The sequence below is a fragment of the Hippopotamus amphibius genome, chromosome 6, assembly GCF_030028045.1.
Source record: "Hippopotamus amphibius kiboko isolate mHipAmp2 chromosome 6, mHipAmp2.hap2, whole genome shotgun sequence".
NCBI classification, from domain to species: Eukaryota; Metazoa; Chordata; class Mammalia; order Artiodactyla; family Hippopotamidae; genus Hippopotamus; species Hippopotamus amphibius.
Genome location: NC_080191.1, coordinates 34,192,541 through 34,264,629, shown reverse-complemented (window position 1 = coordinate 34,264,629; position 72,089 = coordinate 34,192,541).

Sequence of the window (72,089 nt, the reverse complement as noted above, 5' to 3'; positions counted from 1 at the left end):
CAACCTGCTGCCCCCCAAATTGGAGAGACAGCCAGGAAGATACAAGGAATCTCAATTTACCAGGGTAGAAAACCACCTGCAGAAACCTTCATGGAAAACTACCTGCAGAAACCTCCAGTCAGGATAGGAAAACCTGAACTGTAATTGACAAATGCTGGAGGCTCAAGGTGGACAAGTTTGTGGGTTAAAAGCTCCAGGAGGACCCAGTCCTCTGAGGACCCCCACACTTTAGTTTTACCTCCAAGAGCTCCATGAGGTCCTCACAGTGAGTATCAAGAAAAATCTCGTTATGGTTCCAGCAGGAAGAGAGAAAAAGAAACCATTTTGAAATGTGCTAGAGCACTCTGTTCTTCTTAACAAGACATTCCTTCAGGAGAAACTATTTTGCCAACACCTAAAACATGCTGGGGTTTTACTAGAGCACAACTTACTTGGGGGAAGAGAAATATATAACTCCAATCAGCAATAGCCTTCCATATGGGAGAAGGGAAATACCTAACACCAGTTCCCTCCAGCCTTCCATGTGGGGAAAAGGGAAATATACAACTCCAGGTCCCTCTAGCCACCCTGTCTCACTTAAGGGGAGAAAAGAAAACCTGAGAAGCACCAGTGAAGTTCACTTGGAAGTACTACTTCCAAGACAGGAAGCAGCTTGGTATGTTCAAAGACGCCCACTGGCTGAAAGAGTCTATACATGAAGCAAGCAGGATCTGATAGGGGATGAGGTTAGAGTGACAAGGGGCCAGTGTATGCAGGTCTGTTAGGTCAGGATAAAGAGTTTGGATTTTATTCTAAGTGTTATAAGAAGACCCAAGCATTTTTAGCAGGGAGATAATTTGATTTGTCTTTTAAGGAGGAGATGCTGGCTGCAGTGTAGAGAAGAGAATGAAGTGGAATAGGAGGTGGCCAGAGAGATCATTTGAGTCCATGGTATTAGTCATGTGACAGTGTTGTGGACTTGGACAGCAAAGATGGAAGTAGTGAAAAGTCCAATTTAGAAGATATTTAAATTTAGAGAAGATAAGACTGATGAATTGGATGTGAGAGATGTGAAAGAGGAACCAGTGATAGCTAGTAGTTTTTTGGACTAAGTAACTTGGTGAAAGTGTGTTACGTTTTACTTAGAAGGAGCTTATAGAAGAAGGAGCAGATTTGGAGGGTTAGTAGTAGATCAAAATTCTGCTTTGGACTTCTTAAGCTTGAGGTGCTTATTAAACAAGTAGATAGAGAAAATAACTAACATTTTCTACACACTAGGCATTTTTAAGTGTTCTCTATATAGTAACTAAATTAATCTTCACATTGACTTTGCAATAAAGTTTTATTATTATCATCATTCTCATTTTAAAGTTTAATACTAATGCAAAATTTAATACTTACCTAAGGAGTCAGTAATAAGTGGTAAGAGGTCTGGTTTCAGGAGTCTGTGCTTTTAAACACTGTAGCATATTTCCTTTTAGATGAATATGCCAATCAGGCATCGGGGAGAAGGAAATGTTATTCTTTTTATTAGAAAATAGGATAATAAATGTGACAATTTTATAGACAGAAATAATCATCTAGCAAAATATAAAATTACCCAAGTGATTCATTAATAAAAAATTGAATTATTCCTAAAATTATTATCTGAACCTGATTCCCTAAAGACTTTACTCCAAAAACTGTTATGGAATCAATGCTCTTATATTATATGGACTTGAAAAATACAAAAAAGTAAAATACGTTACTAATCCTCTCACATTATGAAACATACGGAACTTCCTTGACTTATGATGGGGTTACATTCTGATAAAGCCATTGTCATTTGAAATATTGTTAAGTCAAAAATTCATTTACTTCACTTAACGTATTGAACATCATTATTTAACCTAACCTACCTTCAACATACTCAGGACACTTACATTACCCCACAGCTGGGCAAAATCATCTAACACAAAGCCTATTTTGTAAAAAAAAATTATTGAATATCTCATGTAATTTATTGAAAACTGTACTGAAAGAGCATAACAGAATGGTTTCATGGGTATAGAGCAGTCATAAGTATATCAGTTGTTCACCCTTGTGATCCTGCAGCTGTTTGGGAGCCACAACTCACTGCTGGTACCCAGATCATAAGAGAGTATCCTGCTGCATATTGCTATTCCAGGAAAAGATCAAAATTCAAACTTTGGTTTCTACTGAATGCATATCTCTTTCTCACCATCTTAAAGTCAAAAAATCATAAGTTTGAACATCATGGACAGTTTGTATTTAGTTTTAGCACCAAAACTCAAAATGGCCAAAATTATATAATTTAAGTTTATTTACAGATATTTTAATGAAAACTCTATATAAGACTTTAAAACAGAATATATCACATTGAAATAATTATCCATTGTGACAGTTTTTTTTTTCCTAAGAGATAAACATGTATAACATGAGAGAAAACATTAGCAGAATCCAATGCATTAGCAGAAAAAATAATAAACATGTTATTAGACAACAATCATTGATTAAAAAGCTAAAATGATCACATATTTGTATATGATATTATATAAATAGAGAATTTCCTCAACATTTAAAACCAGGAAGATGGAAGTCTGCGTGGGTGGGAAATGTAGATGGTTCAATCTAATAAAAATGGAGAATTCAAGCTATGGAAGTTCTCAAATGCTATGCTGAAGACTGGATTTTTCTCTGGGAGGTAAAGGAGACCCTATTATAAGCAGGGAGGCCTAGAGGAAGAAGAAACAGTCTTCCGTGAGCAGTCAGTCTGAATAGGTAGCAACTCATGGGACTGAAACAGACCTATTTATCTGGGAAGGGGGAAGGGTTTTTATCACAAGGAATGGTATTATAGCTTAGGCTAAAGTCAACAGTCTTTCAGAGATTAAGATCTAGGCAGTTAAAAAATGACTAAAATAAGTCAATAACTTTGTATTCTACTGCTATCAAATTAAAAGTCTTGTATTCACTTTAGATTGGTTAAAAGAATTGCTGAAATGTGGTCTCAGAGAGCAGAAGGAATATTTAAGAAGGCGCAAAATTTATTGTTCCTGATACCTCAAAACGTTGATATACTTAAAAAAAACTAAGTACATACGCTGAGTCAGAATACGCACTGGATGGAGGACCAACTAACTATCGATTAGGTGAGCAAGTTTTCATACTGATAGCAGGATGCTAGAGGCAGGGGGTGTACTTAATTGTCACTGACCATGAAAAAAACTCCATGTCACTTAGTATTATGTAAATGTAAAAAATAGACTGGGGTCTTTTTGAATGGGAATACTTTCTTAAAAAAATTTTTTTTTTAAAATTCTGATACTCAGACTAGGATTCCGTCTCTTATTCAATGACCTCATTCACTTTTGCAGGGACAGATAGAAAGATAATAGAAAGGTCTTGCCTCTCCTCCTCTGCCCTCACCAGGCACGCACACACAAACACACTACATCAGGAACAAGTTAAAAGAAGTGTGGGTATCTACACTCTGACTTACTGAAATATTTAGCCTTTGGATGAATATTCTCTACATAAAGAAATTTAGAACTCTTTGTTCTTCAAGTAGAGCATGCCTTCAACCCTGCGATTAAGACTTCCCAACAAATGCCATTTGTTCCAGAGGCATTTAGTGATCTCTCGACTTTTCTTCCCTCCACTGCTCTATTCCTATCTCATATAAACTACTCTCTTCTCATAAATGGAGATGAATATATATGTGTTGAGAAAGATCATAAATGAATTTGGAAAAACGTGAATAGATTCTGTGTTTAAAGTTACCTAAATTCAAATGCTACTAGAAGAAACAGCCTCTGCCCTACCTCTCCTTCATTCCTTTATTTCAGGAATTTGGACAGGGAAATAAATTTTATACTGTAACATCCTGCTTATAGAGATATAGTGAGGTAGGGAAATGCCTGCCTAAAAATTTGACCTTGAATTTCAAATATTTTAGTTTCAATTCCAGCTAACTGTATAACTAATGAAATATGTAGTTTTGTTATTTATCATAATGGAGTTCATTTCTTTTGCATCACTAAGATTTAGGATTATTGTCTAGAAACAATAGATGGAAACGAAAAATTTTTACATAATAATATAAAGCACTATAGTTGTTGTTCAGACAGCTATCTGTGCAGATTATATTATATTCCCAAAAGAGTGCTTCTCTCTCTTACAATGGTTTAGACTGCAATATTTTTGCAATTATTGTTTATCCCAGGGAAGAGTGTATAGGTGTGTGTATGTTTATGCTGGAATCCGTGGAATGTCTGGTGCCATAGGATAAATTCAAGAATATTTTATGCAAGGAACTTCAGATTGTGACAGGAAATCAACCCAAGTTGGCTTAAGTTAAAAAAAAATCTTGGTTTCCATACTGAAAATTTCAGCAATACCAGCTTTCATCATGGCTGGATCGAGGAGTCTCAGGTCTCATCATGAGAGTCAATTTCTCTCTACATGTCGGCCCTGTTTTCCTCTTGGTTGACCTTATTTTTTAGGCTTTTATGATGCCTGATGGAAGGTCAGGCTTACTTCATCCCCTCTGCTAGCTGTCTTAGGGAAAAAACAAAACAAAAAAACAAACAAAAAAACAAAACAAAACCCAAAAAACTTGTCTTTGCTAATTGCCCCAGAAAAATTCCTGGGATTACTTTGATTAGAGCAAAGAGTGATTAGCCAGTCAACATGGCAGGACCACAATACTGACTGTCCAGATCTGGGTCATGAGCTCACCTCTGATTCCAGGGGCTGGGCTAGCCCCACCTAAACCACATGGAATGAAAGTGGGTGGAGTTGATCCCCAAGGAAAGTAAAGATGCTATTAAAGCAATAAGGGGAAGGATACTGGGTATGAAACAACGCATGTCCACCAGCAGCTTAGGCTGGCTTCAATTCACACTGACTGAGAAGTCTGAGTGGTAATCACTCTTTAAACTGCAGAACCTATTATAGACTATTTTCCAGAGGCTCTCCTCCTCCCAAATCCAAGTCTCACCCACTGTTGTCATGATCTTACTTTGGACTCGCTACTTTAGTTTTAGGGAAATGCCCCAGGGATGATTATTGCATCCTAGGAGTGCCCAGGCTGAGAAAAGGCCATGGGTAAAACCAATCCACATAAAGTATCAGGCAATTTTTTTTCTGGGAGGAAACTAGAGGGTTTTTACTTGGAATGGTCCCCAAACTACATCAAAAGCTGCAACATTCATAAACTTTGTGGTTGCATATTAATGGGAGCAAAGTGACAGATTAGTGATGGAAAGTGTGACCCTCTTGAATTGGCACTATATCACCTAGAAGAGCCAAGTTTCAGGTGGTAAACAGCAGTGAACAGAACAGTGACCAAAGGCCATGCAGAAAGCAAAGCTAAGAGGAGCACATGAGGTAGACAAAAGCTGCAAGGTCAGTGACTCAGGAGTTGACATGAGACAAATCCTCTTGTTCCTTTATTTTCCAAATAAACTAGGAGGTGACCCTTAGATGCAGGAGGTTGACATTTTAGTTACACAATAATAAAACCCAAAAAATTAGGAGCAACACCAAAAGGTACAACGTGTTATTATTTTCAGATGGGAAAACTGGAGTGGAATCACTACTTCACAGTGACTATTTTAAGCTGTGAAGACATAGCACAATATTGCAAAGTGATTTGGCATTTTAATAGGTCACAATCAAATGTTGATTAAAAGTTGGAAGCTTGGGCTTCCTTGCATAAAAATTTTCTTCATCTGCTCTTCAGATGTAACTTTCTTATCCCTGCACCTTCATTCAATATTGTTCACATCAGTTTTCTAGATGGCACCAATCAAAATTAGATTGGGGCATAGGGGACAATTCAGGAACTTGGTGAAAAAGAATAAAAGATGGGGACTTTTTGACCTCAAACACTACAAAAAAATTGTGGATGTAATCATGTAATAATAGTCACTTGCATTCAATAATGCATAGTGTTCTTTGTGTGTGTGTGTGTTTTATAAATTTATTTATTTATTTATTATTTATTTATTTATTGGCTGCATTGGATCTTCGTTTCTGCACATGGGCTTTCTCTAGTTGCGGCAAGCAGGGGCTACTCTTTATTGTGGTGCGTGGGCTCCTCATTGTGGTGGCTTCTCATGTTGTGAAGCACAGGCTCCAGGTGCATGGGCTTCAGTAGTCGCGGCACATGGGCTCAATAGTTGTGGCTCATGGGCTCTAGAGCACAGGCTCAATAGTTGTGGTGCGTGGGCTTAGTTGCTCTGTTGCATGTGGGATCTTCCTGGAGCAGGGATCAAACCCGTGTCCCCTGCATTGGCAGGCAGATTCTTAACCACTGCGCCACCAGGGAAGTCCTGCATAGTGTTCTTTATGTGTGCATGGGTGTGGGAGTGGGGGAAGAGCTTAGGAAATTAATTAAACATATCCTTGAGCCTTTGGTAATTTTTAAGACCCCAACACAGATTTAAATGAAAAACAACAGCTATGTAAATCTGTACTAAACAGAGTAAGTGATGTACTAGAGAGAGCACAGATATAATGCAATTTTTATGTTGCTTTGCAATCGTCCGTTGAATTTCAGGACAATGGTCACAGTAAGTGTCTATTCTTTGTGGAAACATGGCGGGCTTACCGATAATAGGATTATGGCTTTACTTTCATCCTGCATGAACTCCTTCCGGGGCAAATGAAGAGCGAAAGTCTCTTTTTCACCCTCCGAGCCTGTCTCACTGGAGTATCTGTACTGGTCATAGACAACCCGCTGAACTTTGGACCTGGCTAATGTGAGCAAATAGGAATGAATCAAACTTCCAGAGAAATTGTTGACAATTTCCAGCCATCATTAATGTTCACTGCTCCCTTGGATTTTAGCCACGTTCTTACCTTTAATCACTGGACACCCTTAGGATAATGCACCACACCTGGGACTGGGGATAATTTACCGCTTGCAGATGGGTTAGCACTGCAGTTCAGTTGGACGGAGTTTTGCATTTATTCTGGGTCCCAGAGGCCTTCCTTTTATAGTGCAGTTATATCCACTAAAATTATAACTTCCAAAATTCTGTTCTATTTTATTGCTCTCGCGAAGTATTTATGACCTCTACTGCTTAAGTGGACATTTCTAGAGATTTACTGCTGAAAACTTACAGGAGAACTGCACAGGATTGGTGCTGCCGGTGCTGGACTATTAGACTGACTCTGTAAGAACATTTTTATGAGATGCCAAGAGAAAGTATGTCCAGTTTTAGTTTCCGATACCTTAAGAGCAAATCACATTGAAACATGGGAAGTTTATTTTGTGAGCATCACCATCCAGTAGACTCAATAAGCACCTCATATTGTGCAAATGAATGTGTTGACTTTTTTCTCCTAATTTAATGCAATTTTGGGTAGCCAGAGACAGAGTTATTTCCTAATATGTTGCAAAACTAGTTAGTGAATTGTGCCTTTTTGCATTTTCATGTTTATACTCTAAAGAAACGTCTTTTGTCAACTTCCTGTCCACTCTTCATATCAGTTTCCTTCTCAGCAAAGCTATTCTGTGTTCTCATACTGCCTTGGCAGGCAGAATGTGCAGAGTGTTACTGAGGAGAGGCCCAGGAAAACATGGGCAAAGAATTTTTCTGGGTTGAACTGCCTTTCTATGCCAGATTGAAGGATTTTGCACCATCTAGACTAGAATATATAAGAGAAAGGAGCATTTGTTTCACCATACACAAAGGCCTGGGCTGGGAAGAGGATTGACCAGAGGAAAGCTGAGCACTTGCCACATTTTGTCACTAGAGGAGAAACAATTGGTTGTGTCTTGTTAGATTCTTAGCAACTCCCTGTCCTCTCATCCCTTTTCTTACACTTCCATAGACATAAAAAGCCTCCATTGAACCCTTGTCCTGAATACGCAGATATGTGTACAAATATATTAAAAGGGCATGTTTGTTATTCAGGATTCCTGGAGCCTTCAGGCTATAAAAACTCACACACAGACACACACACAGACACACACACGCACACACACACGCACACACACACACAGGGCTGGCTATCCATACCAACACAACATGCATGTAATTTTCAACAAAGCAACCAAAGAAATTCCATCTGGCAATAATTTCCAAGTAATGCTTTATGTATTGCTGACACTATTAGCTGTGACATGATAAAATTCAGTAACAGACCCCAATCCTGCTGAGTCACTTGGTGACACCACTAGCCACTTAGCTGTCCCAGCTTAAAGAGTGAATATGGCCCTTCCAGATGCTCAGGTCACCCCAGGCCATTTTTCTCCGAGTTGCATGGATTCACCGCCTTCCCCAGAAAAAGAAACAGGAACTTCCAAGCATCTCTCATTTAGTCATACTAGGGAGGATGGTGGGAGGAGGAGAAGAAAGATGAAAGAGACATATTAAACCTATTTGGGCACTTGATTTCTCAACTACACCCAGCTCTTCCTCTACATCTTCTGCCTCCACCCACACTCTCTCTGTTACAGCCACAGCGAGTGACTACTTCCCGGACACATCACGCTTCTGCAGGCTTTATGCTCTGCAAAATATGGTTTATCTCAGCCCGGGGAGTACTTAGCTGTCCTTAGCGACGTACTCAAGTGTTAAATCCTCTGTGAAAACGTCCCTGATTCCCTAGGCAGAGTTATCCCTCCCTCTGTGTGCCCCTAGTACTTAGATTCATTAACTCAGGGCTCTATTGTAATGATTCTGTGCCTTTATCAGTTTCTTCCACAAGATTACAAATGCTTTGAGGTCAGCAATCATGTCTATTTTCATTCCGGTAACCATCTCTCTCTCTTACCGGTGTGTGCTTATTCTTTTTTTCCTTGTCTTAAATCTCTGGATCCTTTCTTCTGTCTTCTCATCATGTTTAAATTTTCAGATAGTTCATGGAAGAAAATTGATAGACTCAAAGTCCAGGGAATCTAAGAATCTTGTACCCCGAGACTTCCTATCCCCAAGTACTTAACTCTAGATTAGTGAGCCCAGAGTATGCACTCAGTGAATCTCACTGAGAAGACAAGATGAACAGAAATGATGACCAAGAAAGACAGTCATGAATTTTCTATGTAAATGATATGATGGTGATGCAAAGGTGACTAAATGCCACACAGTCTTAAAATAAACCACCGATATTGATGTTGAATGTTGACCAGAAAAATAAGTAGGACATAGAAAAACTTATTTCAGGCTAACTAGTTTTGGGTGTTCACTGTGGTGCCTTGCACTATTCTAGGTGCTTTGCATATACTATATAATTTAGTTCTCATCACAATCTTATGAAGAAGATTAGTTATTTCTCCGTTTTGCAATGGGGAAACTGAGGTAGGAAGAAGGGTTAAGTAAGTTGCTCGAGCTCATGCTAGTTGGCAGCTGGTAGAGATGGGTTTCAAACGCTAGCAGTCTGGCTCCAAAGTCAGCCATCTTAAATTCATGCACTTCTTTCCAAATATTAGCAAAAAGTTAAATTATGATATGATTTTATAAAAGCAATGTTAACAGATTAATTTATCACTTATGTTTGACTATCTAGCAGCATAAATACCTGGCAGCATAACTACCTATCATAACTAACACATCATTGTGTAGGTACTAAATAAGCTACTGTGATTTTGATTTTCTAAAATAACAATCTATGTATATGTAACCAGTGTTCATAATTTAAAGCTTATGCTACATAGTTTCTGAACTTGGCCAGCTTCTACATTTCATATTTTATAAATGTTGAAATTAAGGGACAACAATGTTTGATTAATGGACACAACTTGGTTTAAAAAAAACAGTTAAAATAAAATACCAGAATTTCTGATTCCAGATTTCTCTTTTTTCACAGTCACAGAAGTATATTTCAGGACTTTTGCTTTAAAGTTATTTGACTTCTGTGCAGGTGCTAAGATCTTTAATGTAAATATTAAAAACTTTGTAACTTCAAATGACTGAGCAGAGTTATAGAATGATGCCTGAGGAACCCAGTGTAGTTTTAAGGGAGATGACTATAAAGTATTCCTAAGAATAATAGCTCAATTATATTGAGTGCTTCTTATATACCAAGAACTGTTCGAAGTTGTTTTTTTTTTATGCATTAACTCCTTACATTTTCTGAAAATTCTAAGTACCTACAAATGTTATCCTCATTTTACAGATGAGGAACTAAGGCTAAGGTAAGTACGTTGCTCAAAGTCACATAGCAAGAGGGGAGAAGTCAGGACCAAGACTGGAGTAGGGCAGGCTTTGCTCCACTCACTATACACACTGCTTCATTATGCTAGATTATCAACTTTTTGTAGTCAGAAAATTTAGCTAATGTGAAATTTAATTATTTGTCCAAGAGATTTAATTCAGTAGACAAATGACCAAAGTGATATTTCAGAATCTGGGACTCTTTATTCTCTAGAGTGACTATCAGTGTCCTAGTATCACTTAATGGCAAGCAACCAAAGTTTTATACAATATTCCTGGAGATTCTAGATGCTGAAACACAAAGCTTTGAGTTTTGGTCAGAAAGAGAGTTTAATAAGCCTGTATTTTTTCTTTCTTTGAGAGTGAACCACAGATCAAGAGACTACAGGTGTTCTGAACTGTTTTTGTTTGTTTTTTGTTTTCTTCCTGAGCTATTTTTTCTTTAATGTTATTGTACCTAAGCAGTCTATGGTACTGGACTATTTAGGAAACATCCTTAAACCAAATATCATTCCTATGAAGAATAGTCTAAGTCACACATCTTTAATTTTGGTATCCATGGGATGTGGGCTTTAGCAGAGTGGCAGTGGGAATGGACCAGCACCAGTTGTCAGACTTGTCTGGTACCCAAGGAGCAGCCACCCTTTCTGGGATGAAGAGTATCTCCCTCTTCCTTCTTACTTTCTCTTTCAACTCCATCAGGTCATTCATCCCACTCCACTTCGGGTCCTTAATTTTGTTCTGTCTGGTTAGGGCAAGTCATCTCTCTTAGTCAAAGTCCAAGAAAACAGTTGGAGCTTTGTGTGTCATGGCATCATGAGGACTGGAAATGGGCATTCTTGGAGAGATGAAAAGAGAGGTAGGCCGTTTTTAGTAAGAATGGGATGTAACCACTTACATTTTTTTCCAAATAACAATGTAGGTTGTTTTGAAATCAGTGGATGAGGGAAAAGAAAAAAAATGTTAAGCCAGAAAAGTGGGTTAGTTAAAATGGATTTAAAAAGTAAAAAAAACAGAGGGATCATGAGTAAGAGAGGGGAGAACTACTAGAAGATGACTAAATATAGAACCATGGAAAAGTGAGAAGAGGCAGAAGAGAGGATAAGAAGTACAGCACCCAAGATTCAGGTAGAAAGGGCATATTTTCAGTCATAAGCATCTAGGTTTAAAAGTTTGTTCCTGTGGATGCAGGAGAGATGGATGACTGTGGACTTGGTGATGTCTAAGACACCGTTTGTTAGGAAGATTCCATTCTATTTAGTTGGCCACAGAAGCAGAATTAATGGGCTTGCTGCACCTCTGGACGTACTTTGCCTCTTTCATATCAGTGTAAAAGCTAAAAAATGAAAAAAATGTTGGCAACAACTTCTAAGAGCTGTGTGTTTACTGTGGATTTGCATAAGTTAAGTGAGCTGTTTCTGGGGTCTTAGGCAGAAACCTGGGTGAAAGGAGCTACTGGGAATTTGGCCAAGAGCAGTGTTTATGAGGCTCCAGTATATGACACAGGACCTATGCTATTCCACTTGATATTAGAGCAATCCAGGAGGTTCCCGAAGAGCTTAGCATTTAAAGAGCTCTATTGGTGTTATATAACTCTATCCTGTTGGGGCTTTTATTGGCATCTGATGAGTTATGAAATATATTTGGTAGATGAATGCACATCTAGGTAAGTTCTTACTTGTTTAAGTAAAGCAGGTAACCCGGAATATTTTTCTCATCCTTGGCAGGCTTATGATACTACCTGTCTTGGCTCAGTATGCCAGAACAAAATGCCACTGATAGGGTGGTTTAAACAACAGAAATTTTTTTCCTCACAATTTGGGCAGGTGGAAGTCTGACAGTCAAGGTGCCGTTATAGTTGGGTCCTGATGAGAGCCCTCTCCCTGCTTTGGAGATGGTCACCACCATGTTGTGTTCTCACATGGCCTTTCCTTGGTGAGAAAGAGGGTAAGAGAGAGACAGAGAGAACACTAAAAGTATTAAAAAAAAAAAAAAAGTAAAAATGAAATTGTTTACTGTGTATCACAGAACACTGGTGACAGCTGAGCTAGAAAAATTAAATATGAATGCTTACTTCTTCCCCATCCTCCTTCCATTAGTACAATTTTAACACGCAAACAGTTTTCCCGACAACTAACACATTTCATGGAGGTAACTGAAGAACCATAAAGGTAGTATGGCAGATACAGTACAGTGTACACAGAGACTTGATCTGGGCAGAAAATGAAGGATAAGCTTTTCACATGCTATTCCTTCCTCCTGGAATATGCTGGTCTATCTTGAATATTCTGTATCTCCTCCCCTTTTGGGAAGAATTAATTGCTACTTCCTCTGTTCTTTGGGGCCTTTTAAATTGTGAATTTTTGAATTTACTTTCTTTAGAAGTGTAAATTGTTTGCCTTTGTAAACACATTTCTTTATTATCTATTAAATAGGAATTGTTGATTGTGTTGTTTAAAGCCTCTATATTTTAATATTTTGTCTACTGTTGGTTTCTTATAGGCATACTATAGTCAAGTTATAATACAGGATTTTTAAATATTTTCTTATATTTATACCAGTTTTAATATCTAGTCTAGGCTAGCTATTTATGCTAGCCTAGACTAGCCTCTTCTTATACATAAATATTTATTACTATATATTTTAATAGATTGTAGCTTTCAAGAGTATAAAATATCACTCTGACATGTTAAATGCTTGTTAGTCTAAAGTCTGTTTTGTCTTAAATTAATTTTACCATAGTACTTAACTTTTGTTTGTGTTTGCCTTCTATGTACTTTTCTCTACCCCATTGTGAATAGTGTATAGCTTGATTTTTAGAAACTCCATAAGATCTCTGTATTTTAATGGAAGACTTTAACCTTTAACATCTTTTTGTGTGTGTGATTAATGATGTGTTCAAACTGATTTGTCAAATTACTATGCTTTCTCTTTCCTTCTCTTTTTTAAATATATCACAGATTTTTGCCACATGCGTTTTTCTTCTCTAGCAGTTTTGGCAGTTTACACAACTAATTTGTGTATAATATTAGTATTCATAAAATTTTAACTTTTGTTGAACTTATTTCTGTTTTTGCTTAGCTCTAATATATAAAATTATCATTTACCATAATTATAGTATATGACATACGCACACACATATACATATTAAAAAGTTCATTCGAGTTTTTCCAAAATATAAGGAAAAACCCGAACGAACTTCTTGGCCAACCATATATATATATATGTATATATATATGTATTAATTTAGTTGAATTTAAATGCTTTCTGTGAAAAGGTAAGACTCTTAGGACATTATAAATTGACTCCCTGCCCAATGCTCATACTCCCAGCCTTCAACCACCTTCCTCTGTTGAAATCATCTTAGATTTTCGTTCCAGAAATTTGATTCCTACTTGCTTTTTTACATTATGCTTCTCAAATATTTAAAACTAACTAGGATTACTGGTTTCTTTGCTTACTACTTTTTCTGTTGGCCTGCTTCTTCCCACTTCTTGGGCTCCTTTTTCCTGTGTTATACTGAAGAGTAATTTTTTTCAGAGAACAACTGTGGGTGGTAAATTTTCTGACTCATTGCACATCTGAAAATGTCATTATTTTGCCCTCCACCTGAATATTAATTTACTTCAGCATAGTATTTTGGGTTTAAAACCATTTTTTTCTTTTGTGATAACATTAAAGATATAGCTTCATTATTTTCTTGCTCTCAGTGTTGCCAAGGAGATGATTCTTGTCCACCTCATTTGTAGGGTGGTTTTGTAGACAGCCTACTTTTTTTTCCACTCTAAAATCTTACATAATTTTTCTTTTCATCTTCGGAATTCTGAACCCTCAGCACAGTAGCCGAGGTACATGTCTCTTCTTATTCATCTTGTTTGGTACTCCATCAGCTCTTTCAATTGTGCCATTAGATCCAAAATGTTTTTCTGTATTTATGTGACTTCTTTGTCATTTCTCCCACTCCAGTCTGTTTGTTCTTTCTGAGACTCTTATTAAACGGATGTTGGAATTTGCTTTCCTTGTCTATTAATTTTTCTCTCATTTTTTCCATTTCTTTGTTCCTTTGTGCTGTGTTCTGGGAGACTTCCCTGGCTCCACCCTCAGCTCATGAATCTACTATCTAGCTGTGAACATTTCTCTACTCCATCCATCTCTCAAGGTCTTGTTTTTTTTTAAATTTATTTGTTTGTATGTTTGTTTTTAATAATTCAACTACTTTAGCTTTTGTTTCCACAAAATCTATTTCTTTCTGCATGGATATAGATTTCTCAAAGAACTGAGGATAATTATAAAGTTTGTTTTCTTTATTGCATCTGTCTCTTTTTTGTTGTTTTTTATAATTATATTTATTTGCTTGCATAAAATTTCTTTACTTTGTTTTTTCTGAAATTATTGGTACTTCTTTTGTTGTCTTAAATGTTGTATTTAAGCATCCCTGCCCCCCAAATGTGGATTCTGGTTATGTTTATTGTAAACTCTTAGGTGATTTTGAATGAAAGATAAAAATACTTCAAATTATGTAGACTACTTACAGGCACCTTTTCTATTTTCAAGAGCTATTACAGGTATATTATTTTAAATATAAATATGTTTTTTATTTCATGATATTTTAGACAGAAGAGCAGTGGGACATATATATTCCTTTATATTGATCCAATCCTCTTTTAATTAATTTGAGATTGCTAAAGTGAAGATTATTATCTTCTCTCTCTTACTATATTTGTGAATAGACATTGGTATAGATATGGTTAGAGAAATAGATATAAAAGATACCATTTTCCTTTTCTTTTATGGTACCTGAGGCATAAGAAGAGGCAGAGATGTGTGCTCATTTTACCATCTTGATCTACTCTGCTCAGTAATTTGTAACTGGTAAAATAGTGATTATCCAATTCACTCTTAAAAATACATACTGAATCTTATTCTTTGTATTCCATGCATGCTTTACACTTGATGTCTGTTTGATAAACTTTTGCTGAGTTGAAGCCAGTTAAATTGAACATTAAAGTTCCCTAAGCACCAGCATTTTTGTTTAAGTCTAGACTAAGCAGGAATCTCCACAGAGGCAGAAAGAAGAATTGTAACTGTACTTAGGTAACAGAATGGTGAAATCAGCCAAATAATAGTTCGCTTGAATCAAGTATCTAATTTCAGTGATTTTTTAAAACGTGTGAATCAGAAATTTGTTCAGCTGAAATAATCTCCTGTTTTAGTTCTAGGGTAGCAATATTAATACATGAATCAGATTGTCCTGATTACATTTCCTCTCAGTGCTTTCTCACTGAGAAGAATATATAAATCACTAAAATTATATCTCAGTTTGTAATCATTTGAACTCTTTCCATTGGATCCAGTCAGTAATAATCTCTTTGGGGTTCAAAAGAGAAAAATAAAAATGAAACTTTCTGTCCTCTCCTATATGCTAGGTCTGATTTATGTCTTATACAAGTATGAGCAAATTTTACATAATCACAGGAAAAGCGGAAGTGTCTCTCAACATTTATGTGGAACTTTTCTTCCCAAATATAACAATAAACAAAGGAAATTCTTCTTTTAGTTAATACCCACTCTATGCTAGAAGTGTGCTGGTCACGAAGTCTCTGTGTGTATCCCCACTGTGTGAGGATAAAGCTATTAAAACTCAGAAAGACTTCCTTCACACTTATTAGGATGGTTAGTACAAAAACAAAACAAAACAAAACAAATAAATGAAAAGAAAATAACAAGTTTTGGCAAGGATGTGGAGAAGAAATCTTGTGCTTTGCTACTTGGACTGTAAAATGGTGCAGCCACTATGAAAACTGGTATAGTGGTTTCCTCAAAAAATTAAAAGTAGAATTATTATATGATCCAGTGATTGTGCTTCTAGGTGTATGCCCAAAAGAATTGAAAACAGGGACTCAAACAGATATTTGCACACTCACGTTCTCAGCAGCATTGTTCACAGTAGCCAGAAAGGTGGATGCAACCCATGTATCTATCATCGAATGGATGGTTGAGCAAAATGTGGAATACACACAAAATGGAATATTATTCATCCTTAAAAAGAAAAGAAATTCTGACACATGCCACCACATGGATGAATCTGGAGGACACTGTACTAAGTGAAATAAGCCAGTCACAAAAGACAAGTCCTGTATGATTCTGTTTATAGGAGGTACCTAGAGTAGTTTACTTCATAGAGACAAAAAATAAAAGGATGTATGCTAGGGTCTGAGAGCAGGGGGAAATGAGGAATTGCTTAATAAGCATAGGATTTCAGTTGGGGGAAGATGAAGAAATTCTGGAGATAGACGGTGGTGATGGTTGCAGAACAATGTGAATGTACTTAATGTCAAAGAACTGCTCACCTAAAAATGGTTAAAATGGTAACTCATGTTGTGTACATTTTACCACACATGCAAAACAAAAACAAAAACAAAAGCTTGGAAGGGTTAAATAACATTCCTAAGTTCTGCTGTTGGTAAGTGGTAAAGTGAAAATTCCAACCCAGGTACTTCATTCATTCATTCAATCATCAAACTTTATCGTGTTCCTACTGTATTAGCTGGACACTGTGCTGGTGCTCGGATTTCAGAGAATAAAGGAAAGATCCCTGCCCACTCGGAACTTATACTCAGGTTGGAGGAGAGAGACAATAAATAAAAATAATTAAAGTATAAGTTATGTGGTATGTGAGTAGGTGATAAGTGCTAGTGATAAAAGGAAAATTGAAACAAGTCAGGAGGAACTGGGGCTGCCAGTGTAACTGACTTCTAAACCCAGGCTTCATCCATAAACTTAGGTTGTCTGTCAGGATATAATATTTCAGAAAAAATACGGGGGTTTTCTTTATTTTGGATGAGTTTTTGTTTTGTCTGTTTTCCCTTTTCCTGCAAGTAATTTATTAAGAAAGTACAAATAAGGCATGTTTTATTTCTCTAAGAATCAGAAGAGAGCTCTTTACAACAATATATTGAAATAATACTTCTTCTTTATGAAAACCTCTGCATTTAGGTTATTGTCCCTTTTGCAAACCTAAGAAATAAAAGACGTGGAGCTTGGAGAAGACTCGTGCACCTCAAATGGGAAAAAATGCTCTTGAGCAATGCAAGGTTTCTCAGACTTCTAAATACAGCTATTAGTATATCTGTATTAAAATTCTAGATCTGGATTTTACTACTGTGTGGCCTTGAGCAGGCTAGACCTTCTTACAAGAAAAATGAACATAAAAACATAGGCTCTATTCACTTTGCAGAGCCATTGCGATAACCAAATAATATAATATTAGAGAAGCAGTTAGTTATTTACCAAGCACTATACAAAGATGACTTAAGCACTGGTAATACTTAATATTGTTATAATACATGTTTCAGTTTACACTGAATATGAAGAGCGGGTTTTGGAAGACCCATAGTTGCCCTAGATGCACAAGCCTTAAATATTCCCACATCACAAAGGAAGGAAAGAAGAACCAACATCTTCCTACCCAATGTCAGTGGAACCACGGAAGCTCTAACCTCACAGAATGTCTTTGGTGTGGAGTGAGGAATTGCTAATGAAGGCATCAAAATCACAGAGTCTTGCAACCATCCATTTTACATAGATTTCTCGAAGTTTTCTTCAGGTTAGTGTTTTTTTTTTCTCTAATAGAAAAATAACTTTCCTCTCCCACATCCTCAAGTGTGTGAGTTTGGTAAGTGGTGAAAATCTAGAGACCAAAAAAATACAAACTGGTGGAAAATTTACAGTCCAATGTGTGCATCCATTACCAGTGTAACAGAGCTCTAATTTACTCACCAAATGAAAATGCTTTTGGAGAATATGAATTAGGTCACTATTAGTGTGTAAGTGTATATATGTCCACATTGTGTGACAATTGTGGCATCCTAGGAGGAAGTCACTGTTGGTGTGCAGGGCAGAGAACTCAATTCATGCTGCAACTTTTTAAAAAATATTAATGCAGTATGTTTATATATTGTATCTGTTACCCTGTATTGTAATTATATATGTATTTAGTTGTCTGACCCTCCCTTCTAATGTGAGTTTCTGAGAGAGTCTAAAAGACTGAAGTCTTAGTCACCCTGTGTCCCTAGTATTTAGTGCAATACTTGGCACATGGATGGTGGTGCATCACAGCTAGTGTCTTCTGCAGAATTCAGTGCTGAAACTGTGAGTGGTCAGTGGTTTTTAGTATGACACAGGCACAGGAGACTTTCTCAGAGGTGAATTTGGGGCAGGTTTAGAAGATGCCTGGCCCCAGCCAAGAAGACACAGTTTCAGAGCATGGCTTTAATCCTCACACATGTGGTAGAGCTTCTTCATATCCATGTTGGAAAACTCACAAGTCAAAACTCAGTATCGGTGAAGGAAAACTCAAATTAATGGTCTATGTATGGAGATCTGGCAAATAAGACAGAGAAAGGAAAGAGGGAATGAAATGAACTAGAATGAAGCAGAAAAAAGTGGGGATGGAAGAATAAGCCAGTATGTTAAGGTGGAAAACTGAGTCAAATAGAACAGTGCAAGCAAAACCCTGAGCGAGACGAAACCTCGACAGGGAATTATACAGTTCCAGCACTGAAGATACAGACGTGTCCTCGGAGGTTGCCCTATGCATTACAGGATATCAGATGATTTCCAAAATGTTTACAGTGAAATACAGAGAGCTGTAGCAGAGGGTTGAGCTTATCTTGAAAGGTAAAATATGACCAAGCAAAGACAGCAATTTGAACATCCTGATACTCTTGCCTGATGCATTAAAGTCCTCTTTGGAGAGTGTAGTGGTCATCCTCAGGGCCTTTCTCCTTGCCTCAGTGCATTTTCCCCACCTCTGCTTCAGATCTTCTTGCTTTCATCTTATTCCCCTTCATTTCCAGATTATCCCCTTCTGATTAGCCCTTCACAAAGTTGACTCAGTTGGAAAGTCTGTCTGGATTGAATTTGAGGCTCACCCTAAGACATGGCCCTCTGTGTTTTCCTCCTTACCTTCAAGCCCCACAGCCTGCTAGCAAGTGATAACCTCATTGTCATCTGCTCTAAACTCACAGGACACAGGGGCCCCAGTGAAGTACTCTGGGTATCCCCAGTTCTAGTTATTTTGGGAAACCAATATTTCAAGACTTTTTTTTTTATTAGTGTGTATGTTTACCAATCCATGCACAATTTAATTCATGGGATAAACAAATAATGTTGATAAACTGTGTTTTAGACATGATGATTTTGGTGTAAATATATGAGACTGCCCTGTAGGCAGATCAGCTTCTAGACTAGTAGGCAAGTCCAGAGGTCAGACGAAGGTCTCAGTAGAAGCAACCAGTTTAGGAGCTACCAACTTCCTTTGCCACCCTTCTCACATACTTTCTGTTATTTTTACAATACATAGATATAAGCAGGTCATCGCCTACACACAAAAATCTTCAGTGAATCCCTAGAATATGAAAAATAAGTTTAAATATCAATTCTCAACATGAGCATTCAAATACCAAAGCTTGGCTCTTTCTAGACTTTTCCATCTAATTTCCCACCACTGGCTTTCCATGGACCCATGGCCTCAGCCTTGCACTCATTTTACCGCAAACGTACTTGGCAATATCCCACCTTCAGAATTTTGCTCAAGTTGTTTTCTAAGTCCAATATCTTCCTGAAGGCCCTTCTAGAATCCTCCAAGAACAAAGAAATTTTCTTTTGTCTTATGGCTTTAATAATTAAATCTTTATCTACATAAAGCTGTTTGTACAAGTTTTCCTTTATTTTATCAACATATTTCTTAATCAACTTATTTCTAAATATTTAAAACTGATCTCTCAAGAAATCAGAATAGCATTTAAGATATATTCTTCACCGTTTGGTGGCTTTCAAATATTCAGTAGGAGAAGGAGTTTGCTCCTCTGAAAAGACTATGTTAAGGTAATTAATCTCCATGAGGAAGAGGCTCTGAATGAGAAATGGAGATGAACTTGGGGCAGATACAGTTCCAAGTTCTACAGTAGATCCTACCCACCAGAACTAGGATGAGGGAAAATAAGTTACAATTCATGCTCCTAAAATGATAGGAGACAATTAAATAGATAATTAATTTAACAGATAACTCCAGGGACCTGAGCTGTCCTAGGGTGGGGAAGCTATGGCTTTTCTCTGAGCCACAAAGAAAAAAATATTTGTGTAAAAAAAAAAAAACACCCGCAGAAAACAAACCTAGCATATTCAATAGCATGGGATTTTGAGAGAACTTGCTATGTTTAGAGAATAACCATCATTTAAGTATAGATTAAGTGTTATAGGCAAAGACAAGAAAGGCAGAGATTCAAACCTGAGTGAATTTATAGACCACACTAAAATGTTTGGGTAATTTTGATCACAAGATTTTGCCTAATATTATACTATATTACTTGCTCTCACTTCATTAAAATTTTTATACTATTTTAATGACTATACGTTCTATCAAATTGATATATTATGATTTGTTTAAGGATAACTGATATTCTGTTTGTTTGCTTTTAAATTGGCTATTGTAAACACTGCAGCAGTAAACATCTTTGCAAATCTTTGCTTGTGTTAGCCCATCTCTGACTGGTTCCTAGAATAGGCACTTTTGAGGTAAGACTAGAAATGTACTAAGCTCAAAGAAGCCAGACATTTTCATGGCCCTATTCCAGGCTCTCATCTTTTCTTAGATTAGAAAAATATTGGGTTGCTACGACAGCCTACTCATTAATCTCCCTGCTTTCAGTCCATACCCCCTCCAATCCATTCCCTACATTAAGCCAAAATAAACTTGCCAAAATATAAATCTGGTCCCGTCCTCCCTACTAAACTTCATACGATGTCTTCTTAATATGTTACGTATAAACCATCCAAATTCAAGAACATCTTAAGACGTTTAATATATATTACCAAACTGCTTGCAGGAAGGTTGCCATAATTCATACTCCAACAAGCAGTGTACAAAGTATATGGATCTTATCATGCCCTCACAAACATATGATATTCTCATTTGTCACCCCTATTGTAATGATCTATTATTATCTGTCTCTCCCAATAATTCATTAATTAGTTACAATCAGGAATGTCGTCCTATTCATCTTTGAATCATAACATCCAGTGCAATGTTAGTAAACAATGAATGAATGAACACTACCTTACACAAGTACCACATTGTGTAGAATTTAAGATCCTTTTATCCTTTGCTCCGCTGAGATTTAGGGTGAGACAGGGTCAAAGCCAGGAGTTGAGGGTTCAAACAAGGGTTGAGGTATCAGACACAACCAAAGGTCAAAGTAGGTAACGCAAGCCATTTGTTTAGGACATCTTGCAACCGTTGCTCTCCTATGGATTATTCCATTCTTGTTTTTAGAGTCTCTAAAAATACATCTTGTTTATTGAGTGATATATAGTTCTTTGACTGAAAAAGCCAAGGTGAGGGGATCGGGTGATATAGCCCCACTTTCCTCCTTCAAGTAAGTCACGCTTACTTGAGGAAAGTCTTTATATTGGGAGGAACTGATACCAAACAATTTCCTCTGCAAGGCAGGCAGTGTACAAGGAAGGCTCATTCACTCCCAGGAGAAGCCTCGTTGGTATGAATCCTCCCTAGAGCAGTGTGCCTTTCAAACTTTAACATGCAGACAATTCACTGGGGAATCTTGTTAAAATACTAGATTCTGATGCAGAAAACCTGGCTTGGGTACTGGTATTCTGCATTTCTAGCAAGCTCCTAGGTGATGCTGTTGCTAGGTGATGCTGTTGCTGCTAATATGTGGACCATACTTTGAGTAGGAAGACTTTAGCATATTTTCTATTTCTTCGTCTGCTTAATGAGAATTTTACTACTTAGCCCAAAATGCTGTTGTGAGACTTAGATATCAAAAATCTAGTCAATGTACCTGGTTATATAAGTACTTCATTGTGCCCTGGAAAGGATGAAACAATAATTCTACAAAGGACATGTTTAATCCTTTCCAGTGGGTCTCAAACTCGGCTACAGTCCTCTGGTGAGCTTTTAAAACTCTGATACCAGGGCCCCATCTAGACCAATTAAACCAAAATCTCTTGCAATAGAGACCAGGCATGGATATTTTTGTAAAGCTTCCCAGGTGACTTTATTGGACAGTCAAGGGCAAACCAGTTCCACATATGTCCCCATCAACTTTACAACTGTTCCAAAATTATTAGAAATTTTTAGCCTTTTGTGTCATTAAGTCTACGGCTGTCTTAACTTTTCATATGAGGTGACCGTGTGCTGATATATTGAGGACACACCTGAATTCTGAGTCTGGGGCTCCACACCTTCCTTTTGCACACCAGGTACTTCAGACAGGTATAGGACAGCACCTTCTGATGATTCACTCAAGTTTTGGGGCATATGTAGGAGTCTCCAACCCAGCTGAACATCAGGAATCAGACCTACCACTGAGGTTTTGCACAGATTCCCAGGCCCAGCAATGAATAGGCAGGGCTCTGATATCTGGCTGTCCTTTTGTTTTAAAATGTTTCTTAGGAATTCTGATGCCCCACCAAGTTTGAAATCACAACATAAATACATGCTGGAGAAACAGAAAGTGAAATTCATCGAATATGTACTATGATGATGCCTTTACTAATAAACAAAGGTCTGGTTGTACCTTTAATACCCCAAATTATAGTCGCTTCACTGAAACCAATAAACTATTTGGTCTCAAATTCTCCCAAAATAACAATAATTAGTAGATTCATCACTTTTTACCTGATTTGGAGGGTTCTGTCAACAGAACCATAGTTTTGCTGTGTGACCATAGCCCCACACAAGGCTGTGACCATAGCCCAGACTCGGAGAAACACTTGAACCTCCTTTGATTGTAACCTTAGCTTTGCAGTATCTCAGATTTTTCCATCTTGTATATGTATTAATTGGACTCATGGAAAAAGATTCCAAAAGGGTTCTGTTGTGCTTTAACTATAAAGCACTCTTTAAAGAACTTTCTTTTTTTATGGGAAAATCCAATTTAAGTGTCCTGTGATGACCAAACATAATTATTTACAGAGGAGTATATTGCTTCAGAAAGTATAAACCACCAAAGACAGGGTCCTTGACCTAAGAAAGCTTAAGCTTTAAGATAGGGGTAAACAAAAGTAAGATAACAGTAAAACAGAGTTAGTCTCAAGGCTGTGGATGGATCAGCCGGGGAGGCTGTGAGGAAGTAGAGTGACATTATTCACCTCTAGTGCTTCATGAAACAAACTCACTTCTAGAAAACCCTAGTAACTTTGGGACCCAAGAATAGTGTAGAATGCAAGGTTTTAGTTTCTAGCTTTCATGGGGACAGTTGGCCAAGAAACTGCTCAAAGTGTGGCTTGTTTTAGTTTCAGTTAATACTGAGATTTATCACTATCTGGCTAGGTTGACCTCTAATTTGGTTTTGAAAATCTTATGGGTAGATTGTTTTGTGATGTCAGGACTTTGCCATTGGTCCATTTTGTGTCCAGTGCTTCCTTTGTTAGGTTAAAAGTTTGATTTCTTTATTTTATTTTTTCCTAAAGTAGCCCAGTATACTACACTAAACAAATATGACAAAAGTTAATTAAATGCTTATCAGTCTCAATTTCATTTGCAATTAGTCTTTCTGAGTATTCTGGCTTTGGCTCCCTGACATTAGTGTAGGAAGGAAAATATGGTCAAATCCCTAAGTGATATTTGGTCATTAATAGTTTAATGTGTGTTTATTTTTTTCCTTCCAGGTTTTTATTTCAGAAAATAAATCCTGGATTATGTTCTCAAAGGAATTAGACCTATTTTTGTGTATCTTTTCTTAAAACCTTCTAGGCCTTCCCCCTCCCCTCCCCCCACCTCCCTCCCTGTGGTTCTTATAAAGGTTTAACAACTGGCAGCCCTGAAATCTGATGACCTCTTCTTTCCTTTGACTAGATAAGGTAGCACAGCTGCTAGGAAGTTTTCCCACAGACGCTGCCAATGGTGGTGGTTGGGGAGGGGTGTCCCTCTGTGGACAGAGAGGTAATTCGATCTGCACACAGATCAGCCCTGGGCCTTGTCAGAGTTGAGAGTGTGTGCTATATTAAATTACATTCAGTGTTTTCTGTTCTACTCCTTGAACTACTGTTCACTGAGACCACCCAACTTACAGCACTTTCTTGAGGCCATGAGGAACCCAGTTATAGCTGTCCACTGGGTCGTGCAGCCAGCCGGCTGTCTGGAGCTGGCTTCTTCGGAACCCACTGGTGATGTTTCTGGCAGAACAATTTCACATTTCCAGTGAAATCTCATCACATAAGGAAAGTTAATAATCTTTGGTGAGAAACGACTTGTGCTATGAACCTGTAGAGCAGGAAATTGAGAAGCAGTCAGGCAAAGTTTAGAGATGAGCCTTTGGTTTTAGTGCATGGATTTTACTTACCCTGCCATAACTGTAAGCCATATTTTGCGTCTGTATTTGTAATTGCTCGTGCTCCCACCCTAGTCCTCTGTATCAGACTCAGATTCCAGGGCCTCATCCACAGTGAGATTCTGATTCGGAGGTCTGTGTTACATTTTTAACAAACACCCCAGGTGTTTTTGACTCAGATGGTCTAAGGATTACACTTTGAGAAAAGCATCAGTAACAAAATGCTATCACTCAGTCCTCTTCCCACATATCAAGAGGAATGAATACTTCATAGATTATCCATATCATAATGTGAACTATTTTAATGTGTGAATCTACCCTCAAAAAATAAAATTTTACTGGGAGATTTAGAGGGAAAAAGTACTATTCCAAGATACCTATACAAAAGCAGTAGTATAGACTGTGAATACTGGAAAAATTAATAAAAGGGGCAGTTACTGTGAGAAGCTGTGGTCATGGAAATCTTCCCAACCCTTTAACTTCTTCACTTTCAGGAAAACTGTTTTTGAAACAGAAAATTTTAAGTAGGAGGGAACCAGTGATTTTTGCCTACAGTCCCCACTGATGGTAGAAATTAGTTTTTTAGTGATTTCATTTATGAAAGCAGAATGCATTAAGCACATGTTATAGGAAAGACTTTTTTTGTTGTTGTTCTTGAAGCCCTCATATCTACTCTGGGCAAAATTCAAATCCTCTGCATTCTTTAATTTCTCTAAAGTGATAAAACATGTTCAGTATATTTAAAGAGGAAAGAAATAGTCTCTAAAATTAGGCTCAAGAAAAACAGTGGGGTTCTTTAAAAAGTCAATTCACCTTTACAAAATCTAATGAGGGATTTAAAGACATTTTAAGATGACTCAATTTCTTACAACAACTAGTACTACTGCTGCTCTCTGCTACTACTGCTACTCTAGAGGTGTTTTTTTGTCCCTGAAATATAGAAATGTACTATTGTACAATTTTTCTTAAGTCAAAATAGAGTAGTAGAAAGATTCAAAGACTGAGTCAGGTGACATAGCTTCTAATCTCAAGGCTGGAATTCACTAGATGTTTGACCTTAAGTAAATAAATTAATCTTTCTATGTCCCAGTCTTTTGTAAAATGGAGTTAATAATACTTTTTCTTTCTGTCTTAAAGACTTATAACAAAGGTAAATAAATGTAATAGTAAAAGTTCTTACTTTTAAAAGAGCGTGTTTGTATATAAACTATTATTTTATATACACACACAACTACACAGACACACACACATTTCTTTCCCTGCAAATCCACAAGGTAAGCTATGTAATGGAATTAAGCCTCTTGCAATAGGGCTCTGAGTCTCTGGCTTTCTTGAATGCACTTCTCTGCTACCCTCTGTTCTCACTCTTGATAATGCAAGAAAAATGTTTACAGTTCTAAGTCAAATTAGAATAAGCTTAATTGGGTTTGTATGAATACTATACTAAATTTAAGGTGCATAATTATGATGAATTTAATGATGATTAAAAGGTGACATTGTTATCAAGAACTGTAATATTTCCTAGTGATTGCTTGATATTAAATGACAATATCAAGTCTTAGTTGAAAAATAAGAAAATAAGTTAGTTTTTAAAAATACTCTTTTGTTTGCATAAACTATTTTGTTGAAAGACAGTGTTTCAGGTTCACGAACCTGGATATGAAAGAATCTGTGTTATTGGCAATGGCCATTTCCAGTTGGGCTAGGATGTTTTAAATTGAGATATAGACTTGGTTGCTTCTTTTTTTTTTTTAATAAATTTATTTATTTATTTATTTGTTTATTTATTTATTTATTTATTTATTTATTTATTTATTTATTTATTTTATTGGCTGCGTTGTGTCTTTTGCTGTGCGTGGGCTTTCTTTTTAGCTGCGGTGAGTGCGGGCTAGTCTTCGTTGTGGTGTGTAGGCTCCTCATTGCCGCGGCTTCTCTTGTTGCGGAGCACAGGCTCTAGGCACGTGGGCTTCAGTAGTTGCAGCATATGGGCTCAATAGTTGTGGCTCACGGGCTCTAAAGCGCAGGCTCAATAGTTGTGGTGCACGGGCTTAGTTGCTCCGCGGCATGTGGGATCTTCCTGGAGCAGGGATTGAACCCGTGTTCCCTGCATTGGCAGGCAGATTCTTAACCACTGCACCACCTAGGAAGCCCGGTTGCTTCTTTTTAATATTGAACACCTACTATATGTGAGACACTATGCTTAATATTATAGGGGTACAAACATATTTAAATAATGTTATAAGTGAAAAGCACCTTGAGAGAAACACCGATAAAGAGAAATGGGAGTTCAAAAGAGGGGAGTCTCTTTCAGAAACTTGGGAGGATATGCACTTGATTCAAAGATGCTTGAACTGATCTGTAAAAGAAAGAGCCTTTAGACACATAAGGAAGGAAGAGAGCACACCAGGTAGGGAGAATATTAGTAGCAAGTGCATAGAGGAGGCAAAGGCAAGAGAATACAAAGGAAACAACAAGCAGTTGCACCCATGTTCACTCAAATTTCAAACAGAGGAAAGAATACCTGTTTTTAAATTTACTGATCACTTGCTGTTATGGTCTGAATGTTTATTTCCTCACAAAATTCATACATTGAAATCCTAACCTTCAATGTGATGGTATTAGGAGGTAGGGTTTTGGGGAGGTGATTAGGTCATGAGAGTGGTGCCCTCATGAATGGGATTAGTGCCCTTATAAAAGAGACCCCACAGAGGTCCTTTCCTTCTGCTGCTTTGTGAGAACACAGTGAAAAGATACTGTCCATGAACCAGGAACTGTCCATGAACCATACCTTGATCTTGACTTCCCAGCCTCTAGAACAGTGAGAAATAAATTTCTGTTGTTTATAAGCCACCTGGTCTATGACACTTTGTTACAGAAGCCCAATGGACTTAGACACTCACATTCATAATGTTCAGAGAAAAATATTTTTCAGTTAATTAGAAGTCGGGGGAAAGAATATTGATTCTGCTTTTTAAATATGCTTAAAGGCTTTGTTGTAAATGCTCACTTTGAGGTGTTTAAGAAAATAGTTGCTCAGCTCTTAGAGACATTGTATTAGGACATATACCGGAAGTTGCTGGAGTTTCATTCTGTCCTGGCCCAGGCCTTACTGTTTGAATCTGGGCAGATCACTTAATTTGCTGAGTCTCATTTTCCTGGGGTGTGAGGTTAGTAAGAGGAATTGAGCTAAATGATCTCTAGGACCTATCCCAGCACTAAATATTTACAAATTCTTATATCCAGCATTTGGAGTTACTCATATATTTTAATGTTTAATTTCTTTTTTTTTTCCCAGAGTCACCAATGCCACTCCCAATTTCTCCTCCCCTCCCAAATCACACATTTCCCTCCCTGTTGGCTAATATTAGAAATATAGGAAACTGAATTAAGAAGGCTGGATATCATCTGTAAGAAATTCTAGATTTACCAAAGAAAGACATCAAAATGAATATCACTTTTGCATATTTGCACATGTATGTTATTTATATGATATGCGATCTTGGGTGCCCTGAAGGTGGGCTTATTTGAAGAAGAGTGTCTCTGCACTCAGAAAGAGATACTGAGAGCATCCCCTGAAGTCTAAGGGAAGCCCAAAGGCCCCAGAGCCTTGACGTTGATTCACATTTCAGACTAAGGATGATGTCAAAGAATTAGGAATAAGAACAGATATAAACATGTTAATAAAGAGCTGACATATAGTAAAGCTTATCATGTACCAAGCATTTTACCAAACAGATTTATTCTCATTTAATTCTCCTAATGACTTTACAAGGTAGACCTTATCATCAGTCCCATTTTACTAATGGGGAAACTGAGACTTGGAGAGCCTCAGATAAATTGCCTAAGACTAAATACTGGCAGAGCTAAGGTGTAAAATTAACGCTAGATTTACTCCCTTTATTGCTTTACCATACTTCCAGTATCATTTCATTTAACAGCATAAAGGGACTTTGAAGTATTCTTGCTTGTTAGCTAGATGCAAGTTTTTTTTCGTTCCAGGTTTAATGGTCTCATAATATACTTTATCTATAGTATTAAAGGAAGAGCACAAGGGTATTGAAATATTTTAGCCCCGTCAAGAAATAACCTTAATGACTAAACTAACATGGTGTATGGTCAGGACACATACCCTGCTCTTGCCTTTTTCTATCTACTTTTGTTCACCATGGCATCGTTCCATTGCACACCCAGCCCCCCCCATTAGCAGTCCCTATGGGTAGTAGAATTAGCTGTGGCTTCCAAACAAACTCAGTGTTTATATAGTGAAATGATCCCATCCAAGAGATTTTTCACTTACTTAAACCTATTATATAAGCTGCCATGTTTTCTTTCAACATTTTAACAAATATTGTCTTTTATTGGCTGGAAAAAGAAGGTGCCAAAGCATTTACACTTCTTTACCTCGTACTGTTTGAGAGCTGGAGCACAGCATGTGATAGGATGCTTTGGAATCCTTGATACCATCTCTTTCTTTTGAGCACATGTAGTGGAGCAAAAAGACGGGGTATGATTTCCTTGCTGGAATCACATAAAGCCTAGTCAGCCAAGGCAATTTCACAGTGCCTGACCAAGACACCTTGGCTGCCGCTCCCACGCACGTGGGAGATGTTTTTGGCTGAGGACGATGGCTTGAGTCAGTGATTGCTGAATGCCCTGTATTTGGCATTCTACTTTTCATGTAAATAGTAGGGAGAACAGAGCAGGCCTTCATGACTGTACATTTACCGACTGAGAGATTTTGGTGAGTCAACATCCACCTCATAGTTAACTCCTTTGGGTTTTTTATAGGTTAATATCTTTTACCTTCTCATTTTGATGTTCTAGTTGATGTGGCTATTTCTTTGATATTGTTGATCAAATATCAAGTCGATGTTTATTTCTAAACTACTCTAATGTGTGAATTCAGAAGCATCTTTGAAGCACAATATTTCTCTACGATTACTGCTTGTACTTTATTTAGCTTTATTTTCTTAGCCAAACAAACGTTCTTAAGAGCCTGTTCCAAATTCTTAAGACTCATATTCATTTAGTGTTTTCTGAGTGCTTAGTGCAGTGCTGAATGTAGAACAAACATTCATTAACTTCTTAATTGATTGAGTTGACTTGGCTACTGGCTGACTCCATGAAAGTAATAAACAGGTATTTTAGAGTGGGCAGATTAGTCCAGTTTGTAACAGCATCGTGTTGTTGTCCACTGGGAGTGGGTAGGTGAAGGTCCCTAGATGGACCAACTTGAATCATGAATGTTGGCTACTGTGTTCAGCTCATGTCCTCACAAAAGTGTGAGCCTAATTACAAGAAAGAGATGGTAATTGAATCAATACTAAAAGCCAGCAGCCCAAGGTTATGCCCCAAAATGGTGATTAAGGGATGACCCTCACAAATTAAATATTCTAGAGCAAGCAGACTAATAAAACAAAATTTTTTTCTTCTCTATCTCCCTGATTCCTTCACCCCCAATTTTTCCTTCCCCCGCAAAATCACACATTTCCTTCCCTGTTTGCTAGTATTTGAAATATTACAAAACTGAATTAAGAAGGCTAGACATCCTCTACAAGAAATTCTAGCTTTACCAAAGAAAGACATTTCTTCAAAAACGTGAGTCCCTTCATGGGCCGGGCACAGTGCTAGAGGGAAGAAATATAATGGCAAAAGAAATACACCTGACTGCTTGCATTTCAGTGGAGGAGAGAGACAAGTAGTGTTATAATCAGGTCTATGAACTATGTCGTGAGAATGTATAATCCAGGGCCAACTGACTGGAGACAGTGGAGGGAGTTAACCAAGTAGGAGGGAATGAGTGCTTTTTGTGGAGAGAATAGCATGTGCAGAGGTATAGGGGTAAGGGAAGGAAGCTGATTAGGAAAGCCAGGATAATGTTACCGTGAAAGATGGGGTGAAGATCAAGAGAGATGAGATGTTGAAGTGGTATAAATAGACCACACTATTATAAAAGACTTCATAAACCCTATTAGGGATTTGAGATTTTACCCCATGGAAAAGAATGGCGTTTTTAAGCAGAAGTGGAATGCACAGATTTATGCTTTTAACAGCCCAGACTGATTGGGCTGGGGGCAAGGGAAAGACAGGAAGCAGAGAGATAGGATATTAACAGTGAGGACTGAGATCACTGAATGGATTGGAGGGATACCAACAGGACCTGGGGTCTGGTGGTGGAGAGTGAGTCAAGGGTGTGTTTATTTCTGACTTGGGCCGGTAACACAGCTCACTGACATAGGAATCAAAGCAGAAGCAAGTTAGGGAAGGGAAATCAATGAAGTCAACTTTAGCCCTCATGAATTTGATATGCAGAAAGGGCATTCAGGTCAAAATGCCCAACAGATATTTCATGTTCATAATGAACTTGTAATCAAATTATGCATTTTCATAGGGGTTGGATTTTATATTGTTCTTTATGAACTTCATTGTTATTATTACAGCTGACATTACATACTCTGTTTAAACAAAGGCTATGAGGAACACAAAGGCGCACAGGATATGCCTATGATCTCCTCCCTTGAGGAGATCAGGGCATGGATTGGTCAATAAGACCTACCCTAAAAACAATTAGAAAACACAAAGAATCATGCTTAGTGAAAACCTGATACAGTTGTCTCTCTATGTTTGGTTCCAGGACCCCCATGGATACTAAAACCCTCAATTCCTTTATATGAAATGGCATAGTACAGTTGCCCCTGAATCTGCATGTCCCACATCTGTGGATACTGAGGACTGACTGTATGTATATATTAAAAATACTAAGTATCAGTACCGTAGGATTGCATATAACTGAGAGATTGAACTAGACTAGGGAAGGCTTCCTGTATAAAACAGGACCAAGATCTTGATATTGGTCTTGGTAAGATATAAAAGCGGGAAATGACGAAGCTAGGCATTTCTAATTTGGAGGCAGAAGTGAAGGGAAAAGCTATTTTATTCATAGTTTAAATGTAATACATACCTTGAAAAATGATGCTACTTAAGCAGATACTTGCCCACCATGTTTGCTTTTAAAAGAATGACAGATTACCAGTATATATCCATTCAGGGGTATCATTTCTGTTTTTGGCATCTATGGAAAAAGTTTACGAAACTGGCATGAATTGTGGGCTCTCTTAGGAAGAACCAGATGGGTGGAGTTGCTCTGCATGGATTAGTTTTGCACAGCGTATGCCTCTGATTTCCTGAACAGTTATGCAGTCAAGTTCACTGAGGGTTTGTTGTCCTCTTTATACTTATTAAAAAGCATTTGAAAATGCATTAAAGTGGGATCATTGGCATTGCTATATTTAAAGTAGCCAAATAGAGTTAAAGTACAAAACTATTTATTTGATGGGCAAATGTGGTCTAAAGGCCCATAACTTAGGGCAGTGCTGTCCAGTAGAAACACAAAGAGAGCCACAAATGTGAGCTGCATATGTAATTGTAAATTTTCTCATAGTCACATTAAGAAAAGGAAACAGATGAAATTAGCAAGAGATTTATTTAAGCTGACATATCTGAAATATTACCACTTCAACACATAATCAACATAAAATGTATCCATGAGATATTTTATATTCTTTTTTTAATACCAATTTGTGAAATCTGATATCATTATATATATATTAATATCATTATATTGATATTATTACATATATATATATAATTTAAGCACATTTCAAGTCTTCAAGAACCACAGGTGACCACCATTTTTCCTTAGGTATCACAGGTCTAATGGTTAGAGTGTCAAGGCTCACACTTTTTGCCCTCATATGTGGACTATAATATTCTGGTTGCCTATTACTGCACTCTTTGGTCAGCTCTGCACACAAATTCTTTGATTCTTTCTAAAAAGAATTCTCAGCAGCAGAAGAAATAAGAAAGAAAGAAAATACAAAAGAGAATTAACTTTTATTAAGTACCTTATAAGTTCCAGGCAAAGGACTAGACACTTGACATGAATTATTTCATTAGTCACTTCATCAGCTGTTTGCAAAGAGATAGGCATATACAAATAAACCCATAGACCGACTGACAGACAAACAAGTAAATTAAGAATTACTTATCACAAAACACATTCAATGGCCAAGGAAATTGAAATTCAGAGACTTTAATTGCCCAAGATTGCACAGCTAGTAAGTGGCAGACCATGAATCACACCTACATTTCTTTAACTCCAAAACTGATGCACTTTCCACCATACTTTGCTGTCTCCTAAATCACATCCCTGGTTTGGCTCAATCAAACTTTTGGTAAACAGTGAGTGAATCACCATATGATTTTGCAGTGGAGAACAAGCTCTTGGCAAGATCTTGTAACAGAAAAGATACCAAGGAGAGAATTATTTTGAAGACATGTTTGCGGACCTGACTCCAGTTACATCCTGAAATTTAGTGAGGAAAAAACAGTTCCACTGGATTACTCAAGAGGCAAATGGGAACATTGTGGAGGAAAATAAAAAGAATGAATCGGGTCTGAACAAGGAGTAAGAAAAACTCAAGCTTAATCCAAGTTTTGCATTTAATTCACCAATACACCTTAAACTCACTTAGAAAATTTACTATTCCAAACAACTAAGTGAAAGGAGGAAGTTAACAAACAGCATTATGTAAACAATATTAAGTAGTTTTTTAATTGGATTTTCAAAAACTACCTTCTTTACTCTCTATCTTATCCAATGACCCTACAACCACACAGAGAGTGTAGCCATGGGGACAGATTTTCACAGAATCTGGCATAGAAAAGTCGTTCCCACTCTTTTTTCCCCTGCTTTAGCATGCATGAGCCTCATCTAGAAATGTGATAAAACACAAATTCCTGGACCCTACCTCCAGAGAGGCTCATTCAGGAGATCTGAGGAGAGATCTGGTAACTGTGTTTCTAATAAGCTCTAAGGAGAAGCTGATGCTGCTGGCCCGCACTTCTGCTTGTATAGAGGATGAGGGACAGTGAGGCAGCAGGATCAAAAAATCAATTTGTCATTAGCTACCAGAAAGCTGTTTCTGGATTCCCTGACCTTTCCCCCTTTTGACTCGTTTCTCCTGAACTCCATAGATTCCAGTAAGAAAGCTTTCCGTTTTTTTTTCAAAGAAAAGGCAAGCATAACTTCATAAGTCCTTAATTCCGATTTGAATACTGACTTTATAGCCATAGATCACTACGTGGAAAAGGTGGATTCCATGTTGGTCAAAGTAGGAGAAATTGCAAAGACATTATCAAAATGTTCTAGAATCTCCAAATTCATGCATATCTCCTGATCTGGAATAATTATATTTTAGAACACTGACAAAATAAAATATGAAACTGGTAAGTATAGTGGTCTCTGAAGAATTGCAATGAGTGAAATGAGTTGGAAGTAGGAAATTGGCATGTGTTCTGATTCTCAAAAAAAGAGAGAAAGCTGCCTCCACCATCAATAGCATAATAGGAATTTTTGGGTTTTTCATGAGTAATGGTATGTGATTATTTATTAGTAACTTTTTTTTGAGTACCATAAGAAAAATTGGGATCCATTGAACCCATCATGGCTACTCTAAAAATGAGATATCCCATTTCCTTGTTTGAGTGGGTTTACAAATAGAAACACGAGCTCACAGACACAGAGAACAGATTGGTGGTTGCCAGAGGCAGGGGGTGGGGAGTGGGAGAAATGGGAACTGTTTTTTGTTTTGTTTTAATTTAAATTGTTAAAAAAATTTTTTTTAAAGTAACTCTAAATAGAGAGTTGACATCTGCTTTATATCTCCTTATGGAAAAAATGAAGAAGCTTACTAGATATGAGGACAATAAGAACTGAATGGCCAATGTCATCGATTATAAGGTTTCTGTTCTTCTAGGCTAGGTGGACATTAGAGTGCCACAACTTTGTCCTTGGTTTCATTTTCCATTCTTAAGCAAGATGTGGATAAAGCTATGCAGGACATGCTCATCAAATTTAGGCATAATAAATTAGGGAGAATGTGTGATTATTCTGGTTAATAATATAATTAGCACTGAAAACTTGGAGTAAAAAACCTGATTCTAATAAAATGAGTTTGAATAGCAATTGCACATATAAAAGATGATAGAAATTTGGCATAGTAGCATATTTATAAAAAATATGAAGTTGTAGGAAAAAAACTTCTGTATGAGTTGATGGTGAGACAAAAAAAAGTCAGAGCAAGGCTTGGTTATATTAATTAAAAATATAATACTTAGACCATGATAATCATTTGTTCTGCTTTGTTTCTACTCTTCACATTGGAAATATAATGTTGAGCTTAGTTTTGGGAATCATATTTTATAATGCATATAGATAAACTAGAGTAATCTCAGAGGATAGTTACTAGGAGAGATGTAGAACTAAAAACTGTGTCACATGAAGAAATGTGTTTACTGTGTCTTTTCCTTTGGAGCATTTCTACCTCATCTCATCACCCATGCTGGCAATTAGATTTTCAAGAAGTATAAGACAAGGATTATTCCAGCCAACTACACATTCATTATTTTCCTTCAAACCTCTGTTGGCTTCCTAACCCTAGAAACCTGAGCTGGGATAACATTAAAACACATCAGCATGCTCTTTGCTGTGATCCCTAGAAGTCAAACTGGAGCCACACTAACCAACCAGGTTTGTCCTCCTCAACCATTGTTCTCCTGATGGCCCCTCTCATTCTCCAAAACCAAAGATACCTTATGGTAGAAAGTTTTCCCACTTTCATTTCTCTAGGAGTGAAAGGAAAAAGTAGAGCAACAGTGGAGGAAGGGCCCACTCCCAGACAAAGTGGCATGTTAGATGACTTAAGATATTTGAAATGATGTCACCTTGGAAGAAAACATTCTAAATAGTTCTTTGGGTAAAATGCCCAAGGTTGGAAGAAGTAGTGAAAGAGACTTTGGCTCAATATAAGAAAGAACTTGAGAAAAAGGGCCGTTGGCTTGTGCATCGTTTCATTGCCTGGCACAGTTCATGGCACAAAGTAATTTCAAGAAGTACTTGTGGATGTGTTTAATGAGTAAACAAATAAATGACTCGGAAGAGGAAATAGGCTGTTGTTTAAGTCACAGGAGATATTCAAGCAAATGATCAAATGTGGTAGAATAGTTCATGCATTTGATGGGTCTAAATAATTATTAAAATTCCTTCAAACTGAAAATCAGGGATTCTTCTGTAGGTAACTCTCCCTTCTTCTACCAATCACGTCTTTAGCCTTTTGTTTGTAGTTGTTTTTGTTGTTCCTGACCACATTTTCACTTGGACATAATCTGCAGCAGATTTTAAGTATTTCTAGAACTTTTTGTCTGGAACATATACCTGTGTTCTGTGTTCTGGTGCTGTGAGACATATAAGGCAAGATTTCTGGCTTACACAGGTCGTAATATACTTTAATAGTATGTTAAGCCCAGATGTCATTAGGTAACTACATAGAACAAATAATGGGGCATGTATTTTGCTACCTTCTTCTCCCTATGAGAAAATTGCCTTGTCCTGTACTACCTTCACTCCTCTAAGAAAGCCTCATGTAACAAGCAAACATTTTCTTTTTCAAGAAAACTGGATATGAATTTCAGCTCTGCCACTTAATAGCTACGTGACCTCAGGCAAGTCACTTTACTTTTCTGAAACTTTGTTTCCCCATATATGAAATTGGATAATAGTATTTACCGTATAAAAGATTTTTATGGATATAAAAGGCGATATTGGACCTTCAGTGTCTACTATAATTCTTGGCATATAGTAGACCTAGAAATGGTGAAGGCAATGCTGATGATGTTTGAGGATGCTTGAGTACGTGTTTGTTTCTTTTCCTTCTCTGAAGAAGATCAAATTCCAACTGGTAGTATAGATGTGAAAAGAATAATTTCAAGGCATTGACTATTTTTAGTATTTCTCATGAGGGTTTATAAAGTAGTTGAATCAAGCAGAAAATTATGTCCTTTGCCTATAAAATGCCAAGACATTCAGACTAATGCCTTTGTAGGAAAGTCAGCATTTTTTTTCAACTATGTTGAAATCTTATATTGAGTAAACCTATAGTGAAAGGACAACCCAAAGTCATGCTAAGGAAAACATAGCTTGGCCTAAGTCCATCCAGTTGTAAATAAATTTTAATCTTTCTTTGTAGACAGGAGCTAGGTTTCCTTATCATCATGGGGAAGAGGAGGTGGGAGCTATAAAAGAAGTTTACAAAAACATTTACACAAGTCTTTGAAATACATTAATGCATTAGGTCCTTTGAAATGAAGTCTACTTTCACCTTTACCAGTTTTTTAAAATAAACATACTGAGTAGGAAAATTAGAATAGGAAAATGTTTTCTATCATTTGTCACTAATTTGGTTGCTTCGTTTGGAGTACTATGCCAGTTTTAAGTGAGGGGAAATAAAGAGATCATTATATAACACCGCTGGTTTTTCTGCCTATCTAAAAATAATGAGGACCACCACACAATAAATCTAAGTATGAAGACCAGCATTGCGCCTAAGGATGGCCAAGATGAATGGGCCAGCTGGGCTGTACTCTCTTGGGCTCATAAACCTAGACATTCTGGGTACCAGTGTGTTGGACATTTATATCAGTCATTGTTCAGTGACCCCAAGTTTACATGAAGTGAAAAAGCAAAACAATTAGCTCTTTTGACTGAGATAAATGTTGTCTAAAATAGTTGTATGGTTGGCATAAAAAAAAAACAAAACTATTTGAAGTAGCCTACCTTCTGACATTCAATGTTGAAAATGTAGTCAAGATCTCAGTAAGCCTTCAATAGGAGCTGTAAAACTGTGGTTATTTAAAAGTGCAAATCTGGTATATCTTTCAAGTATTAAAAACAGACATTCTCCTTGGCAGCTGTCAGAAGAAATGTGTCTTAGCAAATTTCCTGACTGAACTAAAGTGTTCAGCATTTACTTAAAGATTTTGAAGCTATAGCCCAAATTGTAATTAGCATATTTGTTACTGGCATTAAATTCTCTCTTTCCAGGAAACAGATGTAAGAGCAAAGCTGAAAGTGATAAAGTGTTCATTCTTCATCACTACAGAAAACCATTCAGTGTTAGTTTTTCATTCCTACTCTTGTCATTCACAGTACAAATTTTACCAATATTTCCTATTCATGCACAAAACAAGCAATGGCTAATGCTCTGAAAACGCATGTCTCCGTATTGTTAAGATGGCAAGCAGCCACTGCTATGCAATTTAATCTATATCTTGAATGCTCTACTATCATAATGCTTTTGGCTGCAGTGAACCCAACTGAAAATCTGGACTGCTGATGGCAGTTAACATTCAGATAAGTCTTGAAAGTGACAGCCAGCCAGAGAGAAGAGTGATGAGACTTGGCATCAGTCAAAATCTAAGCACAATATAATATTTTCGCCTAGATTCTTCTTAAAAGTATAAACCTCTCAACTCAGGAGTTGTTCTGGGTCTCTCCCAAGATAGACCGAGGGGATGAAGAAAGATCCATTCCTTATCCAGTCATGAAAGGCTGCTTTCCTTCAACTGGCCTATGAGGGGCTGCGTTGTTGGTCTGCCTGGCATTGTTGCATGTATTCGTCTACTCAATCAATCAACCATTTCAGCCAAATAGCTCAGTTTGCTAACTATTTTGTTATGGTTTTATTGGACTTGATCAGCTGTTGGAGTGAATTTACAAAATCAGCTGGTTGTACCACTGGGTATGACTCGTTGTTTAGGCTTATTAGAGGGCCTCAATAGAGTTAAAAACCACATGCAACTCATAGGTCAAATAAATGTAGTGAAGATCTATCTCTGCCTCTTACTGTTGCTTCATCTTTGAGTTGGGGTAAGAAATTTTGTAATTTTTTTACCTTGTTCATCTCTTATTGGCAGAAGGTATTTACAATATTCTCATATTGTAAGTGCTTTGTCATCACCATCACCATCACCATCCAGCTTAAACGGTGAAAAGTCACGGAACAAAGGAGGGGAATAAAGAATCTTTATTTTTCTTCTTTCCTATATTATGTAAAAAAAAATCAGACAGTCATCTTCTTCTCTTCCACATTAAACAGCATACTTTTGCTCTTGAACACATGGTGTGCGTCGTTGTTAAACAAAGGAGTGTCTGGTAGCTTTCAATGAAAAGTCTGTCAGCTTTTACTGTTGCTGAAATTATAGCTTCACCAAATTCTTCAGTGAACTTGATGTAGAAATGCTCTCTTTCTCTTCTTGCTTGTTTTCCTCTCTCTTCCTCTCTCCTTCCTTCTTTTTGTTTTTAAACAAAATCCAAACATAAAAATGCCATTTTCCAAATTATACCCTAGGGTATTCATTCGCAGCTTATTTCTAAATCTAAGGCAGATACCCCTAAAGAGTTGATCAAAGAGATAGAGCATCTTTACTGTTATGATAAACTTAAATGCTTAAGATAATAAAGTTTGAGAATGGGGTGATGATAGAAGAAGGAGTATGTTATGTGATGCACGAGGCTCATAAATGTCTCAGAAGATTTTGTTGGGGGAATATAGGAAAAATATGGCAATTCCAGGCATTAAGAAAAAATAAAAGTCTAAATTAAATGGAAAAAGGACTGGTTTACTTTTCCACATTTATAAATATTGGATGTGGGAGTTAATATTGGCTGTGGAAATGAACCACCTGATAGGGATATTGTCTGAGCCAGTACTAGAATCATTTTTTGATGTCACAAATGACTAAGCGCTGCAGATAAGGAAGAGAGTGGCATAGCAACCAATCTGGTGTTAGTGAATACTAGGATCTGGAGAGGGGAGAGAATTTCCCAGGCTTATCAGTCAAAGGGTTGAGTTTAGATGCCTATAACAATAAGGCAATATATAATTTAAGGTTCATGTGGGGTACTTTTCACAGTGAAAGGGAGTGCTATAAACATTCACGCTGAGACAACATGCGTAAACTGAGCTAATCCCAGGTAAATTGATTGTACGCCACCCTCCTTATGGGCAGAATGCTATGAGGCAGACCTCTCTGGAAAGACTGCATTAGAGGTCATTTTAATCTTGGCTGAAGAGTTTGCATGGTGCTTGCTGATCAAACTTCGAGTCTGGCTGTCCCTAAATCATCAGACTCTTAATTCCAGGGGCATTTTTAGTCTCTGTTCAGAAGTTTTCTTGTAACTACTGTCTTCATAAAAACTTAGGTCAAAGAATTGTGATCTTCTCATTCTTTCTGTCACCTAACATGCGTTGGACATTGCCCTGAGTCACAAGAAATTCAGTTTCAGAATTATAGAATAAGCATTAGTGAATTTTTGTTCAAGCATAATTTGATCACAAATTACACTTCTCTCTTCCCTCTCAAGTTCTTAGAAATTTTAGGAAGAATAATAGTTTTCATCTGTAGCTGTTCTAGGAGAAGAGAGGGGAATTCCTGGTGGATCAGACACTGGGAAATTCCTAAAAGACAGGAAAGATGTTAGATTTTATTGAAGAAAGTTATCACAATATAAAATATACATAAGAGAATCAGGGAATACCTGCTGGTCACAGAAATACATATTATGCTGCTTAATCTCTTTCTCTTTTACATGTGATGACATCTAAGTCCAGAGAAAGGAAGTGACTACCAGGCTTGCACACCTATCTAGACTGACACTTTTCTCCTGACAACAGATGCATGTTTCTTTCTGCTACTCATTAGCTTCTCCAAAGTGCAGGTTGTGACTTGGTCTTATTGAAAGATTTCACCCTTCCAAGAATAAACTCACATAAAATATCCAGTATACAGAGATTGGCAAAGCTATCCATTAATTCAAGAAAAATATGGTTAAATTAATGTTATTAATAATGTAAAATAGTCTAGAAAAGGTATCTTTTGCTCTGAATGACAGTTGCCCCGAATAGATGGGATATTTTGATCTTCCTAAAAGTGTTTCTTGCCCACATTGCAACCATGACATCAAGATGTAATTGTGTTTCAAAAGATTTTTAAGATATTAAAATGTTAGACAATCTACTATTGACCAATACCAGTAACATAAATGCTAACTTTTATCCTCTTTTCAAGAAGAAGTTAATTTTATTATTGAATAAATGTGATTTATTATCCTTTTTATTGTTATATAGTCTTCTCAGCCATCTGTGGTAAAGGATCAGACATTTTCTCAATCCATTGCAGTCTAATACTTTTGTAAAATTAAAAAAATGAAAAAGAAAAAAGCGGGAAAAAAGCCATGGTAAAGTCAAACTGCTATAAAAGTTTCTAAATACTTGCTCTTAATTTCTGTACTTATGGTAGACTATTAAGAACAGTAATAAACTGTTTGAGGATTAGCACAAACCACAGACTACATATTAGCAATAGTGTAGACTGTCAGAGTTGTAAAATATTTCCAAAAATTCAGTCTTATTTTTGTCACTTTGTTTTCTACTGACATATAATTTAAATAAAATGTTTCAGAAATTATTAATGTTTAGTTCAATTATTTTTTGACAGTTACTGCTATGGACTGAATGTGTCCCTCTCAGATTCATGTATTAAAGCCCTAACTCCCAAAGTGATAGTGTTTGGAGATGAAGCCTTTAGGAGATAGTTAGGTTTAGATGAGGGCATGAGGGTTGGGCCTTCATGGTGGAATAAGTGCCCATATAAGAAGAGGAAGAGACACAAGAGCTCTCTCTCTGCCATGCATGGGAGAACACAGCCAGAAAGTGGCCATCTGCAAGACAGGAAGAGGGCTCTTACCAGGAACTAAGAACTGAATTGGCTGGCATCTTGATCTTCGAGTTCTAAGCCTCCAGAACGTTGAGAAATAAATATTTATATGGTCCGCTATTGTCCTGTATTGTCGATAGCCACCTATCTATAACATTTTGTTATAATAGCCCAAGCTGACTAAATTACATACACCTGGGCATCAGCCAACCGGTACAAGATGTAGCATACATAAAAAGCCTTTCAGATTCATCCAGGTTTTGCAGTGTATAATATTTGCTCCTTTTCATTGCTAAATAGTATTCTCTCTCTCTTTCTCTTACACACACACAGACACTCACACACACATCCCATTTGTATTACTTGGTAAGTGCTTTGTGTGACTTGTGACTTGGATGCCTTCAAGGCCTACATTCTTTCCATTATTTCACTCCTATTTTGCAGTTTGAGAAGGATTCAACCTAGCCTGTGATATTTGTGAAATAGTTTAGTTTCCCATATTCCATAGTGGAGAAATAATACTCTTTCAGGAGAAAATAAATGAATCACACATATTTAATTTTGTCCTTAAAATCTATCTTACTTTATGTACAGATTAACCACCTTTGTCTATATCATGGTATTCTGAAGACATTCACTCTTTTATTTCTGTACACTAGATAAAACACACAGTACCAGGTCAAAACTATACTCTCTGGAGTTGGTAGGGCTGACAGCCTTAAAAAAAAAAAAAACAACGGTTTAAAATTTATCTAAAAGGTTCCATAAGGAGTATAATAAGTAGCCCTGATTATGATGGTAAAAGTCATATTAAGACTATAATTTTCAGCTATAAGATTCTGGGGACATATCCTAATATATAGCAACATATACAAAATTCTACAGTTGTTTCATGATGTGAGGGGAAGTAAGGACTCAGAATAGATTGTTTCTATGTTTTGATAATCAGATAGTGTTTTAAAAAATCTTTACACATCTTGAAATTATATTATACAATTGTCTTAGCATTGTAAGATGAAAAAGAAACTACAGTCTTCCTCGAATTTTGATGGGGTTACATCCTGATAAACCCATCGTAAATTGAAAACATCAAGTTGAAAGTGCATTTAATGCACCTAAACTACTGAACATCATAGCTTAGCCTAGCCTACCTTAAACATACTCAAAACACTTACATTAACCCATAGTTGGGCAAAATCATCTAATACGAAGCCTATTTTATAATAAAGTGTTGAATATCTCACATAATTTATTGAATACTGTACTGAAAGTGGAAAAGCAGAATGATTGGGTAGGTACAGAATGATTGCAGGTGCATGGCTCTTTACCCTCATGATCGCGTGGCTGCCTGGGAGTTATGGTTCGCTGTCGCTGCCCAGCATCTTGGGAGAGTATTGTCCTGCATCCTGATAGCCCAGGAAAAGATCAAAATTCTATGTACAGTTTTACTGTATGCTTACTGCTTTTGCACCAATGCAAAATCGAAAAAATGGTAAGTCAAGGTATTGTAAGTCGGAGACCGTCAGCGTATGTATATAAATACATATTTTTAAAAACTATATTAATTATATATATAATTCAAGTCCAGTTTTAGGTAGGGATTATCAAGATAGTGGTAATTTCCACATCATGCTTTGAATATTATTAAAATAAGGATGTGTTCCTGGATATATATCTATTTTATATGAAAATTGTAATCAGCTACCATTAACAGAAGTAGATTTTAACCTCTTTTTTTTCTTTTGGTGAAGTCACACCTTATGCTATGACACAATATGTTCACTAAAGAAAATTGTATATCATTAGTCCTTTTCTAGCATCAGTTTACATCCCATTAAACCGATCTTTCCTCTTGGTTTCTATATCTCTTTAGGGTTCTTGGGACATTTTTAGCTAGAGTTTTGCAGCACACATAGCATATTTAATGGCAAGTTGTTTTCAGATTCATGTGTCATACAAAGGAGTTTCTGAGAGCACAATTTCTATAAGTACAAAGGAGGTAAATCTCATATTGCCCTTGATTTTGTAACATGACAAAATCTCTACAGAGTTTAGTTAAGGGGTTGTTATGACAGTGATAAGCATGATTGATAAAAACTATTGGAAACCAGGAAAAGTTTTGTGTCATTCTTTCCTCTACATGATATAAAATAATTACCTCAGTTGCCTTTTCCTCTAAGCTGCCTTTGTAACTGCTGAACACAAGAACACTCTGCAGTAGCTACAACCTATAGAAATGTATCATTGCTGCCTTTGCAACTGGAGTGCTACTGCTAAAAAATTTTATGTCCCTGTTAACCTGTGAATCAGTAGAAATAGCTGAAAACATGGAAAGATGGCCCCCTTCTCCCTTTCTCTTCCATATCTTACATAGATGCATCTAAGTGAGGGGAGCTCAATCTTATTCAGCATCTTAGGTGCAAGGAAGTCTAGAAAAAGATGTTATAGTGCAAGAATGTATGTTACAGAAGGGTGAGTTGGAATTTCAACACTTCGATGTATAATATCTACTATTTTGAGAATATAAGAAAACAAAGCCAGCTAACCCAGGATTATTAGAAGAAAATGATGTTAAGTTTAGATAATTCCAACATTTTGAATGAATAGGCAAAAGCATATTCCAAGCAGGAGAATCCATACTTAAAAGGCTCAGAAGTGTAAGAGGATGTCACATTCAAGACATTTAAAGTAGTCTGGTATGCAGAGAGGGTGGAAGCAACCCAGAAGGAGACAAAGATGAGGTGAGAGAGAGCAGCAGAAGCCAGATGGCTAAAGCCCTGGTAGTCATCAGCTCATTAAGAAGTGTTAACTCGTTCCATAGCTTATGGAGATTTACCACAAATTCTGGTAATTCTCTGTTTCATCCCTCCTCATTCTAACAAGCATAGGAATTTCCTCAATTTCACTTTTAATTTCTTGTTTTGGAAGAGACTTGGACACATCCTTATGACACCAGGCCTCATGGCAGAGAACCCAGGAACACGAAACTGTTATTCCCTCCAAGCCAACAACAACAAAAAGCAAAAACCGCACATATTTCTACCAAACTGAAGCAGAGACCCTGTATTACCAGGCAGCAACTGATGCTGAATGGTGCTCACTTAAGTTGATAAGCATAAATAAGACACCATGTTTTGTACAATGTTAGGCAGAAGAAGGATATAAGGATGGAATGCTTCTAACATCCTCTAAGGTAGTAATAAAAATGTTTGATTTTTGGACTGTTTCAGCTGACTGAAAAGTCATTAATAAGATCACCAAAAATAAATAAATAAGACCTTATGAATGTAACAACTTCTAGGTACAGTCTTAAACAAGAGTTAAATTGGAAAAGCTCTTTAAGCGTCACCTTGCTTGCTTTCAAGCAGAATGGTGTTTGATGCAGCTGAAGACAGGGATATCAATAATTACTTTTGTTCCCCATCATCAACATCAGGCAGATCTTTCCTATATCTATCCTAAATTCATTCCATGAGACTCAAACACATTTTGTGTGTGTATGAAAATAACAAATATTTGATTATCAGTAAATGTATAATAACATTTCATGACCTACTATTGTTATTCTCACCTTAGCTTTTTCTTTCCAGAAAATATCTTCTTTTCATATATTTCCTCTAAACCCATATTATCTTCCTCTAACATTTCTTCATAGTTGATTTTAAGAATTCCTTCTTGAATCAATTGATATTAATACAAATTGCTTTCTGTGGCCCTGCCCTCAAAATATTAATAGAATAACAATGTACATGTCACTGGCTTTTTAAAAAATAATCTTGACTAATATGCTTACTTCCAAGAAGAACTACGACTTTAAATGAGTTTAGTTTTTCTAATATTTTATATTAATAGAAGGCACATATAACAAAAAGAATATACCAAGAGGCTATGTAGTTTATCCATTAGCCTTTAACTACAGCCTTATCCAAAAAGTAAGTTTAGACCTATTTTCTTCCAGCTAAGTCTTTTTCCCCAAATTCTGCTGTAACCTAGGGAAAAATTGCTGATTTTTACCCTTCTGTATTCAATTCTGCAATTAAAATATGAACTTTTAAACCCAAAAATTCCAGTTGAACATTGGTTAATAACAGGAGTAACACATATCAGAGGGTGTTCATGTTTCTGGCATGTCAAGGCCCACAGAAGAGGGCTTATTTTATATTGGTCTTTTGTATTTTTACATTTGACTGATTTAGTCAATGGAAAGCAGCCCTAATTGTTGCTTTATAGGCGGACGATGTTTTCCATCACTGGCACATACTGAACTAAACCTTCAGGGAGTGAAACAGGGCTGAGCTGCTGTTTTCTGTTACTCCGCAAATCAGAAAAAGATTGGTAGTTCTGATTAATCTTTTATTTTGTTTAGTTGCCTACACAACACCCTGCCAAATTACTTTATAATAAATAATAAAAGCCACTGAGAACTATGTGTTTATTCTCACCACCAATCCAAATAAAAGGTTTTCTGTAAATGAGTTATTTCTAATAAAGCACAAAGCTAGAAGAAAAATATTAAAAGCAAATTTGCCGCATGGTTTTATGCTAGTAAAATGTACAAAACTTGAGAAGAAGTTCAACTAATGGTGATTTGGTTTTAAAGGCTCTAGAAAATCTAAAGGCAGCAAAGCAATTCCAAATGTATCTCTTCATCTTATAAAATGGCATTTAATGGATAAAACTTACTATTAGGGTAAACATAATCCTATTCAGAATCTCCACAACAGTGGACTTCAGAAATATAATTTGTTGGGTATGTTAGAATAACATTTTTTTTTTAAATGCACTAAAATAAAACAAGCATTAGACTCTAAATGAAAAAAGATTGCATTTAATAGCAAACAGAGAGTTATGTCGCCATACACACTTTCTCAATGGGAAAATGAGTTAATGAGATCATTCTTATGCAAGAACATGGTGAACATCAAAGTGCGATTACTACTAAGCACACATATAGTTCTTTCAAAACCAAAGAATTGCTTATATTCTTTTTTGTTATTAATGTTTACTGAGCACTACCAATCACTACTCTCGTTTTCACAGATGAGGAAGTGAAGTTGTAAAATAATCAAAGTATTTACACAAGATAACAAATGAGTTCGTGGCTGTGCCAAGATCCAGCTCATCACCAGAGTGATTCTTACATGGGGCAACTACAACTCTGCATCTCAGCTTTCATAGCTGGGGTGATGCAGCCAACTCCCTGAAACATGACGACCAAAGAATTATTAGCAAATGTGACATCTGGAAGTTGTTTCAATAGTGCAGGATGTTAAGGCAAATGTGTGGGGGTAATTAATTGATTTAGCACATTTAAGGGAAGTTTCTTCTCAATTACAATACTTACTGGGATATAATGGTGTACTAAAGAAACAGCATTTTTTTCCATGGCTTGGGTTACCATCATGCCATTTCTTTCTCCCTTAGCAGACGACATAGGCACTTAAGTTAAGGGTTTGAGCTATAAAATGTGTCTTAAAAGGCTGGTCAATAGGATATTGGATAACTTTCTGGAAATTTTCAAAAGATCTGCTCCTAATACATTAAATTATATGGCTTCAGATGTATTTAGTTATTTTGCTTAACTGTTACAGTGACTTCCCTCACCTAATAATTCAAACACCTCTTAAACTACTGAAAAACCATTAGGATATGCATTGATTCTATAAGCTGCAGGTTACAAGTGTATTTTACACAGTCAAGAATTTTTAGAACTCAAAGGCTTCCTCTATTATTTGTTAAATGGCTTCTTTGCTGAGAGAAAAAATGGAATATGGGGTTCAGCTCAGTGGCATTAATGGTAACAGCCCAAACCCAAACCAAACCAAACAAAAATAATCACTTCTAGATTCTGTGGCAAAAAGAGTTACTTAAAAATGCTGAGGAGCTGATATGTTTAATAGATGTTGAAAATAATTAGAAGATAAGTGAATGGACTCAATAAAATGTTTATAAAACGCTTAGCTCTGGGTGGAATTAGAATAACTTCCTGGACAAATTATAAAAGTCTTATTTGATAACAAGATCAGTCTTGGTTCTTGAGAAGGTATCCTATTTTGTGTGAAGTCTAATAATTTAAGGGGAAATAAGGGAAAAGAATTGGACAAAATACAAGGAGATGAACTAGTTGATTAAATGAACATTTATCAGCATCTAGTATGTGCCAGGCATAGGACCTCATAGACACTTAAACGAATAACTTTAAGAAAAGGTGAAAAGAGAAGAAAGCAGTCAGCAGTATCAAGCAGTATCAGCAGTATTTCATCTTGTGGAACTGAAAACCACAGCTACAGAAAGATAGAGAAAATGAAAAAGCAGAGGACTTTGTACCAGATGAAAGGACAGGATAAAATCCAAGAAAAACAACTAAATGAAGAGGAAATAGGCACCCTTACAGAAAAAGATTCAGAATAATGATGGTGAAGATGGTCCAGGACTTTGAAAAAAGACTGGATGCAAAGATTGAAAAGTTTACCAAAGACCTAGAAGAATTAAAGAGCAAACAAACAGAGATATGCAACACAATAACTGAAATGAAAAATACACTAGAAGGAATAAATAGCAGATTAACTGAGGCAGAAGGACGAATAAGTGACCTGGAAGACAGAATGGTGATAATCACTGATGTGGAAAAGAATAAGGAAAAAAGAATGAAAAGAACTGAAGACAGCCTTAGAGGCCTCTGGGACAATGTTAAACGCACCAGCATTCTCATTATAGGGGTCCCAGGAGGAGAAGAGAGAGAGAAAGGACCCAAGAAAATATTGAGATTATAGTTGAAAACTTCCCTAACATGGGAAAGGAAATAGCTACCCAAGTCCAGGAAGCACAGAGAATCCCAGGCAGGATAAACCCAAGGAGAAACACGCCAAGACATATAGTAGTCAAATTGACAAAAATTAAAGACAAAGAAAAGTTATTATAAGCAACAAGGGAAAAATGACAAATAACATACAAGGGAACTCCCATAAGGGTAACAGCTGATTTCTCAGCAGAAACTCTGCAAGCCAGAAGGGAGCGGCACGATATATTTAAAGTGATGACAGGGAAGAACCTACAACCAAGAATACTCTACCCAGCAAGGATCTCATTCAGATTCGAAAGAGAAATTAAAAGCTTTACAGACAAGCAACAGCTAAGAGAATTCAGCACCACCAAACCAGCCCTACAACAAATGCTAAAGGAACTTCTCTAAGCGGGAAACAGAAGAGAAGAAAAGGACCTACAAAAACAAAAGCAAAACAATTAAGAAAATGGTAATAGGAACATACATATCGACAATTACCTTGAATGTAAATGAACTAAATGCACCAACCAAAAGACACAGACTGGCTGAATGGATACAAAAACAAGACCCATATATATACTGTCTCCAAGAGACCCACTTCAGACCTAGGAAACATACAGACTGAAATTGAGGGGATGGAAAAATATATTCCATGCAAATGAAAATCAAAAGAAAGCTGGAGTAGCAATACTCATATCAGATAAAATAGACTTTAAAATAAAAAATGTTACAAGAGAGAAGAAAGGACATTACATAAAGATCAAGGGATCCATCCAAGAAGAGGAGATAACAATTATAAATATATATGTACCCAATATAGGAGCACCTCAATACATAAGGCAAATGCTAACAACCATGAAAGAGGAAATGCAAGGCAGAAATAGAGATACAGATGTGGAGAACAAACATATGGATACCAAGTGGGGAAAGCGGGAAGGGTTGGGGGGGAATGAATTGGGAGATTAGGATACCAAATTGTACACTCTAAATATATGCTGTTTATTGTCTATTAACTGTATCTCAATAAAAGTTCTTAGGAAAAAAAAAAAGGTGAGAAGAGGCAAGAACAAAGTCTGTGAGAGCACCCAGGAGAGGGCCTAACCCTGCATTGAGCAGTGAGGGATGCTACACAGAGAGGAGGACATTTCTGCTGACAGAGGGCAACACGTAAACATGCTCAGAGTGAGACAAAAGGAATTGTCACCTGGAAAGACCACCTTGAACCCTCATAATATTTTATCATTTTCCTACTGATGAATTCATCACATTGCAGAGTCTAGACTCAGTCCTGCAGACTTCATAATTCAGTCTCTTTAGTGTTCCAGACTTGGAAGAATGGGGAGTGTAGACTCAAATGGCAAACCCCGCAAAGCATGATATAAAGGACTGGAATGTCAATGTATTCATTCACTATGATAGGTCTAATTCAATTAGAAGCTATCTTTCTGCCACCCTGGACAGAGAAGTCTCTATAGATGTAGAAGACTAGAGTTACCAAATATTACTTGCTGAGGTCTGGATCAGAGCAAGGAAATCAGAATGTGTATGAGCCTTACATTTTGACAGCAAGATGAAACTGTTTTTGTATCAGAGATATCCTAGCTCACAGGACACCCTCTTACTCAAAATGCACTTAGGTGTTTATTTATAAGTTTGTCTCCTTTTACTTCACTCTTCCAAATAGCTCCCTACCCCATATCACTGGATTTTTCTGACCGACTGATTCAGATATATTAACTCATTTAGTGGAGTTACAATAAAGCAGATTTCTGATTTCACATTAATTTTATACATATCTCTTAAACTCCATTTTATATTAATTCCGTGCTTGAATATTTAATGGGAAACTAATTTGCAGGGTTTTAGGAATTAGGAACATTCAGTACACCTGCAGCAAAGTATACTTAGGGTGGAATGGTATAAAGAGTATATTGAGAGTATAAAGATGGACAGAACTGGCTGATCAAGGACCATTTATTTCTTGCTGCTAAGATAGGTCATAACTTGTAGGCATTTTAAGGAGGAGGTGGGAAATGCAAGATTTTGAGTGAAAAAGTGATTAATCACAGGGAGCGTGAAGAGAACAAGGTGGGAGTTAGCTGAGGGCATTTATGTGCATAAGAGCATTGATTTTTTTGACTCTGATCAAAATGTACATCTCCTGTGAGCTAAGCGAGAAAAGCCACAGTTGTAAAATTATTAATAATAGGGAGATGAAGTAGAATAGACAGGTAGGAGCCAGGTCATGAGAGCCTTGTATGACGTGTTATAAAATGTGAGGTTTCGTTAAAGAAATTGATGACCTTAGTAAATTTGTCTCTTAAGAGATATCTCTAGTGCCATCTTAAAAGAAAAGTATAAGAATGAAGGCGAATAGTCAATTTAAACTGGATTTTGGATTTTGTAGCAATCCAGGTAATAAATGTTGATGGCCTGAACTTGAGACAGTGGTCATAGAAGGAAAGAGACAAATTTGAAAAGTTCTAAGGAAGTATGGTGAATAGTACCTGATGTCCAAGGTTGATTGGGGAGGAGTAGAGAAGGAAATAAAGATGATTTTCATTGTCATAGAATGTATAGAATAGAATATGCAGAGTGTGTTGCAGACTGTGTGGACTTGAAAAGATATAAATGCATTTTGGACATGTATTTGAGATACCAGTTAGGCAATTCATTCAGAAAGATTCAGTAGAGAGCTAGAGTTTTGAATCTGGACCTCAGAAGAGATATACATGTTGTGGGTAGAGAATGAGACCCAACGATTATTTTGGGGGTAGTAGTTGAACCATGGAACTAGATGAAAGAGAGTGTACATTGAGAAAGAGCATGCAGATCAAGAAGATAAAAAAGCAACAGTGTTCCCTTGAAACACAACATATACATAATAAAGAATTATAATGATAATGAAAGCCAAAGAGGAAAAAGTAAAAGCAGAAGAGCATACAGTCATGGGATGTTCAAGGAGGGAATGATCTATAGGAGGGATTAATGGGTAGAGAAGAATTGGGATGACAAATGGAAGCTGCCCTTTTTAAGAAGATCATCAGTGAGGGAAATGATAAAGACATGTCACTGCCTGGAGGAGAAGTGTTCCCAGACCCCTCTTCAATGAGCTCTAGTAGTACCTGTGCATGGCCACACGTTAGCAATTGCCCTGTGACTGCTTACGTAGCTGGCCCTGACCAGATGGGAAGCTCCTTGAAGGCAAGGATTGTGTATAATTTGGTCATAACTTTTGAGTGCATTTGACACCTTGTACGTGTAAATACACCTTGTACTTGCTCAGTAAATATGTGGTGAATGAAGGAAGGTACAGAATTGAGGAAGCATTTTTATGAGCCGAAGGGAAATAGTTAACAGAGAGAAAGAGGCTATATGTAACTGTCAAAGAAGTGACTGACAAAGCAGAGAGTCTGATTTGCTTATAAATGGGACCCAGGACATAGTTGGAAGCTTTTATGTTTAACAAAAGGCTTTTTTTCCTTCCTCTGAAACAGAAGGAAAGGAGGAGACAGTTCATACAAGAATTAAATATGTAGATGCGCGGACTAGGAAGTGAAGGAAATTCATTCTGGATAGCCTTGCTTGCTTACTGATGTAGAATGCATTTATTGAGTAGCTAATAAATGCCAGGCACATACATTCCCTAATATCGATTCACTTGTGAATCTATATTTATAAGAGAGATTGGTCTTTAGCTTCATTTTTTGTAAAATGTTTGTCAGGTTTTGATGTCAGAATTATCCTGGATTCATAAAATAGATTTGATTGCTTTCCATACTTTTCCCTATGTTCTGGAACAAATTATAAAGAATTGAGTTTACTAGTTCCTTTAAAGTTTCAAATAATTCACTAGTAAAATAATCCCTGGAGAATTTGGAGTAACTTTTTGAAATGTTTTTCATTATACTTATGGGTATTATTCAATTCAGATTCTTCTAATTTTTATAAATTTTAACTTTTAGTTTATCTTTCATGAAAAGCACACATTTCACACAGTTTTACATATTTACTGCATACATAAGTTCTTGCATTATAATTTCATACATTTTACTCTATTTGATTTTTGTACCCTTTTTCTTTCTAATTTAATTATTTTCTCCTTTTTCTTAATCAGATTTTCTAGAAACCTATCTTCTCTACTTTCATTGCCAGTAATCCATGGACTCATTAAACTATTTTTTTCCTGATTTTAATCAATTAAACTTTGCTTTTAAAATATTTTATTTTTCTTTTATTCTTATTTTATTTTATTTTATTGTTTTGCTAATACTTGTTTAATAATGTGTACATTTAAAGTTGTGAAATTTCCACTGAATGTAGGTTTTTGCCATTGATTCCTGCAGGCCTGCTTTCTATTATTTTGTTTTTGCCAAATAAGTCTTTGATCATCCTTTTATTTTTATTTTTATTCTATGTCACTGGAGCTATTGTAAGTAGCAAAGAGTTGAATTTTTCTACCCTGATCTGAAAAGTTTTAAATGTGAGGATTTAACTAGTTCATTTTGAGTGTCACAGATGATGTTTGGCCTTTTCCTCTGTCATTATTTTTCATGCTTTAACATATACTTTTCCTTTTGCTATGTGAGCTATGTCATTTGTTTTCTTTTTTCCATGTATAAGGAAGTTCATTATAACACTTAAAAATTCATGAACATTGATTTTTAATTCTGCTTTAATTACCAAAAAATTAAACTATATTCTCTCTTCTTAAAAAATTAAGAAGCAAAATAATTAGAAAACAAATAAAGACAAGAAGGAACTGCTAGTAGTTATTCGAAGCTTATTCAGGAATGTGGCAATAGAAAGTAGATTATTTTTTCACACATCTTTTTCTTTTAACTTGCCAGAGATCAGCTGGGTGTGTCCACACAATACCCTAAAAACAAAAAAAAAAAACAAAAAAAAACAGCTGAGGACATTTACTCTCTACACACCAATGCCACATGCCTAATAACCAGCTAGAATAAAGGACTTACTTTCCATTGGAGCAAGTGAGAGTCTATGCACCTCAGAGACCACAGAGAGGCCTATCATGAGAACATGGATGCTTTCCTCTGGGCACACTTTATCAAGGGAAAAAGGAGGGAAAAAAGAAGCCTTGAAAAGGGGGAAATAGTGCCTTATAGAAAAATGTTTGAAGATTTAGCCTAAAAGAACTGTGTATATCACATAAAATTAAAATTAACTAGTTTAAGCACCCTCCCATTCTTTTAACCATAAGTGACATAGAAATTTCATATCAAGATAATGACAGTTACAGAAATTTTTAGTGTACAAATTTATACATTCACTTGTAGTGTGTAAACTTCTTGCATTAGTAACTTACATTTTAAAATTCTGCTTGAGCATGTTTATTGATCTTTATTTAAATAATCCTTGAAATTATCACATTTTGCTAGACCCCATCTAGGTGTGAATTTTTTGTCTTTTATGAATTTCAATCTACACACGTGGATAAGGAAAATGAGGAAATTTTTTAAATGAGGAAAATTTATTTTTATTACCTTCTTCTATATTGTTTCTTACCCCCTCAGGAGTGTCAAATATTTAAACACTCGATTGCTAGTCTCTGCCATTTACTTCTACTGTATGTTCCCTTATCCTTTTCAATGTGCTCTTTTTCTCTACAGTCTCAGAGACTTATTTTAACTTGTTCTTTATATTTCACATTTTATTTCATTAATGCTCATTCCTCTCTTTAATGTTTCTATGCTGGATATTGTATTTGGCAGACAGCATCCATTCTACCTTGCCTCTTGTCCCCCTGTATCACAAGACGTATAAGCCTGGGAACTGAAGTTTCTGAAACCCCCTACTAAAAGGAATCTAGGTATAGGTCAGATTCTATTCATGAGGGCCAATCACATGACATTTGAAAAGTAGAAGTTATTCTGCTTCCTTGGGTACTGGTAACATACACTGGCTTTGGCAAATAATTTTTGCAATGTTCTTCACTTTCTCCTGCCATTCTCCTGTATTAGAGCCATGAAGCAGCTGTGAAGTCAGCAGTGGTCTCCTGCAGGCTGAAATTACTTCTCTTTCTTTTTTTTTTAATTATTTATTTATTTTTTATTTGGCTGTGCCGGGTCTTAGTTGCGGCACGCAGGATTTTTAGTTGCAGCACGTGGGATGTGGGATCTTCTAGTTGCAGAGTGTGGGATCTTCGGTTGCAGCATGCGAACCCTTAGTTGCAACCTGTGGGATCTAGTTGCCTGATCAGGGACAGAACCCGGGACCCCTGCGTTGGGAGTGCAGAGTCTTAGCCACTGGACCGCCCACTTTTATTATAGAATTATTAATTGTCTCTCTGCTATAAAGTCATCCCATATAAATCTCCTTATCAGAGTCTATCACCTTCCCTTCTGCAATCCCAGCTGCAGTAGTCAGAGAAATCTTTTATTGTTATATCTCCTTATCAAGGTAAATATAAGGCAACATCATTTTCTGTCACAGCAGCATCCTCTCATTGCACGTCAACAATTCATCCTTAATTGCCTTGTTAGACCTCCTCTTAGTGAGGTTTCTCTTCCAACTGTCTACTTCAACTCAGCTCCTCTTACCTTGTTCGTCTGTGCCTGGGAACTTTTGGGTGGCAATGCAGTGGGAAGAGAGACCAGACCAGGACAGCTTAAGGACATCTATTAAGACTAAGCAAAAGTCGATGTTTGTGAGCAGTCATGATATAGAATCCCAATGCCTAACAAATGGGTTCCTTTCCCTTTTTAACAAGAGTCAGGTGAAATCTTGGCATTTTGACCTTGGATTTGGCAATGCTTTGATGCCAAGAACACAAATGATAATGGATTGATGCACTTCATCAATATTAAAAATTTTTGTGCTTCAAATGATATCATGAAGAAAAATGGAAAACCCAGAGACTGGGAGGAAGTATTTGCAAGTCATATCTGATAAGGGACTTGTATCCTGAATATCTAAAGAACTATTACAACTCCATAGTAAAAGACAAATAACCCAATTAACAGGGATTTGAGTAGATATTTCTTCAAAACGTATATGCAAATATCCAATAAACAAATGAATAGTTGCTCAGTTTCATCAATCTTACAAACAAATGCACAATGCGAAGCAAAAGCGCAAATGAGCTACTACTTCATAATCACCAGAATGGCTGTGATTTTAAAAAAAACAAAACAAAAAACAAAACAAACAGACAAGCAACAGTAACAAATGTTGGTGAGGATGTAGAGAAACTGAAAATCCTAATACAATTGAAAATTTTAAATGATACAGCCACTTTGAAAAACAGTTTGGCAGTGACTCAAAACATTAAACATAAAGTTACCATGTGATCCAGCAATTCCACTCTCAGATATCTACCCCAAAGAAATGAAAACATATGTTAACACAATAAATTTGTACACAAATGTTCATATCTACACTATTCATAGTAGACAACATAAATGTCCGTCGACTGATGAATAGATGAACACCATACAGTATATCCATACAATAGAACATTATTCAGCAATACAAAGGAAAGAAGTAGTGATGCATACCATAACAGGGATGAAAGATGCCAGTCACAAATGAACACGTATTGCATATAGCTCCATGTATATGAAATGTTTAGAACAGGAAAATATATAGAGAAAGGAGATAGATTAGTGGTTGTGTAGGACTCAGAATAGGAGGCAGAAATAGGGAGTAACTGCTAATGGGTACAAGGTATCTTTTTGGGGTGATAAAAATGTTCTAAAATTAGATGATGGTGATGATTGCAAAACTGTATAGATGTATTAAAACCATTGTTTGCATTGTACACTTTAAAGGGTAAACATTATGGTATATAAATTATATATCAATGAAGCTGTTGTTTTAATTTTGGGGTTTTTTTTAGTGTTACAGGAAAGAGTCACATATGTACTCTCTGCAGCAAAGGCCTGTACTACTTCCTGCTTTGGCAAAAGCCTGACATTTTCTGCCAGGCAGCTAGCAGAATTACCAGGCAGTGGCTCAAAATTTGTCATTCATCAAGCAGTTGATGAAAGTGACATTTTGTGGAAGAAAAGTTACTTTTTTTGGTCAATGCAAGATGAGCAAAACTGTGAGTTGTAATGAAATCAATGCCTGAAGGTTTAAAACATTTGATGGATGTGTGGGTGAGGAGGGAAGGAATGACATAGTGTAAGAGAAGGGTGGCTGCCAGGCTTTCTGGTCGGTGGTACAGGGCTTGAGCCTCTGACTTTCCCAAGCCGATGGGTGGAAGCTTGACCTTCCTCTCATTTGTCTAGGAAAGATTGCTCTGTTTCTGAGGTCAAGTTTGTTATATATATGTGAATAATTTAAGGAAAAAATTACTGATAGATGTGTATTTGGTAACACCTTTTAGAGTAACTTTGAACATCTGTGGTTGAAGTGTTCAGGAAAGCACATTGATCACTGCAGAATAAATTATTTGAATGAATTATGGAGAAATGTTCTGATTGTGCACAGTGTGCATTCTAGGCTGGGGTCATTTTTTCTGAAATATCTGAAATCCCACATACACCCTCAAACCCTGAGGACTGATTTCCTTCTGAAGACCATCATCCTTCTAGTAAAATCACCTTGATCCTATTTCAATTAAACTAAACCTTGGTCTTGTTACGCTGTTAGAGTTGCCTTAAGCAATTTGCAAAGCTTCTCTACTTTGACTATCAATAAATGATGTCTCTGCCCTACTTGATTCCCTAAAGTAGAGGAGATAGGGCATGAAACAACAGCCAAACACCTCTCTAAATGCTCTACATATAACTTATTTAATCCTCGCAACATCTATGAAGACAAGTACTATTATTAATCCCATTTTACAGATGAAAAACAGGCACATAGAGGTTAAATAATCTGCCCAAATTTACTTCATAGATAGAGCTGGAGAGAGAGTCAGCCGTTCTGGCTCTTATCTGCTTCCAACACCAGAATGGTAAAGGTAGAAATTTGGTCTCATTCTCAGAGAGAGGAGGTTATTAGGCTCAGGTTGGACAGAAAGCATGGGAATTGAAGAGTAAACAGCAAATGCAAAAATCATTCTTAGAAAAATAGGACAAAACCTGGAGACTGGCAGCTTCAATGAACTAAGAGCAGTGAGGAAGCCAGTGTTTCTTGTTTGGCACTGAGAATGATAATGGCAGCACTGATTGAAATGGGGTGCAAATGTCTTATGAGGGAGATAAAAAATGACCCCAGCTTGATCCTCGAGTATATTTTGATTATATTCTATTTCTCTTTTCATTAGAAGAAATTCAATTCATTAGATGAATAGAGGAAGAAAGGGGAAAGGAGAGTGTTTCAAAGAATAAGGTTCAAGTGATCACAGCTTGACAGAACCTTAAAAATCAAAAAGTATGCCAAAATAGCAGGTATTTGAGACTTACTGTGAGAAACAATTTTATTTTAAACACATGTGCTTTCTTAATGATACTTCTAGCTTGGTGGCTGTGCAGCCTGCCTTCAGCAGGAAGTGCTGATTTGTTTAATTCTATTAAGCCTGTAAGAAAGGTAAATCTGTCTCCTGAACTTAAAGGACCTCTGCTCTAAAGTAAGTTTGACATTGGCCAATAATCACCCTGACATTCCTGTGGCTTTTGGCTGCTCTCGAAGCTGCTGAGTGGCACCAAGAGAAGAGGCTGAATGCGAAAGCCTACTTACAGCAACAGCCAGTCCTTTCAGTGCCGAGAAGGGATAATATCCTCAAAACAGCACACACGTAGATGGTGCCCGTTGTGCTCCACCGTGCTGAGGGCCCTTGGTGTGAGGGCTGAGAAAGTCCTCAAAGCCAACAGTGGCAGAGGGGATGATGTGCTTCCTGAAGCAGGTCTAAGTCAAAGGAGTTAATTGTGAAAATGGCCTTTATAACTGCATGCTTTACGAAAGTGGACTATGCAACTGGGCAAACCTGAAGAGTAGGTGTTATGTTTTGGTCACCATTTTAGCTCCAAAATACCATAAGTCTTGGCCCTTAGTAAACGCTCCCTAAATGTGTGGTTGCATTAGAAACTTGTTTCTGTGAAGGATGGTCATCCCAGTTTGCAGACGAGAATCTTGGTTTACCTTTTGTTGGTCCCAAAGTCCTGTTCGGTTTCCTATGACCAAGTATTTTAGTTTCCCCCAAGTATCATTATTAATAGTTGTATAAAAATAAGCCAGGATAGGTCTGGTAGACATCTATTTTATTTCCAGCTCCTGTCATTTTCTTACTGGCAGTAGGTATAAAACTCATACGCACTGAAAGATGACCAGCGATAGCCTCTCTTTCCTTTTAATTCTTTAAAAATCTTTTCCAAATTCAAGGAGAATGTGCAGTGCAAGAGCTAACTCATTTTGTCCTGGTGGTGGAGGAAGAAGAATTAGATGCTATTCCCTGCCAGCCACTTGGTGTAATAGCCAGTTGTGTTACAGCCTATGTGGCCTCTGCAAGAGTCGTAAAACCACCAGTATCCTAGAAGGAAGGGACATCTATATATGTGTGTGTGTGTGTGTGTGTGTGTGTGTGTCACATAGGCATAGAAATAGAGACTGAGCAGTCTAGTCTTAAAATGTATAGCAAGTAGTTGGAATGTTCTTCCTACAGTGATGTCATCTACCAATTGTAGATTTATAGCTATTTGTCACATTCTTTGGTAATACTCTTCGAATTTTGCAGTTAATCCTCCTGTCATCGATGACCTCAAACATAAAAGTGCATGTTTAATTTTAAAAATATTTACTAAATTTTCCTTTCATCACAAAAGCCACAGTAATATCACTGATCAGATGAAAACTAGAGGACAAATGAAATCTGCTAGAAAGTCAGCAGCATCAAACAAAATTTGTTACTTTAGGAAGACTGTGCCCAAAAGGAAATTTTTACATATGCAACCACAAAAGGTGTGTCTACATATCACTCTTTGAAGCATCAGTTTTCATTTAGATCAACTGACTGTTGGCTTAAGTTAATGTTGCTCATTTTCTATTCCAAGGTGTGCATGCACGAAGTGGGAAGTGATAGCAGAAAATGGTGTGGCTCCAGGAGTAGCAGAACTTCTCAAGTTTGAAGGATGTCAGTTTTGTATCAGCAGATGCTTCAAATTGAAAATTGGTTAATTCCAATAACAGTCCTTTTTTTTTTTTCCCCTGTATGGTTGCTGGAATCAAATTAAAGCTTTTGGAATGTATTCTCTCCGAGGTGTAACATCTGATATGGTCGTGAATGTTAAAAGTGTAACAGCGAAGTTATAGAATTTGTTTTTGCGGTGACAGCATGAGTAGAAAATTTTGTGGAGCACATCACCATGGAAACAACAATGTTCTCACTAAATCAAGAAACCTATGGAAGAGAAATTGTATTTGGAATTGCTTGTGGTGTACACATAATTCATAATTTCATCCAAATAAGCTGTAATAATCTACCAGTTGAAATAGAAGCTACAGTTGTCAAAATCTACAAATATTTTTATATGTACACAGTTAGAATAACTGAACTTTTGTAATAAAACTAATATTGAATAAAAAAATCTTCAGCCTGGGAATATACTCTTTCTCTCTTTGCAACATCTCATCACTAAGATTTCAGAAATGTTTGAGCCTTTGAATAACTACTTTATAAATCATCCTTAATGTCCAACAATGATATTGATATTTTTGTAAATTATTTCTCTAAATTTTGATTGCATTTTGTTCAAAGTCAGCTGGAATTTTTTAAGCATAGTATTCAACAAATGGTATGGCAAGAAAAGCAACCTCAGGTTGAGGCTTTTAGCAAATTGAAATTTTTCGAGACAGTATCTTGCAAACAGAAAGACGTTTATCTCTACAAAAGCAATGAAGAGATGAATAAGTCAAAGAATGCGATCACAGACAGTATAATATTTAGTTTTGAAATTGCATAATAGCTTTGGAACATCTGACTTGTTGGAATAATTAGTTGATAGATCTTCTATTTATAATTGAATAAATTTATGTCCTATATTAGAATAAAAGAAAATTGAGGAAAGCTTACAATTTTGCAGCATTTAAATTTGGTAAACTTTCAAGAAAATCATAAACAGAGATAAGTTACTTGACAAATGTTGTCATAAAAATATTTGTTGAAGAAAACTTCTTTAAATGGAAGCAAGAGGCAGTGTCTGTGAAAATATCAGGGCTGAAATATTTACCCATTTCAGTATAAAATAAATTGGAATTGAGAATATATTTTACTAGCAGAATTTATTTGGAGATTACCAGCTTCCTTAGCACACTTAGAGAGACTATTTTCTTACCTCTTTGACAAAGAGATAGATAATTAAGCTGTCAATGATTTCAACTTTTTTTTAATATAGAATTCTAATTCAAAAATATTGCAGACAATTTTAGGGAAAAAATAAAAATAGTAAGTCCATATCTTTACAAAACACATTCTTCTGGTTATGGAAGTGTAATTAGAGAGATTCTGCTAAGAAACTGATTAATATATGCAAATATGTGCCAAGAGCATTTTTCCCTAATAGTTTATATAATTAATATAATTCTTTAAGTTCCTTGTGTATGTGTGTATATATATATATACACAAATGTATATTAGCTTTATCTTTAATGGAAAAAACCTTCAGTTTTGAAAGTAATTTTTGAATAGAATTGCTTTGTAGGTCTATGAAGATAATACAATAAAATGTTAAATAATAAATAATATTTTTGAACAATAAATAAGCTTTCTAAAATGATATAAACTTAATTATTTTAGTGCTCCCTTTCACTCTCAAGTATCTCCCATAAATGTTATGGCCATCCTTCTTTTGAACATTCAAATCAGCTTCAGAAGACTGAGCAAAACCTATAACTTTTCTTAGAGATGCCGATACTTAATGTAAATCTAACATTCATATTAATCTCCATTAAGGGAGTATTATGACTGTGGTAGAGTTTCTAAAGCTCTGAGGGAGGAGAGGCAATCATGTTAAGCCAAGTTTTAGCCCATGAGAAATTCATTGACCTCAACATTGTAATAGAGGCACAGTCAACATACAAAATAAGACAGTTATATATGGTTGGATGAAATTTATGAGGTGGTATTTCTTCACTTTCTGTTTAATTTTTTTCTTTTTTGGACAGGTCACCAGTGCCCCAGCTGCTGCTTTTCTATGACTGCAGCTTAGTTTTGAGTGGCGGTGAAATTATGACACTGTTGGTCAGTGACATAGTAGTGAGCACAGTGGTGATGAATCAAAGTCTAAGATTTTTTCTTACTGTATCAGATTACAAATCACTTCATAGGACTGAAAGACTATTCATTCCTTGGTTGGCTTGTGGGTTTCCCAGAAGAAGACAATCTTTTCATTAGCACAACTGTTTGCAATAATTGAGACAATAATTTGAATCTTATTTCATATTTTAAAGTTAGGAGGGAAAAATTTATTTTATGCAGTAAAGAGCAAGCATAGGCTTTGAGATCTGCACTTAGGGCTTAAAAGAGGCAAACAGCCCTTCCCTGTGCCTGGTGGGACAAAGCAGGACATTTATTAGGTTATCTGCCATCTCCACTTGCCATGTTTTCTCAGTAAACACAATCCCCCTTTAAAATCACAGTGACAATGCCTCTCCAAACCTACCACTAGATTTTGGAAGATAGCTTATCCACTACTTCATTTCCAGCTTTACTACTGACTAGTCACAGGTATTAGCTGACAAAATCTTCCCACTCCAAGTATAAGTACATCATGATTGCACTATGTCATTGGGCCAAAGACGTGAATGTACCCCAGAGCTTCAATTTTTCCAGACTTGACTCAACCATAGGCCATGAGTGGGACACACACTTAACATGAGAGGAAACTTTCTGGGCACAATAGAATTAGGCATGTTTCTACTTATAATACCCATGATCTCTCTTCTCCTTTGATTTTCTTTATGCATATTGCTAATCAAAATAATATAAAACAACTCATTGCAGCAATTGTACATGTTACTGCCCTGGAAGAAAAACCTGACAAGGATGGCTCCTGGGATTATAAATTGAAATAATAATGACAGAGATAAATAACAGTAATAATAATAATGCTAACACTGATGTATACAAGGCACCATGTTCAGTATTTTACATATCATTTAATTTTCTCAACTGATTCTTTAATATAAATACTTAATTATCCCAATTTTAAGGATTAGGAAACAAAGGCACAGAGAAGTTAAGTAATTTTCTCAACATCATACAGCTACTAAGTGAGAAATCAAGCTGCCTGGATCCAAAGGTCATACTCAAAACCACAGTCTACGCAGCCTTGTATTACCTCAGGTTTGCATCCCTGGAAGGAAGCAGACTTCAATAGGGTGAATTCTCATTTTAATATTTTAATTGGTTTTGCTAGCACTTTATCATTGTTGTTCCATTGTACATAAATGATAGTGTTCTCATTTTTTGTGTTCTGCTTATTTTGTGTTTGTGTCTGTATGTGATAATTTGTTTTCTTTCTTTTTTATTCTCTATTTTTGTCAGGTTTTATTGATGTTTTACTACTTTCATGAAATAATTAGGAAGTTTCCCATGTTTTCTATGTCCTAGAACAATAAAAAAGCATTTAATTTTTTAAAGCTCAAAAGATTAAGTATAAAACTCTTTGAAACTTGGAACTTTTTCTTGGAGTTAATGAGTACACAGCTGTGCAAAGTGCCTTGCTACACTCTTTGAATATCTTATAGTCAAAAAGTCTATAGTCATACACTCTATGTATTTACAGGTGATAGGTTATGAGAGCCTGCTACACCTATGAGGTGTTAGGCTATAGCTGTGCTGCATTGTGATGAACACAGTGAATAAGACAAAGCCCTGAAAATTAAGAAGCTTATTGTAAATTCAGTTTTATGTTCCCTCTGTGATTTCTAAAATTATTTGTGTTGTTTTGAATTTCTAGACTAGAATTTAAACAAAATTTTTTTCACTTTAGTTTGTTTTATTTTACTTATCCCCAAGAATCAGTTAACAGACTCATTATTAATTATATTTTTCTTTCTTTTTTTCTACGTTCTTAGTAATTGACTGAGGTTCCTATTTATTTTCTCTGAAAACAGATTTAAAAATTTTTTAAACTTTCTGGCTGAATGCTTAGTTCTTTTTAAACAATACAATCCCATAAGCCTACACTACTATTTCTGAATATAATTTTGGTTGCATCCTATATAGCTTGATTTAGTATCTTTATTTTTATGGAAATTAGATTACATTTTTATTTTCTTCTTTCATTTTCCCAGTTGTATGAAAAACATTTAAGTACATATCAAGATGATAGGGTTTTTATGTTTATAACTTTGCTTTTAAATTTAGATATGTCTGCATAATGATTGGGTGTTGTGTAAAAGCTCCTATTATTTAAAATTTGTTGAGAATTTTCAGTATGTTTCATGACTGTATATAAATGTGGTATTTTTTTAGAAGTAAATGTTTTATACTTCTTTTTTTATTACCATTATGTTAATCAAATCCTTTATGTCATTATTTTTTTTTATCACATTTGACCCAAACTCATAGATAACAAAATTAATTTATAGCACTACTGGTGTTTTGGGTAAATTTATTCTTGCATGTATCATGATTTGTTTTCATTGTGAACTTTCTTTTATCAAGGTAGTATGATCTTTCTTGTCCCTTTAGTTTGTTTTGCCATTAACTTTACTTTGTTGGGTTTTAATATAACTGTATTCTGATACTAATTTATATTTACCTACTATGCCATTATTACCAAATATTCAAACTATCAACTTTTTGTACCATTTTGGTTTCCATACATCTCTTGTAAGCAGAATAGAGTTGTTTATTAAAAAATTGCCTTGTCCTTTATTAAAGGAGGTTAAATAATTTATATTCATTGTTATTGGTGAGGTTTGTTTTTTTGCTATCTTAATGGAATACTTTCTTTTTGTTTTGTAAATTTTTTTTTCTAGTTTCCTTGTGGTCTTTTATGATATAATTGATGTTTTCTTTGTTTTTATCTTTCAGTAAAATTCTCTGAGTGTTTAAGTCTTTCAAATTAACTCAAACAAATATTTCCTTTAAAGAAATCAAAGCAGGAAAGAAAATATGTGACTTGTTTTTATAAGATTTGAAATTTGGGATATTTTACTCTCTTTCCCTTCTATACCCATTTACAAATTTTTATAAATTTAATCAATTACAGATTTTAACAAATACTGTGAAATGTTAATGTTTAAAAATTATTTTTGGCATTTGAACTTGAGATTTTCATTATACTTACAGTAATTAGTCTTACTTCCTTTACTGAAGTGATCGCTGTATTTATCCCATTTTTTTTTAATGTTTATGAGTGTTTTGCTCGTTACTATATCTAGAATATATTCTTAAGAAATTTTTCCAGAAACATTTATGGGTGGTTCATTTTCTTCATTCCGTATATCTGAGGATATTTTTCCTGTCACTTCCACATAATGGATGTGTATTAAATTTCCAAATATGAGGTTCATAAACTCATTCCATTTAATTCTGATATTTAGTGTTATGGGGAATTTTGAAATCAGCTCAATATCTGTTAAGTTGTAGATGACCTATTGTTTTATCTGTTTAGGTGTTTTAAATTATTTAATCTTAAATTTTTAAGTATCTTGTTATATTTTAATTTTTTTTGCCTGGGGTGGAAATCAGTTCTCTTTTCAGTTCAGAACATTTAATTAATTATATGCTTAATTACTTTTCAATTTTGTTTGCTTCTATTCTTTCTCAAATTCAAGATGTTGATCCTAAATTATATATACTCTATCATTTTGTCCTTTTACTTGTTTTCATTATTTTCATGTAATCTTTATATTATGAAAGTTTTCTCAAATTGACTACAATATTGATTCAATTTTCTGCTTTCAGAATTCTGCTTTTTACTGTCTTCAGTTAACTTTGTATTTCTGTTAATATGCTGGTAGTTTTATTACCTTCTTTTAAACTTTAAATTTTTTTTTCACTTTGGTTCATACTCCATGTCAACCAGCTAAAAATTAATTACTTCCTGACATATTTTCATTAGTGCTCTTCTTTCTTCATAGAAATACTATTTTATTAAAAACCCAAAGCTCTCTGGTTTTTTTTTATCTTATAGGTTTTTTTTCATTTCTATAGATGAATTAAATTAAGAATATGACTTCCCTAAGAGTCCTCAGGGTGATAATTAGCATCCAGTTCTGTGAACACAAGGAGAAGAATTTAGAAATCCAAGCACTTTTGATTGTGAGCAGAATTAAATGGAGAGCTGTTAAAAATTATCTTCTAGCCCTACTCATTGACCTCCTGATAAAATAGGCCTATAGTTGGATCCAAACGTATTTTGTGTTTGTTTTATTTGTGTCTATAGCTCCACAGAAGACACTTATAATTACCTAGGTTTTAAAACCACTAAACTAAAGAATATTAAGCTCCTCATGGAAGAGATGCACTTGGACAACTATATCCTCCCATCTCTATCTTGTATGTAACCCTTCAAAAAAGTTTTGTGCATCTTAGATTTTAAGGTAGAAATATACTTCAGCCCACCCATCACTCTCTTTGCAACTAATGACATAGATTCTTTAATTCCCAGGAAATAAATTAGCTGCTACCTCTCACTAGATTTGACAGCCACTTTTCCTTCCACATCAGCACTTCTTGTGCTCCTGACACATTGCAAGAATACAACAGCTACCTTTCATGGAGCATTTAGTCCTCATAATCAGTCTTTCATTTAATCATCCTTTCATTTAATCATCCTAACAATTCTAAGGAGTTATGTAGCATCATCCCCACTCTGAAGAGGAGTTAAGAGGGGTCTAGAAAGGTTTAGTAATGTATTCAAGATCGCACAACTGGTGAAGCTAGAATAGCAGAAAGCTCATTGAACTTCCCAATCTGTCCTCTTATCCACTGTACCACATGGTTATATCATGCCCTGAATAAAAAATTCAGCACTCTACTACAACTCTTAGGATTTCCTTTTTCTTCACTCTTGCAAGGATACAGGCTACTGGGCCTATGGCAGTGTGGCAAGAACATACTTGATGGAAAGAAGCCAATATTTGGTATTGAAGAAAAGGAAGGAACGAATGCCTAGCTACACAGCTGCAGATGGTCTTCAAGAAAGAAATCAACTTTCCAGAGCAAATGGTTATTAAAGTGTAACCAATCTCAAAAGATTTTAGAGAGGAAAGTCATTATATGTGAATAGATTATGCTCTTTATCTCATGCAAATATTTGGCACTGGGAAAGAGGCCAAGCACGACATCTTTAAACAGTTTGGTACTGTCCATTGTGCTCTCAGTCAGCAGTACCATTTGAAAGTTTGTCTTGGTTGTTGCTCATCTTGATCTTTTAGAAAGATTTTTCTTCAGATGCATAAAACTAGTGAGAGGTCAGGTCATGGTGAAGACTTTCTCTCCTGCATACTCAATGAAACTTATGGTATCAGTAATTAAGGAATTTAAAATATTGACAAAATAGAATAAAAATACAAAGGAAATATTGCTGAAGCAACTAGTTTAAAATTTAATCAAATGTTTGACATCATGTGCATAATATAGAAATTATCTAAATTTTAAAAAAATTCTATTGAATTCAGTTAAAAAAATATTCAGTTGTATGATCACATCCTTTTATAAGAAAAGGGGACAAAATTAACTTAAGATGATTTAAGCCACAGTGGTATATCAACTCATGTCTCTTGTAAAATGAAATAAAGCCAGCTAAACCTCTGGTATTATGTGAATTTTTATTAATCTTTTATGTATTTGTTCCAATCTTTAGTTAAAATAATTTAGTCCTCAGAATTTATAATACTACAAATTCATTTTAACATGCTTTGTTTGATTTTATTTTCCCTATTATGCCCAGGATGACAATACCTTCCAAAAGCTTAAGCATAACATCCTAAAATCAAAAGTTATGTAAGATCTGTAAATATGAATGCATGGAGTCTTTGAGTGTGATTTCTAGAAGAGAGTGAAGGGAAACTGGTATGAATATTTTGAAAGAGGACTCCCTAGTTGGTTCTAATGAGCTTGCAGTTTTGATGTGCTGTGATCCAGTTGGACATCTTCAGTTAACAGCTGACGAAGTGGAAGGATCAAACAACACGCTAGTGATAGAAGGAGATTTTGATGTAGCCAAGTTTCTTATGTCCATTTCCACATTCAGGTAGAGATCATCTTCTCTGACAGATTTCCAGAACAGAGCTCAGTTCATTCATCATCAAAGAGCTCTTTTCTCACACAGCGTGCTTTGAGAGGTAGTCCCACTCATCCTTAAACATATCCACCATAAGCCCTTCTTCCGGGCCTCTCTGGGGTTAATGCTTTAAAGACTGTCACTAAAGTGAAGATATGCTAGGTGTCCTTAAATTATTTTCATCATAACTCAAAATAGTTTTCCAGGTTAACTGGATATTACCCTGGGAATTCACCATAGAAGCGAATTTATAAGAGGTCAACTAAGCAATAAACCAATGGCAAATGGTCAGAGTCCAAGTCTTAATTATGCTTATTAGATGTGCAAATTGTGATATTTTCTTGTCTTTTCCAAAGGAGAATAATAACACTTAAATCTGAAGTCGTTATAAGTAAGGTAAAGGAATTTCCAGACATATGATAATTCATTGCAGTTATTATTCTTTTGGGATTCAAGAAGTTATCTTAGCCTAAAACTATTATAGTCCTATCTAGGCTTCAAGACTCCTCAAAGTCTGTTGTTAGGGATGAATTCTTTTGAATTAAGCATTTTCTTCTCTAGTTATCAACATTTTTTAAAGCAAAGTCTCCTGATGACTCAATACATTGTTTCAATAAATCACAACCTTTGTGTAAATATATCTACTTTAAATATTTCCAAGATTAGAAGAGCCAGAGTAGCCTGCATTCTGAAGCCCATGAAGAGCCAGTGTCTAGACACAAGAGAGACATGGTGGAGAAAAGGATAGGAAAGTTGAAGAGCACAGACTATTGCGCAGGAGGGCATCTCTACATATTTACCATTGGAGATTTAAAGACCCTCGTGGGAAATAAGGATGTAGAGGAGGACAGAAGAAACAAAGTGTTGAAAACAGTTCTCCAAAAATAGTTGAATCACCCAAAAGAAATGGAGACAGTTTCAGATTTCTGGAGTGTTACAGCTATTATGAGCTTCAAGTCATCCCTAAGAAGTACTTGTGTACCCAACATCTAAGTTCTCTTTAGGGCTGATAAAGTAAAATTTCTATGATGGCTGAAGGATATGAGAATGATCTTTAAATATGTGATTGTTTCCTTTGTGAATGCCTAGGATGTTTCATCTATGCCCCAGAGGAAAGTCAATAATTAGTGTGTTCATGTTACACGAGGCAGTTACAGTCATTTCCTCAAAACTTTTCTTGAGCTTCTTTTGTGTGTGGGTGGGAAGGCAGTGTATGTGGTGAAGTCTGTCACCTCTGCAGTTAGACTGCCTAGATTCAAATCCCTAACTCACCACTAATTATCCTTATGATCACAAACACATTAATTAGCGCTTTCATGACTCAGTTTACTCAGAGCAATAACAGTACCTACTTCATAGAATTGCCATGAGGATTAAATAAAAATATTACCTGCAAGGCTGTAATATTCAGTATGTGTCTTCATTGTCATTTTTTCTACATGTGCTAACCGCAGGGAATATTAGAATGAGCAAGACACAAAGCCTTTAATTCAAACCTATCACAGATTCAAGCTTGAGTCTAAGCTGTGCATGTCAGTGGGATTTAAACCTGACTGATCAGTTGGTGTGATGATTCCAGAAGTCCATTTGCAGGAATAACTCAGGAGCTTTCAGTACCCAAGCTTTAGAAAATTGTAGGGGAGGAGGCTTTCTGAGTGCAGTTTTGTGTCTGTCATTGGCACTAATCTTGGCCCTCAGCTACCTTTGGAGTCAAATTTGTCCTGTGAATGGAGATGAAGCTGGGCAATTACTTAAAAACTCAGAAAGCACTTGGTGAGGGAGGGTTGATACGAGCCACAAAAGCAGCAACAGAATACACCACAAAAATGAGAGAGACAAAATCTCTGCAAAGCTCAGGGCTACCCTAGACACTGCCATCCCAGTGAACAGGGTGGATAATGGCAAGGTCCCAGTGTGAGAAAAGTGTGCCTAGCAGACGTGGCGGGTTCTACATGACATTTACTGACAGCTTTTCTAAACTGTTGATAAGTACTTGTGAGACATTTTCTGGAGTAATCAGAAATACAAGGGATCAGGGGAGGAGTTTTCTAAGGAGTGGGGTTCCTATGAGAGCCAATGGGGGACACGTGCCAGTGGAATATGGATATTATTTTAAATGGAACCACATCTGAATACATAGATTGGTACGTACGATCTGGGATAACTCAGTTTATTTGAACAGAGACTTTAGTTAGTAGAGAGGTTTCAAAGTGAATATATTGAATATAGCATCAGTAAAGATTTAGTCGAGCAGAACCTGAAGAGCCACTTAGTGGAGATGTATCAGATAGAAAACTATTTAAAGTGTAAGAATACATGAGCTCTTAAAATCCTTTCTAATTGTAAAACTATTGGGCTCTCTAGAATTATGTAGAACTTTAGAGAAAAGTTCTTTTCTATTTCCAGACTGCTTGTATCTTTTGCAGACATTCTGATGCGTGCATTATCAAGTTTTTTTCCTACAGTTTGTCTACTTTACAATAATGGTCCATTAGGATATGAGATGCTCTGTGATAAGGACCAGATCTCATTCACCTTTGTATCCTCAGTAATGAAGACCATGCCTGAAGTTTGGGAATATAGATTTGAATGGAATTATTTTAGTGCTTTGACTTTTTTCTTTTAAATTCTTGTGTTAATGGTTTTGCTAGTTTGCTGTTTGGTGATGGTAAACTTTATTAGGATAAGAAAATATTTTTATAACAAGTAAAATATAAATACTAATTAATATAGTATTGATAGTTAATACATAAATAGAAACCTTGCCACATATACTGTTAATTGACCTTGTACATTACTTTGCACATATGGGACAAGCATATGTACACATATTTTTAATATATCTCAAGTACTTAAGCAATCTGACATTGTCACTTACTTTTGATATTCTGATGGTTAAAATATTTATTACATAAATTGGTCTCTTTCCTCATCTATAGCTCCTTTGTGGCATAGTATAGTGGACAGAGACTTTGGGACTTTTTAGAGGAAAAGAGGGGACAAGCATTTTAATATTGACCAAAGTTTTAAGCTAAAAAAAGCATTAAGTCATCAAGACTTCTGGAGTCGTCCTAAGGGGTAGAGAATTCCAACCCTTGAAACTGGAAGATCTGGATCCCCAGGCCTCCTCAACCCCAAACACAAGAGAAATAACTTGGGAGAAGGCATTTAAACTTTCTAGGCTTCAGTTTCCGCATTTTCAAAATGAGGATATTGAAGGGGGTGGTAGTTAATGTACTTTTTCGTGCTAGAGTTTTACACTACTTCTATTTTGCCTTTTCTTCTCTACTTTATTTCTTTATTTTCTGAAGGCATCAATGTGAGAATAAAGTTCTTTTATACATTTATAAGTTTCTTCTTGAAAATAAAACCTTGATGGTTCACTGCTTGGGAAAAAACAACAAAAGTGAGAAAAATGTACACAAAAGCCATTGAGCAAAGAAGAAACTGAGAGAAGGCAGAAGTAGTAATGCTTGTGAGTATGGTGTTTTATCCTTCGGATTTTAAGTAGAAATTAATCATTTTCTTTTGGAATGCTCATTTCAAACACATGTGAATTGTGACCAAATTTTATCTCTTGCCACTGACTCCACTGGGAAGCTTCTGGTGATAAATCTCCATGTCAGTATACACTGTCTCCCAGAATTGCAAACATGTCGGAATGAAAAAGTCTGGTTATACTGGAAATAACGAAGATAGGTCAGGGTCATGCTATATGAAACAGTTTTTTATTCCACTAAGGAGAAATAGTAAGGTTTATGCATGAAATCAGAGAGTGTTTTGGGGAATGTGATGATAGCCACAAGTCTAAGAAGAGTACGGAGCAAACACATTTGAAAATTTTGTATATTGTGGTCATTTGATTTTAAAATTGAAAGAAGGGGCAAGTGCAAATCTTCATGTGAAGTGTTGATATTTTGGGGCCTGTAAGGGATACACTAGGCACTGTGTCTTGTTGGGCAAGAGACCTGGGAACCAACAGGTCATTTCTTGACTCTTTTTCTGCCATCCCAAGCAGAAAAAGCTTTATTTGATGTAAATGGCTGGATGCAGGGCAAAAATGAGGCTTCTTGAAAAGGACCATGTCCTATGATGGCTCTGAGTAGCATGTTATTTATACCTACTTGGCAAATGTTTTTAAATAATAATGATGAACTTCCCCCGACGAGATTGGGGAAAGGGTAGATATCTACATGTGTGTTTCACAGAGAAGTAAACACACTGGAGATTGGTACCACCAGAGACTATACAAAGATTTGCTCTAGATCACAGGTGTAAGTGAAGCACTATTTCATAGAGTCAGGGAGGAAGGTAGTTTAGCTTGACTTTTTGAATTTATCATAAAATTTTAAGGCACTAAAATGTGTAACGAATAAGACAATAATTACTCAAGGAGCCACCACCTATTGCAAAACTCAGATGTTACTAATGCAGTTAAAAATGATGTGTAATCCCCCCAAAATAATAAATAAATAAAATTTTAAAAAAATATATAATTTTTCAATGGCTAGAATAACTAAGTTTAAAAAGGCTAAAAATAATAAATGTTGTTAAGGACATAAAAAAAAAAAAATGATGTGTAAGCCTTTCTAACAGCATTCTTTTCCAAGCTCCCAGGGAAACCAATATCCTACACGTGGTGATTGTTGTTTCATGACTTTCATGTAAATAAAATACATATATCATATTTATTATATATACACATATACGTATACATATATATAGATGTAGTATGTGTCTTCTTAAATAATTCTTAAAGGCTTATTTTAAATATACAATATTCATTGCAAATTTTTAAGCTATACATAAAGTTATTATTCCTTAATGTTCTTCTGCAACGTGTTTTTTAACAACTTTTTGTTAATAATTTTTGTGGGAATCCTACATATTCATCCATGTTCCTTTAATTCACCATCATCTACAGTGTTTCTTTGTATAAATGTACAGCAATTCATCCATCCATTCTCTTATTGAGAGACATTGGGTTTGTTGCTAATTTTTTGCCATTGCAAACAATGTTTCTCTGAACATATGTATT